The sequence below is a fragment of the Ornithodoros turicata genome, chromosome 6 (assembly GCF_037126465.1).
Source record: "Ornithodoros turicata isolate Travis chromosome 6, ASM3712646v1, whole genome shotgun sequence".
NCBI classification, from domain to species: Eukaryota; Metazoa; Arthropoda; class Arachnida; order Ixodida; family Argasidae; genus Ornithodoros; species Ornithodoros turicata.
Genome location: NC_088206.1, coordinates 17,433,943 through 17,505,383, shown reverse-complemented (window position 1 = coordinate 17,505,383; position 71,441 = coordinate 17,433,943). Strand labels below are relative to the sequence as shown.

The 71,441-nt window shown below is 46.5% G+C and overlaps 3 protein-coding genes and 1 non-coding gene across 5 annotated transcripts; all 4 read right to left on the bottom strand.

Annotated features, from left to right (window-relative positions):
* Nucleotides 1-5,153: 5,153 nt before the first annotated feature.
* LOC135397671 (class E basic helix-loop-helix protein 22-like) lies at nucleotides 5,154-11,669 on the bottom strand. Its single transcript, XM_064629282.1, has 6 exons — nucleotides 11,602-11,669; nucleotides 11,407-11,485; nucleotides 9,377-9,795; nucleotides 8,309-8,703; nucleotides 6,422-6,697; nucleotides 5,154-5,504 (listed from the first exon to the last, which is right to left on the bottom strand). The coding sequence occupies exons 4-5, from the start codon at nucleotides 8,552-8,554 to the stop codon at nucleotides 6,470-6,472; spliced, it is 474 nt and encodes a 157-aa protein (XP_064485352.1). The 5' UTR covers nucleotides 8,555-8,703; nucleotides 9,377-9,795; nucleotides 11,407-11,485; nucleotides 11,602-11,669; the 3' UTR covers nucleotides 5,154-5,504; nucleotides 6,422-6,469.
* Nucleotides 11,670-20,003: 8,334 nt separating this feature from the next.
* On the bottom strand, nucleotides 20,004-41,743 carry LOC135397670 (uncharacterized). Of its 2 annotated transcripts, none has more exons than XM_064629280.1 (6): nucleotides 41,425-41,743; nucleotides 37,261-37,609; nucleotides 32,764-33,008; nucleotides 29,310-29,567; nucleotides 26,614-26,809; nucleotides 20,004-20,799 (listed from the first exon to the last, which is right to left on the bottom strand). In XM_064629280.1, exons 1-6 carry the CDS (start codon nucleotides 41,664-41,666, stop codon nucleotides 20,215-20,217), a joined length of 1,875 nt encoding a protein of 624 aa, XP_064485350.1. In that variant the 5' UTR covers nucleotides 41,667-41,743; the 3' UTR covers nucleotides 20,004-20,214. The 2 variants fall into 2 exon arrangements, with proteins under 2 accessions (XP_064485350.1, XP_064485351.1); XM_064629281.1 differs by lacking the exon at nucleotides 41,425-41,743 and adding an exon at nucleotides 39,386-39,499.
* Trnat-ggu (transfer RNA threonine (anticodon GGU)) lies at nucleotides 23,522-23,594 on the bottom strand. The gene has a single exon. It is a non-coding gene; the product is annotated as a tRNA-Thr (tRNA).
* A 7,378-nt stretch (nucleotides 41,744-49,121) lies between the features above and the next one.
* On the bottom strand, nucleotides 49,122-53,591 carry LOC135399296 (piwi-like protein 1). Its single transcript, XM_064631142.1, has 3 exons — nucleotides 53,187-53,591; nucleotides 51,194-53,136; nucleotides 49,122-49,726 (listed from the first exon to the last, which is right to left on the bottom strand). The coding sequence occupies exons 1-3, from the start codon at nucleotides 53,479-53,481 to the stop codon at nucleotides 49,271-49,273; spliced, it is 2,694 nt and encodes an 897-aa protein (XP_064487212.1). The 5' UTR covers nucleotides 53,482-53,591; the 3' UTR covers nucleotides 49,122-49,270.
* Between the last annotated feature and the right edge of the window lie 17,850 nt (nucleotides 53,592-71,441).

Sequence of the window (71,441 nt, the reverse complement as noted above, 5' to 3'; positions counted from 1 at the left end):
TTCTGCTCTGCGGAGAGCGGAATGGGGTCAACCATTCCATTCCAATTTCATTCCGAGGAATGGACATTTGTGATAATTCCATTTCTTTCAGTTCCTCGTAATAAAAAAGTATGGTCAGTTCCCACTCCTGGAATGGCTTGGCAACCCTATTCCATTCCTTTAATTCCATCAATAAAAGAAAGAGGACCGGTAACCGTGCTGGGTAGCCTAGCAGTGCTAGAGGAGACTGACATTATTACCCATCACGGAAAAAGCACAAAGACAAGGTTATTTCAGGGCAGAAGGGGACAGAAACAACCGGGTTGAAACCAAAACTACCACCTGGGCACCCAGACCATTCCATCCCAATTCCATTCCTGCCAAAAAATGCCTAATTCCATTCCCATTCCATCCCTACGACAGTTTCCGCCATTCCATTCCAATTTCATTCCAGGCTTTGATAAATCTGGAATGATTCCGGAATCATTCAAACTCTGGAGTGGCAACTCCGCAACCCTGCTTCCAACACTTTGCCTCCATGTAAAGTGTTGCAGAAAGGGCGTACCCTTCACATTTTCAACAACCAGAAGAACGATACCGTTCCGAGTGCAGTGATACGCAAAGAAAGAACACTCCGAGAACCGATGCCAACTTGCCGCTCCGAGGCCCGCTTGCACGAACGTTGAGGCCATTCCTCAGTGCTGTACTCCGTAGCTTCGGCAGTGATTTTTGCACACGGTACTGCCCTCGACGCTTCACTTTCTTTTAGTACTGGCAAAGCGACGGAGTACAGCACTCAGGAATATCTTCAACGTTCGTGCAAGCGGGTCCTGGAACTACGGGAGTCGCCTTTGGGAGAGCCGGGCCGAGGATTAGTTACGCGAGTGCCCGCTCGAGGCGCTACTGAGCATTATTTGGGAGAGGAAATCGCATGTATGTATATTATTGTCATGACTGCGACTGTCGTTCGTTTGCTACATGACCTGCTACATAACGTTCTATGCACGTGCTGCCCTCTTCTTGCTCGATGGTGGTGGTGATGGCCGTTGTTGGGGGGAGGGGGGTGGACATGAAGGTCTATTAAAATAGATTGGGCCGTTGTTGGCCTCACCGACACGCCTAAGGCGTGCCCTTATTCGCCGTGTCTTCTCCATCCGCTTTTAAAGATGCACTAAAATGCAAAAATTTAAACAACTACGAGAATAGAATTTAATATTCATTCATTCAAAATTGAAATTCACCCGTTGCGTAGTTCGTGATTTATGCTCGAAGAAAATCGCGGTTTGCACCTTTCCTCTCCCTGTCCTTCTCAAGGAGAGCGACAATGCGGAGCGATGTCCTATTAGTTTCCTCCAACGATCTCCCGCGATGGTTGGGCAATTCGTGTAGGGAGACCAATAAGAGCCCACTCCGCATTCTCGGGCTTCTTGAGAAGGAGAGGGAAAGCCAAATTGCGGTTTCGTTCGCGCATAAATCGTTAACGACCCAACGGACAAAATCCGTTCCTTTGTATTGCGGTCTTGTATTGTATTTCGTATTGCTGTACATATCCCGGTACAGCGTTATCTGCGCAGCCAAGAAGTAACGCCCCACGCTCCTAGTCACCCATCACCCCGAATCTCCCCTGATTTGTTGGAAACGGGAGGCATACGCTTTTCTGTGGCACTTATGCAGTTATGTTAAGTGTCACGATAGGGCGTACGCCCTACGCTTTCCACAAATCAGGACTGATAACGGTATCATTCTGCGCAATGGTTGGCTTTCAGCGTGTTACGTTTTAGTTTCGGTTCTATTTTAAGGGTGCAATCGCGCTGTCCCTCTCTCCTTAAATTTCGTTCTGCTATTTCAAAAGCCACTCAATAAGGATTCTCTGCTCAGTCACGCCATCGGTTCTTACGTACCCCAGCGCAAACTACCGAAACTGTCAGATACTCCCAAACGCTCGCTCGAAACACCCCAAACTGTGAGCGGACTGGTGGATCAAGTTGGGATTGTCTGGGATCAAGTTGAGCTCTCAAACGCCGGGTTCCTGCAGGGGGAAAAAAAAGGAAAGATTTCATTTCCTTGAGTGGCGAAAACGGGCGTGAGGGACGAAGAAAAGACATCTAAGCCTCGTAGCGGAGCATCCCCCTTCCCTTTTCCTCACCGCCTGAGGGGTGTTATAGCTCTCTTCCCTCTCTGCTCCATTTGTCCATTATTGATCATAAATGTTATCCAAATCACTCGCTTTCCTGCGGTGAGATGAAATGGCCTTCTTTCTTCAGTGGAAGCCCCCTGTTTTTTTTATCCTGACGTTATTTGTCATCCCCTTTCCTTCTTTCACACTTTAGGTGAGTGTCGTGCGTTATTCCCTCCTTCATGAAACTGTCTGTGGTCTGTTGTTTGTCTTTAAAGGTCACTTGGTCAATTAGACTATTGGCTAAGGTTAGATACATTTTCTTCGCCTGTCGCGTGCTTATCATGAATGTTGTCGGTACTGCTGGGACATATTGGTCGCACTCCCCAATCATAATCACAAAATAGAGTTATTCCTTGATCGCACTAAAACAGAACTCCACGCACGTAACACGCTCCTAGCCGTCCACAATCGTGAATGACATCATTGTCTCCCCTGATTTGTTGAAAAAGAGAAGCGCAAGCCTTCCTGTCACACTTATGCAGTTAAGTTAATTTTGCATGATGAACTAGCATTGGGAACGGGACAGAGAGAAGAGACGATAGGACAGGTGCTAGTTGTCGTCTCTTCTCTCTGTCCCGTTCCCAGTGTTTGTCCATCATGCAAGATCAACACCAATATGCCCGGTTGTTTACTTTGATGTTAAGTTAATTGTCATAAAAAGGCGTACACATTGCACCTTCCTCAGATCAGCAGCGAGTACGGTTTGCCTTCACAGTTTTGTGTGATGAAGTTCTGCTTCAACAGCGCGTGTTTAATTGTACCTAGAGCCTCCTTTACCGTGTAGTACAAGTATATGCGCAAAATGTTGTTCAATCGCAACGCACGAACTGTTAAATTATGTCACGCGGGATCTTCATGAGGACGAAAATCATTTGGACAATAAATGACTCCGGTACTCTGTAAATGACGGTTACGTCTTTAGAATGATGCAGTTTCTACATGAACTGCTTCCTATTGTCGCGTTGGAAGCGTTGAGAGTAACCTGAAGTATCGCTTTGAATTATAATACAGGAGCTTTCATTCCACGTTGTGCGAGCTCCTCAATGGGATACCTCGCAGAGTACTACATCTTTTTTTTTTTCCTTTCTACGTCTCATTGCTAAGGATAACCGAACTAATGTTTCTGTATGAGAGAGATCCAGTTGCTGTAATTCACAGGATGTGCTTGAATATTAAAGGGCAACTAGAGTGCGAAAGTTCTCGTTCCCAAGAAGTGCGACAATGTGGAGAGGCCCCCGATTGGCCTCCTGGAACGATCTCCAGCGTTGATTGGACAAGTCGTTTAGCGTGCCCTGTAATAGGGACGCCGTGGAGTGGCCCTTTAAACTACGGACAGGCGAATCAGTTCTCAAACCTTTAGGTCTCGACACGGGGAGAATCCCACGAGAATCCCGCGAAAAGATGTGCCTGAGGTAGCACAAATTTCCGGCAGACTAGGTACCTCTACATAAGGAATAGAAAAAGTGACGATGTAGGTCCTGGTTCTCGCTCGATCTAAGAACACATGCCTAGTATTCTGAAATAGTGTTTCTTACCGAATGCCCTACGGGATTCAGGATAGTAAATGTAACAGAGCTCCCCAGTCTCCCAACACTTTCACAATGCCAAAGCGTCATCTGTCCAGTATGTTCAGGATTTTGTTTTGCTGCTGTCATTACAACGTACTCCGTACATGAAATCATAAAACGCAACTAGGAAATGTGTTCCGGGTGCATCTGTTATCCGTACATTTGCGTAGCATCTTCTGATATGACAATATCACACATTGTGATCTTGATCGGTATCCTGCTCCTCCTCTTCCAGCGCTAATATGTTGGGCACATTAACGACATCATGCAATAAGAAGTGTGAACGCTATCATCACGTTCACCATGACAAGCACGAACTGGTCCATTCCTTGGTACGGTGTTCAATTGAGGAACATCACAATACTGAAGCACTAACGTAGACGGGTAGAAATCCAGCGAACCGGTAGGGAAGTATGAAGGGAATTGCCTCAGGACGAGAGCCGTCGATATTTCGAACAAAGACTGAACAGTCTCTGTTAGAAATGTCGGCGGCTCTCGTCCTGAGGCGATTCCCTTCATACTGAAGTACTAGGAACTCAGTGAACATCCGCTGGTCCCATAAAGAGAGCAGCAGGCAGAGCATACTTTGCAAAGGCCTCATTTTTGCAGCAGATCAGACGCCCGAAGTGACTGGAGTGTGGACGACGTTGTGAGCAAGGCGACATATAAGTAAGGCCCGGCTGTGCTTCACTTACTTACTGCGCCGTAATTCTCTCTTTCACTGTGGAACTGCAAAGCACAAGTCATCGTCTCTGGAGGGCTTCTGGGCTCGTCCAAGGTCAGTAATTCCACGGTGCCTCGCACAGTGAGTTCTGCCACGTCTCCAATTAGCGAGTTTGGTCTTCGTGCAGAGGACGGCTTTCGTTCGAGAGGGACAGGTCACGTGGTCTAGCGTGGCACCTTAGTTCCATAGGTGGATCCCAGCGAAGACGTTCGCGAGGGCTACTGTCATTGGTTATCGAAGACTACGGCTCTACAAGCCCACTTCCTGTGGAGCGCAGTCGGTTTATTCAATCCGCGTTGCTTTTGGGGGAGCCGGGCGACAGCCGCAAAAGAATCAGAATATAGACCACATTACAGAAAGAATGCTGGCAGGTTAGTTGCGTCTTCGTCCTTCTAATCTGATTAATCATCCCCGGACGAAATTAGGAGATATATCAGGGTGGTGATATTAGATCTTCCAACTTAGACGACAGTGACGACAGCCCATGTACGCGTCAGATGGGTGTCGTCTATAATCACACTTTCTTATCTACTTCTCTCAATTGTATGCGCTCCCACGCTCAAGGAGTAGCTCCCGACATCCTTGTCTGGTACGATAGGACGTTCACAGGATCATGCTTAACAGAACATGAAATAATGAGCACGAAATGACGTAATATATCCTAGAGGTATTTAAATGTCCAGCCATGTTCACTTAATGACGTTTCGGAAATATCCCACTTTATTATTGCTCATTCGGCGCTAACGAGTGAACAAAACTTCACACACGACGAGCACACACACACACGGAGGTACACATCACAGGAACATGGTATGTATTAGTCCGTTTTTGAAAGCTGTTCTTTTGCAGCACTTTTACTGTGGTTGAATAGGGTTCTTCCGAAGAGTGCCACAGGCCCTGGCAGAAATTGTGGCCACCTTTTTGTACGAATTCGTTGCAGTGCATAAGATACATGAGGAGACCGATATCGCATTATTGGAAGCACCAGTTCCCTTGAGGAGAAAGTACGCTGCCATCGCGTTGAGGAGGTCCTCTGCACGTCCCGTTGCAGGACCTGGAAGTTGTGAAGCATCCGATCTTTGCAATTACAAACTATAAGTGTACTTGAAATGCAGGCACGGATTATATCCTGGCATCAGCATTTACTATAAAACGCGTAAAATAAGTTTTATAACCGGTGAGGTCATAAAGAATCCGATGACACCCTGTGAATTAATTAATATGCAACTGCTGGAGAACAGCATTAGTCCCAGCGCGCTACAAATGGTACGACAGGGGACGCCTTCATATCCAATCACTGCAATGTGATGCCAGCTACTTTGAATGAATAGTGTGATTGAATTCTCGTATTTCTGGAACCGTTCTCGTAAACCTTTGCCAAGCCTATGACTTTTTTGTCCTGGCTTCACCCCACACTCTTAAAAATGAACTTCACCGCACAGCACGCTCCTAGCCAACCATCATCTCGAATGATATCGTTATCTGCCCTGATTTGTTGAGAACGGGAGGCGTACGCCTTTTCTGTGACAATTATGAACAGCATAAGTGTCACAAAAAAAGGCACGCGCCTCCCGTTTTCAACAAATCAGAGCAGATAACGATATCATTCGAGACGATGGCTAGGAGCCTGCTATGCGGTGAAGTTCATTTTTAAGAATGCACACCCTGAGTGTGAATTAAATATTATCATTAAAGAAATGTTATTATTATAAGCAACTTCTGATCTACTAAAACTGACTACTAACAATGAAGAGAATGATAATTCAATGCTAATGAGGATGATGGTGTGGTGGTTTAACGGCGACAGGCATCCGATATCACTACGCACTCGCGCAATACATTGTTCACGTAAAGGTGGCAAAGAATAGCGATCGCACACAATTTTGACACGAAATGTACCATGTTATGTAACTTCACAGCTCCCTTATTCCTTTGGCAAGAATTGGTCCGTAAATCAATGTTGTGTAATACCTGTGAGATTCTGCACTGCGCGCGTCTGGCTGACGCGCTGGAGATGCCTCAGGGCTTGGTGTCGCCGTTTGTGCCGAAGACGGGGAACAGCGGGCTGGTCTGCTGCGGGGGCCCACTGTTGGACGGCGACGAAGATCCCGTTAACGCCAGTGTTGCCGTCCCAATCTTGTCTCCGCCAGGACAGCAAGCGGCTGCAGCAGCAGCCAGAGTAGGCATCGCCACTCCAGTCTGGTTCATGTACGCGATGATCCGGCGCAGTTCTTCCAGCGCGTTTGCCTGAGGAGGGATTCACGCTGAGTGTGAGTGTAGCTCTCATGGAACCGCACGTAGTCTCATGCCTCACTACAGCGGTTTGTACAAAGGCGAAGGACAATAAAAAAATGTCAAATGGTTCAGTTTCAACACACTTTGAAGCTTTGAAGCTTTTCTGCGTTTTCCGAGGTTCATAACTCACGACCTAGCATTCCAGCCAGAGCGTGAGGACCTGCTAGCAAGCACGTCGAGTACCAAACGTTACATTATTCACGTTTTGTTTGCAATGCGACCATTGAGTTACTATGACTTGAACTACTATTGAACTACTATGAACTACTATTGAGCAGCTATTGTGTGGTTTTTCGTTTCATTTTATTAGTACACTGCATTGTTTCTCTCACACACCTTGCATGCTTACGACACAACATGGTCATGGGCCTGACATGCGGTCAAGTTCTGGTTCAAGGCTGTATTTTGACGTGGACAGCAGATGAGTTCAAACGGGTGGTTCCACAAATGTGGAAACATACTGAAAAGCTACTTTTCCTGTTTCGCGTGCGGTTGCGCCATTTGGCCTGATACAGAGACCCGATGAAGTCCGTACTCTTCCGAAGACGATCCTTATAATGACACGAACCACCGTATGCGTATATGCGTATGTATCGGGCAAACATCTTTGTTCAACGTGAACAATAGACGTAGACTAATTATAAGCAACATGAGCTTTAAATTGCAATTGCATTGAAACAAAAAACTCAAATTGCATCAATCAACACGAACAATGAGCAACTTTTTGTTTTCATGCACGCACGTGTCCTGATCGACGTGCCAAGCATTAAGCACACTCTTAAAAATGAACTTCACCTCATAGCACGCTCCTAGCCAACCATCATTTGGAATGATATCGTTATCTGCTCTGATTTGTTGAGAACGGGAGGCGTACGCCTTTTTTGTGACACTTATGCTGTTCATAATTGTGACAAAAAAGGCGTACGCTTCCCGTTTTCAACAAATCAGGGCAGATAACGATATCATTCCAAATGATGGTTGGGTAGGAGCGTGCTATGCGGTCAAGTTCATTTCTAAGAGTGTACAACACCACCGCTGTTAAAACAAAGCTTCACCGCATAGCACTCTCAATGCCAACCATTGAACAGAGTGATACCTCTATCACTTTTGCTTTGTGAAGGCGCGGGGCGTACGCCTTTTTTGTGACACTTAACATTCCTGTACACTCTTAAAAATGAACTTCACCGCATACCACGCTTTTAACTAACCATCCTCTCGAACGACAACGTTCTCGCCCCTGATTTGTTGAAAACGGGGGCGCACGCCTTTTTGTGACACTTATGCTGTTCATAATTGTCACAAAAAATGCGTACGCCTCCCGTTCTCAACAAATCAGGGCAGATAACGATATGATTCGTGAGGATGGTTTGCTATAAGAGCGTGCTATGTTATGCTAGGGCGCGGTGAAGTTCATTTTTAAGTGTGTGTAAGTGGCACAAAAGGGCGTACGCCTCCCGTTTTCAACAAATCATGGGAGAGCACGGTGTCATTCGGGGTGATGGTTGGCTATAGGAGCGTGCTATGTGGGCGCAGTTCATTTTTCAGAGTGAAGGAGAGCTATACCTGCATGAGGATGTAGTTCTTGGCCAGCAGAAGCGTTGCTATCTTGGACAGCTTCCTGACAGAGGGGCTGTGCGCGTACGGAATGACGGAGCGCAGTTCATCCAACGCGTCGTTCAAGTCGTGCATACGACGGCGCTCCCGCGCGTTGATGCTGAGCCGCATCGTCTTTGCGTGACGTGCTTTCCTCGGCTGTGGCACGTTGTTGCCTCTTCCCACGTCGGGCGATATGCAGCGAAAGGACACCATCTCGTCGTTGTTGTTGTGACACCCATCCGACGCCACTACCGACGACGATCGACCCGGAGAGTGATGATTATGGTGGTGGTTGCGGTGATGATTGTTCAGGGGGAGGTACGTCGCTGCTGAAGGGTGATTTTGACTCGGAGGTAGCCCTCCTGCAAGCCAATAGAGGAGTGAAACTTTTTAGAGCCGTTTTCAGCTCGTGCAGCCGATTACGGAACTCCAGTGTGATATGTGGATCATAGTTGTTTGTCTGCTGCCTATTATTATTGCCTTCCCGTGACTTCCGGCTGAGAGTGCGTTCGAGTGCTTACTCGTTCAAGTTCACGGCCGCGTTCAACTGTTCATGCTGTCACTGTTCACTCAACTCAACTCAACTCATTTTTTATTTAAGTGCATTTTCTTATACAAAATATGATGTAGAGCCGCAATGTATGCCTGTGAAGTAGCTCGACAGATACATGTTTTGAATGCACATTTGCATGCTCTTGAAGCGAGAAAAAGAAAACTACAGTCTACCCTGAGGCACGTGCAGTATGTCGCCACACAAATATAGGCAGGCTCACCTTCCATGTAAGTCTACTCAAAGTTATTTTTGTCGTCTAAATACCTCTTAGAGGTGCTTAGATCTCCTCAAGACCTCCCACCCAGTTCTTATGGCAAATGCAAATCCAAGGTGTAACGAGTGCATACTGCTGAGCACCGGTGTAAAAGAAGACACAGCCTCGACGGTTCTCCGCCAAAAAGCTGCGTGGCTCAGTTGACTGTGAGCGTGCTATGTGGTGAAGTTATGTTCTCAGAGAGTGGAGTAGTACAACAATGACCAACCATTTAAGCATGGTGCTCCGTTTCTTGTGGCCGGTGTACCTTCGTCTTCAGCTCCGATTGGCTGATGTTCATCTCCAGTATCATGCCCATCCGTTAGGGGTCCACCCGAGTCGCAGGGGGAGACGACCCCCCAGATGGGGGTGGTGGAGAGCCTCCGTCGCCCGCCACCGCAAAAGGGAACATGGGGGCGTGCAGGGCGTACGGGAAACTTAGCCGGAATCCTGCTTCCATGGGGTCAGATTCACTTCACGGTTATATTCTTGTTAGCTGTATCCTTGACAACTCTGACATCTCCGTCGTCTGCTGTCTGGACGCAGACGAATCATTTTCAGAACGATTTACAATTTGAATGTTTTTTATAATTTTGAATTTTGGTGCAGGTGTACACCCTAATTCCTGCCGAAGTCTTCTGTCTCTCCCTGCAATGGAAGAATACGGTAAATGCATTCGACATTCCAAGAGTACCAACGCTTTCTTGTGTACTATAGAGAGCACCCTCGTCATAACGAAATCGCTTTTTTCGAATTATCGTCTTAACCGAAGTTTCACGCTGTCTTGACCGAAATGCATGCGTTTTGTGAGCGTAATGCATGCGAAATGCATGCGTTTCGCAATCGGCATGCTGATTGCGAACTGCGATACATCGTTTTTCTTTTTTTTTAAATACTCGTACTGGTTTTAAAAGGCTACCAGCGTGCTCATCACTGATGTTTGCTTGCTTGCTTCAATACTTGTTCTCAAGACTCCCGCGGTGTTTCCACACTCTTCCTGGGCTATTGTCACTGCTTTTATGGTCCTTCCGCTTTTACCGAATTGCCGCTTATATCGAATTTGTTCGCGGTCAAATCGACTTCGTTATAACGATGTTTCACTGTATTTAGTTAACAATCACGCGTCAGTCATAGTACACACTACATACAAAACTACACTACATAACATGCTCAAGACCAACTGCAGTACATGTTTATGGGGCACTCTTAAAAATGAACTTCACCGCATAGCACGCTCCTAGCCAACGATCATCTCGAATGATATCGTTATGTGCCCTGATTTGTTGAAAACGGGAGGCGTACGCCTTTTATGACACTTATGCTGGTCATGATTGTCACAAAAAAGACGTACACCTCCCGTTTTCAACAAATCAGGACAGATAACGATATCATTCGGGATGATGGTTGGCTAGGAGCGAGCTATGCGGTGAAGTTCATTTCTAAGGGTGCAGTATCGCTCTTGATTTGAGAGGAGTGTTTTGCGCATGCCTTCTTGTGACGTTATCATAAATGCGAAGTGTCTCAAAAAGGCGCATGGCTGACATTTTCAACAAATCAAGAGAGAAAATTATAACATCCCGAATTACCGCTGCCGAAGTGTCTGTTACGTGGTGAAGTTCTGTTCTTCTTTTGAGCTTCACCGCATACCGCGCTCAATGTCAACCGCTATTCAGAAAGATATCGCTCGGTTTCCTTATTTGCTGAGGTCCTGGGGCGTACGCTATTTTTGTAACACCGTACGTGCATGTAGTGTGTCACAAAAAAGGCGTACACCTCCCGTTTTCAACAAATCAGTGCTGATAACGATATCATTCAAGATGATGGTTGGCTAGGAGCGTGCTATGCGGTGAAGTTCATTTCTAAGAGTGTATTTTCACGCTCAGCCTCCGAACGCGAATTTTGCATTCGCAAACGAATAAATAAACGAAGGACATTGCTGTACAATGTTGTTGCTGTTACAATGTTGCTGGACAATGTTGTACGAACACTAGCTTATCAGCTGTCCAAAACCAAAATAAAGTTGTTGTGAACGAAGGTGCACGAACGTGCGAACGGCGATTTGGATTTCGACGGAAAAATAAAATGACGGAGAGGCCTGCTTGTGCATGTAAACTAGTGTAGGAACCTTTCACCCGACAGTGCGTCAATAATAAACCAAAACCTGCCTTTGTATTGAAATTTTAGAAGAAGAATATTGCTCTTACGTACTCCTAATTACAACACCTTGCGCACAACGTTACGACATAGACATGCTCTTACCTTCACATACAAAAGACATCCAAATGCATCATGACGGTGACGATTGCAGCGCACGCTTTCACCATCCGTGACAGTTGTCCTGAAAGTATTCCATCCACCCACAGCATTCAGTGTTCCCACTACACAAACAATGTCGTCACAGCTTCTGTTTTGCGTTCTCAAACTTCACTCACGGCTACCCCGCTCTTTACTCACGCAATTATGACGTCACGGACCAGCTGGGAGCGCGAACGCGACACCGCACAGGTCCGAGTGGTTCCGAATCGGGAAAAACCGCGATATGGAAGTTCCCGAAACTACCTCTCCCTTCCTCCGTCCCCCATGACCCTTCTCTCCCTCTCTCTAACCCCCACTCGCTCTTTTACTTCCGTCTCGCTTTCAGCCAATCCGAAAGAGAGACGAGCCAAAAGCGGCATCAAAGCCCTGAATGGTCGCTACTCTTGAAGATGCGGTCCTGAAACAAGCTCTGGTCGAAGTCTGGGTGGGGCTTGAAGTCTTCGATGGGGTTTCGATTCGTCTAGGGTCCTCGAGCTGCAAGAAAAGGGCGTGGCTCTCGGTGATGATCTTGTCTCGTCTTGAGTTTTATTAAGAGCAAATGGAGGGAGGGGGGAGGAGGAGGTATCGAGTGCAGGTCTTCGGTCATAGGGTGGGGGGGGGAAGAGGGAATGGAACTTTGTTGCTTTGAGTACCATTTGGGAGGTCGTCGAGGAGCCAGTGAAATGAAGTGATGGTACGATACAGTGAAGTGGTTTTGCTTTTTGGTTGTTTACCACGGCATTAGTGGGTTTTTTGAACTAGTCACCGTGTTAATTGGCATTACGGTCGGTGGAAAGCCAAGCACACTCTTAAAAATGAACCTCACCGCATAGCACGCTCCTAGCCAACCATAATCTCGAATGATATTGTTATCTCCCTTGATTTGTTGAAAACGGGAGGCGTACGCCTTTTTTGTGACACTTATGCTGTTCATAATTGTCACAGAAAAGGCGTACGCCTCCCGTTTTCAGCCAATCAGGGCAGATAACGATATCATTCGCAATTATGGTTGGCTAGGAGCGTGCTATGCGGTGAAGTTCATTTTTAAGAGTGCACGCTGTTTACTCATCTTTTACCTAACACTATCTAACTGCAATTTACGCCTAAAACTGAAAAAGGTAACCACAGTTACGGCCTAGTTAGTGTTACAGATAGCGAGGATTGCTCCGCGTTCGGCAGGGTACATTTACATCAGCTGCAAACAAGCAGCAACGTTATAGCCCAAAGAAGCGGCGTTCTCCACGAGCTCTCTGGAGCCTCTTTTAAGTCTCCCTGTCCCACACATTCGGAAGATGCATTTCTTTTTCCCGGAGACGAAGGACGTGTTATAAGCCGCGAAATACAAGTCGGGCGCACTGCATGTGGCAAGTGCGATTGATGACGCAAACCTTTTACCCTCGCTTATTATTATTCTTTTTTTGCTGGAAGTGATACCATCTCAGTTCGCGGTGGACAGTTGTCAGGGGCTTTGTTCTAAATCAGACGTCGATAAATGTGTAGTCAACGTGTGGGTGCTCTGACGCAACGAACCTTTATTAACTTTGCGAGTCCAACGGCTGTTACCTTAAGGCAGGGCTTACCGCATTTATCATACGGGTGGACCATGCGAACTGGGCTGTCGAGTTCATAGGAAACTCTGCTGACGTTTGCTTCAGACCGTTTTTGTGATACTTCGTCACTGATGGTAATACGCCCTGCTCTCTCCTAAAATTCAGGATTGATTAGCAGTCGCTGGACTAGGGCGTGTTATGTGGTGAATGTCTGTTTTTTTAGAAAGTTATCCCTTGTTGCCTTTCCTACACTCTGAAATCGAAACTTCAGAGCAGAACACGCTTACCCAACCATCCTTCCGAGTGGCATCGTTCTTCCCCTGTTATATTGAAAGTGGAAGACTTACGCCTTTTTGTGGCACTTATGCGGTTACGTTAATTGTCACAAAATGTATACATCCCACGCGTTCCACAAACCAGGAGTGATAACCGTCTCATTCTGTGCAATGATTGGCCTTCGGTGTTTTATGTGGCGTGGTGTTTTCGGTTTGTGTTGTGCGGTGTGTTCGAAGAGTATACTCAGTTCTCGTAACCCAGTCGCGACTCGCAAGATCGTCAGCATCGCTCAACATCCACTTGTCTCCGCAATGACGTCACAATCGGCCAGCTGGCGAAAAGGGAGCCCAGTACTGGAGCACTCGATTAACCAGCCTGGTCTTGGGTTTCCCTGCGTTTGGTCGCTTCATTTAAACGCTATTTGGACGCGGTGCAGAAATACAATCGCCCTCCGTGCACCCCGCCGTCGTTCCCCGCTGCTTGTGACGGCGGTGACCAAACACAAAAGTCAGCTGTCGTCTACATTTACATCGCATCTGTTCCCTCTCTCCTCTTTTGTTTGGGAGAGGAGAGTCAGTCCACAGAAGACACGGGCTACGTGTGTGCGGGCTTTCGAGCACGTATACTCTCTTTTTGTATTCGCGCAATCTGTCATACTTACAGTGTAGGATGAGTCGAGCCAGCGATAGTGTTGTCTTGCGTGTGAGTGACAGTAGGATGTAAAGAACGAGATATTCGTTGTTGACGTTCGTGTGTTTGTGTTGAAACGCTTCGTTGTTTGATGCTGTCGTCTTCAATGCGAATTTCCATACATCAAAAGTTTACTTTATTTATTTTTAATGACTATTTCTTATTTGCATGTCGCCACGTGTTGTTCGCACCCGAAATGCGGTATTACATGGAGAGTGGAAGTTGGAAATTGGTACTGCTTGATAACATAAGAGTGAAAGCTAGCTTATCAGCTTGAAACCCTGTAAACTTAATAAATGCGAAGATGGGCAATGTTTAAAAAAATACCCGTTGCTCGCTTCTGTACGCTCCCGACCCCCACAGCTGTTCGAGGTAAACCTGACTTCAAGTCTGGCGATTATCTTATAACCATAATAAAGAAAGTAAAAAGAAGATTGAGGTAATGAGATCGTAATGTTGCATTCTGGGTACATTTTAGGTAAGCTGCAAAGTATTGTGACGCTGAAGTGGATAACACGTGCTTGAGGGACGGGCCTACGATGATTGTGGACGGTGCGACATTAAATATCCTACATATAATAATTTGTAGGCAACACATTTAAAATTTACAAGCGCGGTGTCTCCTGTCACAATGTTCCAAATGTTTTAGACGCGAAGTACCGAATGCACACACATTATCGGCGCGGGACTGCGGTGGTATGGTGTCAAGTGCTAGTCGGACATCTACTGCATTGTCGGGGATGCAAACGTGGCGCGGTGACCACAACGGGTGGACGTCGTGCCTTTGTCGTGAGCTTCGGAGAATGATATTGTGTGCAACAGGGGAAAAGCTAATAGTTTCATTCGCCTTGCATAGTGCGGTAGAAGACACCATTAGTACGGTAGCAACGTACCGAAAGGCGCCGAGAACCGCGTGTAGTTCTGCTGTTGCAGTGGTCGATGTCAAGTTTGACGAACAATCGGCGTGTTGCATACCGCTCCTCGGTGTCAAATATGCTCTTTTTCACGCGTTCGTCGTGTTACCTAAAAGAATGCTAATTCGTCTGCATCGTCGAAGAGCCCGGCTTCCATGATTTCCAATGTTCCTGAAGCGATTACCACCGCGGCTAGTTCATCATGTCCTCGACCTGCCTGTCCACCGTGACAAGGCTATGCAGGGTATCGCCGTCATCAAGGCGTCACCGTGCACTGTAAAAACTGAAATTTACTGCGTAACACGTTCTGCGCCAAAAATTGCGCGCAACGGCACAGTTATCCTTCTTATTTCAGGAGAAAAGCGAGCGTAACGGCTTCTTGTCGCAGTTAGCATGCATCCAAATTACACGCCAAATCAAATCACGGTTGTTCTTAATTGCAATTGTTTCTAATTGTGTTATGCGGAGAAGTTCTGTTTTCTGGTTTGTGGGGCCGATCTAAGGCACTTGTCGATTAACTTAAAACTTTAAACTCGGTTTGTGTTTCGCATCTTCGCGCCTCTCGAGGTTATCTGCATGCAAACGCAAACCTCAGTCAGGTTCATTTCAAAGTAGCATTCGAGTCCGATCGAGTCAGAAAAACAATGGGAACGTTGGGCATCATAATGGGACCGATGTAAGTCACTGTCCCGCACACTTTTCCCAAACACCTCTCTTCTCTTTAAAGGCGTATTTCGTGAAATTTGCCAGACGGTAATCCCATTGGGCGCTTGTTTGCCAGATCGGGACCCCCCGCCGGTTTATTATGTTCCTGCTTATAAGTCATGGTGGGGGAGAAGCAGGTGTGGGTTCTCCCCTCATTGCATAGAGAGCTGTGATTACAATGGGGCGGTGGTCGGGGTTAGAACCCCGCAGTGCAAACCTCGTGCTGGCGCTTAAACACAGGGCCTCATTTAATTCATTGGCTGGCCCATATGGCTCGCTTGAGTCGCTCGGGACGTCCTTCTCGTTCGCTCCCGGGATACTGTCAGGAAGTGGTGTTCACGCCTTCAGCTATGATGCCATCGGTATCGTGTCTTATGACAATGTCGATCGCAATAAAATCGCGGATCGGAACGCTTGCGCTTCCAACGGATAAAGGGCATAGGCCCATAAAGCAACGCCTCCTAGATAGTACACTCTTAAAAATGAACTTCACCTCATAGCACGCTCCTAGCCAACCATCATCTCGAATGATATCGTTATCTGGCCTGATTTGTTGAAAACGGGAGGCGTACGCCTTTTTGTGACACTTATGCTGTTCATAATTGTCACAGAAAAGGCGTACGCCTCCCGTTTTCAACAAATCAGGGCAGATAACGATATCACTTGAGATGATGGTTGGCTAGGAGCGTGCTATGAGGTGGAGTTCATTTTTAAGAGTGTACTATCTAGGAGGCGTTGCTTTATGGGCCTATGCCCTTTATCCGTTGGAAGCGCAAGCGTTCCGATCCGCGATTTTATTGCGATCGAGTGTAGAAGAATAGAAGAATAGAAGAAAGAGCGTAGAAGTGTAGGGTGGAGTGTAGAAGGCCTGCGCGCTGCCCAACTCACGTAGGCCTGCGTGAGCTTTGCGAACTGGTTCGAGCTTTTCTGTTGTTCGCTCTTTCATTGACGTCATACACTCTTAGAAAAAAGGGTGGAGCAGTTACACCTTTTAGGAATTAATATTTGTCGCATATGTTGTGCCTAGAAAGTTGCAAAGTTCTACCGCTACCTTACTCTCTGCCACGAATCATAGGGTTAATACTTCCGATTCGGTGAGCGAGGAGGGCGTACGCCTTTTTGTAGCAATTTGGATATATGATAATTGCTTTTACCACCCTTTTACACCCTTTATCAGGCGCTATGTTGGCCTAGGTGGTAACTATCGAAGTTACCACCTTTTCACACCCTTTTTTCTTAGATTGTTGCAGCAGCCACCGCAGGCCTTCATGTGTGACGCTATGTCACGTGGGGCGCATGCCTAATGCTGTCTACAATCTCAAAAAAAAAAAGGGTAGAGCAGTTACACCTTTTAGGAGGTAATAGTTGTCGCATATGTTGCGCCTAAGAGGTTGCAAAGTTCCACCTGCTACCTTACTCTCAAAACAGAACCTCCCCGCATAGCACGTTGTCCATCAACCATTGCCACGAATGATAGGGTTATCGCTCCTGATTCGGCGAGCGAGGGAGGCGTATGCCTTTTTGTAGCAATTTGGGTATATGATAATTTATTTTACCACCCTTTTACACCCTTTGTCAGACGCTATGTTGTCCTAGGTGGTAACTAGAGAAGTTACCACCTTTTCACAAACTTTTTTCTTAGAGTGTAGATGGTGTTGCAGAAAGGCGCTTGCGTAATCAGTAGTAACATCAACGAGATACGCATAGAGCGCGCAACCGCCCTGCGTTCCCCCTTCAATTTTGAAGCGTCAAGAAGACCCCTCGCACTCCTTCGTTCAAGGCAAAAGCGAACGAAGAGCGAACCGGAGGACCAATCAAACGCGAGTGCTCGACGCACGTTGGGTTAAAGCGGCCGTGCAACATGGGCACTCGAGCCAGTGAAGCTTTTTCTACACGAAAAGAACCAGCTGAATTCGCTATAAAGCCGGCTCCTTAAATTGTTGGCGGCATTACGGAACCAATAAATGACACGGAATTTCGAAGCGTAGGCGCGCAAAGACGTTCCCCGCATGACTCCCTAATGTCCGCCATCTGCAAACAAGGCAAGGTGAGGTCAACATGGCGCCATCCAGGGTGACTTCAAATATGGCTGCTGTCTTATCTATTTCCCTCTGTCTGGTTGCGTAACATCAGTAAACTGCGCTCGCGATATTTGGCTCGGTATAATCGAAATATAATATCCATATATATAGATATATATATACCGGGTATTTCAGTTAAATCCCCGGACTAAATTCGTGAACGGGTGAAGTATCTGTCAGATACCACCTACAAGCTGAGCACCGTGTGAATGAGTGGGAGGCGCTCATTATTTAAATAAACATTCAAATGAGTTTCGTAAAGAAACAACTTCTAAAGCAGGGCGCTGTCGGCATTAAAACGGGTACTACCCCTTTTGGGACCTTCCGGGGACACCTTTTGGAGAAAAATCTGCCACCGAAGCGGGTCATTTGTGGCTGTAATTAATTTGTTTCGGTCAGAGTTGTACGTAACGCGTTACTAGTAATTGCGTTACTAGTAATCAATTACTTTTTTCAGAAATTTTTAACGTAATCAATTAATTTTGTGAGCAAGTAATTTTCCAAGTAATCTGATTACAATTTTCGGTAATCAATTGCTGAGTAATCTATTACTTTTTTAACCTTTTGTCAACAATGGCAACCCTTTTCGGCAAACCAATCTGTTCTTCTGTTCCACCATGAGTTTTAGCAATTTGAGCTTTAGCAATGACGCAGAGGTCACTGTGACGCCCGTCTCTAGTCCACACGTGTTCCATGCACGCCACAGTAATATGATAATCCCTTATACCGCGACCTGCTGGAGCAACAGTAAAATAGGTGACTGTATTGATAAATTGTGCCGGCTGAACATAACAATAGTAACAAAACGAAGTGGATGTTTCGACGCGGATGTTTCGATGTTTTAAATGTGTACATAAATCTGTAATAAACCCGTGTATGCGTTTTGTATGTTGCTTTCAAATGTATTTGTGAATTTCACTTATCAAGTACGTTGGTGTCTCATATTAGAATTTCCAACAAGATCTGCATGGTTACATTCACTGCAGGCTTGTTTGCTTTCCTATGGTCCACAATTTAAAAGTAACGGGAAAAGTAATGATTTTTAATCGGTAACGTATTACATTTTTGATGAAGTAATTTGTAACGGTAAAGAATTACTTTTCGCGCAGTAGTAACAGTAATTGTAATCAATTACTTTTTTCGAGTAACGAGTACAACTCTGGTTTCGGTTTACATATTTTGTCGCGGCTGGTTGCGGTGAAGCACAAAAGGATGCACTTCCACTCCCTTATCCACGAATGAATTATGTCCTTACACCAATTAATTACACCAATGAGTTACGTCCTTTTGCGTTTCGGCGCGACCAGCCGCGACAAAAATATGTAAACCGAAACCACCAAATTACTGCAACAAATGACCCTCTTCGGTGGCAGATTTTTCTCTAAAAGGTGTCCACTGAAGGTCCCAAAAGGGGTAGTACCCATTTTAATGCCGACAGCGCCCTGCTTTAGAAGTTACGTTTCTTGACGGAACTCATTTGAATTTTTATTTAAATAATGAGCGCCCCCCACTCACTCACACGGTGCGGAGCTTGTAGGTGGTATCGGACAGATACTTGTAAAAAAGAAAGTTCTTCGATTGGTGCACCCGTTCACGAATTATTTAGCCCGGGGGTGAAATAATAAGACTTGGACTACAGATTACAGGAACGTTAACAAAAACTAATTTATTTAATGGGCAATTTAACACAGTGCCTGACGAAGACAGTGCCACTGTCGAACAACATGACCGCATAACTCTGACATGACTCTTGAGGTCGAGGGACGTTTGGCGTTGTTTCGACACTTTGCGTACATGTATAAAGTGTTACATGTAAAGTGTTAAAGGGTAGCCTCCCCCTTTCAACGACAAGAAGACAGTACGATAGTATTCTGCTAGTTAGCCGCGACAGCGTCACAAATGATAATGGCTTGGTGATTGATGTTGATTTTCGAAGCGGCCTCAAATTCGCCAGAGCTGAGATTGCTTGATTTTATACCTAGCATGACGTCCATGTCACTATATTCAGGGTTCTTTTCCGGGCATTTCTTAAAAAAGACGTTCTGTGTCCAGCCATTACAGCGAAGTGTCTCGCAAATGATTGTGGCTTGATGTTAAGTTTTCGAAGCATCCTCAAGTTCGGCGGAGATGAAATCCTCGAAACGAAGCCTTGCTTGATTTCGTACCAAATATGATGTTCATGACACTATATTCGGGGATATTCAGGATTTCTTTCACTAACGCACGTAAAAACCTGAAATATCAAAGGAAATATTTTCCTTTTATGCTTTATCGTGTATACGACGTATTTGACTATGCACAGCATGTCTAATTATCCGTAAGAAAGCGTGAAGAAAAGACGTCTCCCTACTGAAAACCATCGTTTTAATGCGTTTGGCGTGAATACAGTTTCAAGCACAATGCATATGGCAGCGTTCTCTGAACGCATTATTGCATTAAGATAAGTATATGGGATACAAGCTATTCTTTCACAGATTTTCCACTGAACTGCAAAACACAATGGAACTTCATACACATCTAATAAACGTTCCGCACATTATCGCAGTCATTTTCTCGTCAGATATCGAGCGAACTCGATATATCCGTGCTTCCGAACTTAATTCTCGTCTCTTCCCCATGCACGCCGAACAGCCCATCCGACAGCTTGGGAAACATGGAACGCATGAAGGTCCTCACGAATCCTTCTTCGGGCAGAGGCTCTACGGGTTGCTCCTCTTCTTCCAAAAATGCCTTCGCCTTTTTCGCGGCCACGATAGCCCCTTCGTCGTCCACCGGCTTATCGTCCTCGATCGAAGACACGTAATCTTCTTTGGACTTCATGCAGGTCATGGTAACGCATGCGAAGATGATAACGCCAACAAGAATGGCCGCAGACAGAGACGCTAACTTAACGGAACCCATGAGTTCTGCTGCGGTCACGCCAATGTGGCCGAAGCAGAAAGCACTGGTCGGGGGTTTTCCGTTGGGGCAGAGGCACATACCGTTCACGCACCGCGCGTTCGTGACGTTGCACGTTCCGTTTGTGCAGTCGACGTCCAGGCAGTCTCTGCCACCGAGAACAGTGACGGCGCGGTAGCCTTTTTTGCAGCGGCATTGGTTGTCCTCGGCGTCGCAGATGGAGTTCGGCGTCGCGCATGCACTCTGGAAGGGAAGACGTAGGATGCGCTCAATCGCGGACTTTAATGTAGTGTGGCTACAATTAGAGAAAACGATATGATTCGCGAAAATTCTGTGTTGATGCCATACTGGGTGTCCGACGTAGCTTGGTCAGAGTTTGTTTTTATATAGGGAATTTTTTTTATTTCTTTTTCTTTTTTCGATGACAATAATTGGCTATATGTTCTCGGTTAGGTACGCCACTTTTTGGCTATATGACTATGGTTATGACTGGTCGTTTCAATCGTGAACTCTAATGGCGAAAGGTAGGAGTTCGGCCCAGTTACAACATTAGTTCTCTTTGGTGTGCTGATGCCGTTGTCGTTTTCAAAAAGAAAAGAAAAGGATTGGGAAAATACAGCGCGAAGACGTGGCCCCGAAAAAACGGCAGATTTGGAGGCCCATTTTTGTCGCGCTCCCGAAAATGCGCTATTCGTTGTCCCACGCATAAATGTTGGGAAGATCAAAAGTTGGTGCTCGTTCTCCTTCGCACTTAAGGGCAAGGGAAGAAGACAAAGGCATTTTCCTATTACGAAGAATTAAGAAAACTTCACTGTTGGTGCGGACAACCTGTATATCCTGAATAGCGACAGCTTATCTATCGATGGTACAATATGTCTGCTACTGCAGAACATGTTCGAGTACAGTTGTAGCGTTGGTTCCTTGATGTGCCAATAATAATGACTATGTGTTAATTTAACCACAGGATTGGGAACAGAGACAAATAATAATAACAGGGCATACCGACGCGTCTCTTCACAGGGAACTGTGCGGACCATTTTTCTTAAAGCGTCTGAAGAAAAGCCAGGAGAAACACACAGACAGCACAACCGGCGCCCAAATTGCGTACATTCCGGTAACTTCCTGGAATGCCATCATCGTAGCCACAAGTCAATCAGCCGGATGAAGACTTAATTGACAGTCGTATAGTCAACCGAAAGTGCGCATTGGTAAGCTCCTCCGCGCAAAACGTATGTAAACCGAAGTCGATTAATTACACGAAAAAAATCAAGAAGTGTCGACGCGGGTTTTCTTCCCGGAATATTTTTCGCTGAAGGTCCTGCTCGGTAAAATAGAGGTACCGAAAGCGTCCGTTGAATAGGGGCTTTTTATTTAATTAATGAGAGCATGCTAATTGCTATGCTTAAGGGTTCAGTTCTTGACGGATGCCTCAGGGATGCCCATTAAAACGAAATATTTTGAATATCGCCACCTGTTTGCGAATAATTCAGCCGGGGGCCTTCATAAAACATTCTGTATAAGAGTGATGATAAACATCGGGGAAAAAATGCTACCGAGTCATTCAAAGATAGGTGAAGGCACCGAGATAGCTGCGTCCACGTTGAAGAAGAACTCCCAGCAACTGACTCATTTTCTTGTTAGCTTACTGTCGCGAATGGTTATCCTTGCCCGTGCTGCTGACCATCGAAAGTTTCTCACCGCCGGATAGCGACATCTGTCCTGTGCGTTTAAATATTTCTCTGTCTATCTCTCTCTTTACCAAGTATATGTCTAATGTTTCTTGCTTTTTCATACAATGACGAAAAAGCTCACAGAAAGGCCGAAGGAATACACATGGCGAACCAGCGCAATCGCGTTTACAGAAGAACGATGCTTTTTCGGTTGTGCCAAGTGATGATATAGGAAAACGAATATATTATATATAATATTCTGTGTAGGCAGAGGCACAGACCGTTCACGCACCGCGCGTTCGTGACGTTGTTAACGCTTTCTACCAAATATCAACGGTAAGAAATCTATTTTATTTTATCCGGTAAATGGCAGCTACATTGGTATTCATTGACGAACAGCATGTTTGCAATAGCACTCTTTTTTAATTGCAATATAAATTATTGTCGAGTACATTGTTCGTGTATCTGTTAATTTCCACTAAGCGTTACTGTAAAGCCATCGCTGCTTTTACATCATGAAATTGTTCACAAATAGACCAGTCTATCTACGAACCGACGCTGTGGCGACGCTCATGATCGCAGTGGGCGCCACCAATTATTAATATTAACACCGTGCCATTGTCGCACGGACCCATCATTTCGCTCCACGAGCTTCTATAGCGCGAATTTTGATTTCGCAACGACATTCAATCAACACAAAAGGGTTGATGCATGTTTCCATTTCTGAACCACGCATTGCCTTTTTTTATTACTTGAGCACGAGCCCTCGTGCGTGCCCCGCGTGCGTCGGTGTTGTTACCGCGCCAGATGACGTTAAAAGTTCTCTATCTCTCCTCCTTGTCCTTCCCCGAATTTTTCCTCCTCACATATCCTCGTGCAAATCTGTCAAGTTGGCTTTCTTGCATGGTTATCTGCTATCTTGCGAAGCCGGCTTTCTGTGTCGTGTCCCTGAATTGTGGTGATGATTAGACACGGGGCATTGTCCGCTTGCTTTTTGGTATGTCTTATTAATCGTGGTACTTGCTGCAGAGTTAAACCCAGAGTTACATTGACACTACTCACGTTGTTCACATTAAAGCCTAACACTGGAAGAGATATTTTCAATTGGTTGTACCTCATTTTTGTGTACTGGACTTCAGTGTATGTTTAAATAAATGTCGCGCGTGGAGGAAGAACATGATAGCGAGAGAGAAACTGATGTTCTGAGGCTGGAACACATAGAAGGGACAGATACAAACAAAGCCTCAAATTGCCTAAGAAATCAACGATGAAAGATGAAAGTCACTGAAAAGGTTAGCTAGCTGTAGGGATCGAACCCACATCTTCTGGATTACCGGTCCAGGGCTCTACCAATTGAGCTAAGCTAACACGCCTCTCCAGCGACTTTCGGGGTGCGTCATCTGAAGGGACGACAAACCAGCCACTCACTCTCCCTCCTTTCACTCTTACATTTTTGCTCACTCATACGCACATTCATACGACGGAAATCGACGCAAGCGGCACCTGTTGAACAAGAGAGAAACTGATGTTCTGAGGTTGGAACACATAGAAGGGACAGATACAAACAAATCCTCAAATTGCCTAAGAAATCAACGATGAAAAATCAAAGTCACTGAAAAGGTTAGCCAGCTGTAGGGATCGAACCCACATCTTCTGGATTTACCGGTCTAGGGCTCTACCAATTGAGCTAAGCTAACACGCCTCTCCAGCGACTTTCGGGGTGCGTCATCTGAAGGGACGACAAACCAGCCACTCTCTCACTCACCCTCCTTTCACTCTTACATTTTTGCTCACTCATACGCACATTCATACGACGGAAATCGACGCAAGCGGCACCTGTTGAACAAGAGAGAAACTGATGTTCTGAGGCTGGAACACATAACCACACGGTAATCCAGAAGATATGGGTTCGATCCCTACAGCTGGCTAACCTTTTCAGTGACTTTCATCTTTCATCGATGATAGCGAGATTTAGCCAGTGTTGTACCCGTTACCGAAATATAGTATCGCGACACCGATACTCACTACTTGAGTTAAAAGTATCGAAATACCGATATCGATACTTCTTTTTTAAAGTAACGGAGTACCGCTACCGTTACTAAAAAAAAAGTAACGCAATACTTTGGGCGATACCTTGGTTCGAAATACGGAGATGACGCAACATAGAAATAACGCTTACGTGAACAGTTTTGTAGTGAAAAGACAGCATATTTCATATGTAGCTCGGAAACGTACTATGCTTGACTTTTATCAATAGCTGGTTCTTGAAATCGTCTTCTGCCATCCTTGCAAGCCATGGTCTCTCCGGCAGCTGACAGTGTGACACTTACGTTAGTGTCAGGCCCACACATATCATGGAGTCCAATGACCAAGGAATCCTATCCGAAGTTAACAATGCCACAGTATATGTGAGCGTGACTCAGTGCGACACGGCAGCTTAGCAGTGGAATCCAGAGCGCACTGTCAAAGTCTTGACCTCTGTTCGTTGACCTCAACCATTTGTTGAACACAGCGTGATTATTTCCTTCAGTTTCAAAGAAAAACGGTGAACACGGGTTTGGTAAATCCCATAATTCCGGTTACGGAGCACGTAGGCGTGTCCACAAGCTTCTTGTCGAGGGCTAGGCGGACCATTGCCAATGAATAAGAGTGAGAAATATGGCCGGTGAAAAAAGGGTGGGGCACTAAAAAGTATCGGTATCGGTAACGATACAGAGATCGCGTTACCATAAACTTGTAACGGAAATACTTTTCCGATACCGACTTAAGAAAGGATCGCGATACCCACTCCGATACCGAAAAAGTATCGATTACTGTGACGGCGTTACTTGTAACGGCGATACGTACAACACCGTGGATTTAGCACATCGGAAGAATTCGAAAAGGGTATGATAAAGGAATTTATCAAATCCAAGCTTAGCAATGTGATGTCACTCGCTCCAAAGAAAGAGGGTGATATCATGTTTTCGGAAAGGACGTTTTTCACAATGGCCTATGCGCATGCGTATGACCTTGAGGCGCCGGAGAGGATCATCTCCGTCTTCACTAAATGGCGCAGTATGAGGACGACAGAAGTAGGGACCAATGGGGAGACCGTACGAACGGCGCGAGCTTGTCGGCCCCTCTCTGGATTCTTTGCGCTACCCACGTGGATTTATTTTGACGCGCGCCGAGCATGGTTCGTTGGAGAGCCCCTAGGATACGACGCGTACGTGAAAAAGGTCCATTGTTATCGTGAATAGGTTCAGATTAACTAAGACTCGCTAATATCTGTGCGGCTAATCTCTGATGGAAACTTGTTTTTAGCACTGCTATGTATACCGTGTTGGATTTTACTCTTTGCACCCATTGATCTCCTCAAACGATTTATCCAATCATCGCAGTTCTTGCGAAGGAGGAGGAGGGAGAGGGAAATCGTACACTGGCGTTTCTTTCTCACATAAATTACGAACGACTCAACGGATGAATCCTGTTCCTTATATGTTAATGTCAAGGTAACGACATCTCTCATTTCGCGAGGAGAAATTTTTACACTTTAGTGCCACTTTAAACTGCTTTTAGCGCTTCGTCCACCGCTGGAAAGTCAACGCCTAACGAATAAGCAGTAAGACCACCTATTCTGAAGTTTACAATCCTTCTCCCCATAGCGCCTTTTAACCAACGCGAATATTCAATCCCCTACACTCTAAAAACTGAACTTCACCGCATGGCACGCTCCGCGCCAACCATTGCCACGAGTGATAGGTTTATCGTTTCTAATTCGAAGAGAGCGAGAGAGGGGAGGGGGGCGTACGCCTTGTTGTGTCAGTTTGGATACTTGATAATTGACACAAAAAGGCGTACGCCTCCCTCTCTACTCGAATCAGAAGCGATAAGCCTACCATTCCTGACAATGGAGTTTTTTTTTTTAATTGACAAAGATTAAGATTAAGATTTGATTAATATTTTTATTTGACAAAGTTTTTAAATTCCGTGTTAGCGCCGCGAAGCAACTGTGGCTATGAGCGGCGTACAGATGGAGAGAGGACAGCAGGAAGGAGTGGGGGACAGAGGGGTTAGTATGCGTCCTAGGCCGACTTCAGGGGGAACTGTGCCTACATTCGTCTGGAAAGTCTTCGGAAAACCCAGGGAAAACCTCGGACAGCACAGCCGGTGACAGGATTCGAACCTGTGTCACCTTCCCAGTCTCGGCGTGGAAAAGTTCAGTTTTTAGAGTGCATTGAGATGTTCGACAACTCAAAACTATCTCCCGTGGAAGTTATGTTCCTGACATGTTACATCGGACGAAGTATATGGTTTGGAAGGCTATACATTACAAGGCCACCGCGCTGTTTATGGACAAGCCAATAAAACTGTATACAACCGTATGGTATTGAGGGCGTAATACCTGGCTGGCAGGATCGCAAGCTCCAACGTCGCTCTTCCTGCACGTATTCTCGACGAGATCAAACTGACTATTGCAGACACACAGCCCTCTGACGCAGTGCATGTCAGGCTGGGGACACTCATCGGCCACAAGACAGTGCTGAGGTTCGCAGCGCCCATTGCTCAACGTGTACCCCGCCAGGCAGTAGCAGTACCCCCTGGAAGCAAAACACGCTTTGATGGATAATTTACCCAAAGCTACTGCTAACTAGTGCTTTGGTGATTTGGCACTTTATTGAATTCCAAGCTTTCTGTTTTAGTACATTTTACAATTCCGAAGTGCAGGGAGGCACAGGAAAAAGCCGAGTGGGGCAGTTTGATCACACCCGCGACCCCTGATACAGAGGCAGCAGCAAGATAGACTTACTTAATCAGACGTACGAAAGATAATAAATTAAGCATATTAATTTAAACACTATTCAAACATACTTTTCCAATCTAAACAATATTCAAATATATATAGTCAAACATGTTTAAATAATATTCAAACGTATCTAAGCATTACAACAAAATACATTGAAACACTGTCTCAACCATCTATTATAACATTGCGGCAAAATCCTGTGAGAATTTTTTCTGATACTGTAGATCAGTATCAAAACGCTTTTTCAACTTTTCAACTACAACAACAACAAGCATTTTCCATGTGCATAGAACAGCACCAAGACGCTTCGGGAGCGAGCCAGAAAGAGATGTAGCTCTCTGGTTAGCGATTTTGCTGACACTGGCCACCGCAGTTGGATAAGCATTTAAATCAGACTTGGGATCTCGGGACTTTCTGTAACATATCATTCAGGCTCCCTAGAAATGAGCATTTCAAACAGAAAAGGGTCCCAGTGTTCTGCGGAAGTTTGTCTTACAGTGCAGCTATGAAGATGGGTAGAAATCCAGCGAACCGGTAGAGATGTAGGAAGGGAGTTGCCTCAGGACAGAAGCCGCCGATATTTCGAACAGAGACTGTTCTTCTTCTGGGCCCAGAAGAAGAACAGTCTCTGTTCGAAATATCGGCGGCTTCTGTCCTGAGGCAACTCCCTTCCTAGTGCAGCTATGAGCTTGTTATGCGATGAAGTCCTGTTTTAAGACTGTATAGAGAAGCACGGGCTTTGTCATCATTTACTTTAATTTCAGTGGTTCTTTGGCGTTTGCAGACCTCGCGTGCCTGCTTTGTCCCTGCACTGTTAAAATGAAACTTCACCACATCACGCACTCCGAACAAGTCATCTTTCAAATGTTCTCTCCAGATTTTTCTTGGCAATGGGATGGATCTGCCTATTTTGAAACCATTATGCAAACTTCAAAGTGTCCAAAAATAGGCGGATTCGTCTCATTTTCAACAAGAGTCAGAGAGATATCGAAACCAAGACGGCATCCATAACTGTCCGTAACAATAACCGGCGTCGGAACGCCGCCCTGGCCCTTATGCGGCTTCTATATTAACTAAGGCATGATCTTCCAGAATCGTAAGGTTTTCGTAAGATTTTTTTTTTTTCAATTGTGGTAGGCCTTTTAAGTCAGAACTTCACCGCGTACCACGCTCCCGGCGAATCATAATCCGGGATGACGTTGTTCTCTCCACTGAGTTGTGGAGAACGGGGGTGTACGCTTTTTTGGGACACTTATGAAGAGAGAACTTCACCACATAGCACGCTGAAGGCCAGTCATTGTAGAGAGTGAGACCTTTATCACTCTTGATTTGTGGGAAGCGCGAGGCGTACGCACACTCTTAAAAATGAACTTCACCGCACAGCACGCTCCTAGCCAACCACGATCTCGAATGATATCGTTATATGCCCTTATTTGTTGAAAACGGGAGGCGTACCCCATTTCTGTGACAATTATGAACAGCATAAGTGTCACAAAAAGGCGTACGCCTCTCGTTTTCAACAAATCAGGGCAGATAACGATATCATTCGAGATGATGGTTGGCTAGGATCGTGCTATGCGGTGAAGTTCATTTTTAAGAGTGCAGTTTTGTGGCAATTAACATAGCTGCATAAGTGTCTCAAAAAGGCGTACGCCTCCGGGTTTCCACAAATCACCTAGCCAACCATCATGCCGAATGACATCGTTCTCTCTCCTAATCTGTAAAACGGGAGGCGTGCACCTTTTTGCGACACTTGTGCAGTTATGTGAATCGTCACAAAAAAGCGTACGCCCCCCTTCCACTAAATTAAGAGTGATAAAGTTATCACTCTGTACACTCTTAAAAATGAACTTCACCACATAGCACGCTCCTAGCCAACCATCGTCCCAAATGACAACGTTCTCGCTCTAGATTTGTTGAAAAAGGGAGCCGGAGCCTATTTTGTGCTCATTATGAACGGCACAGAATAGGCTCCGCCTCCCGTTTTCAACAAATCAGGGGCGAGAACGTTGTCATTCGGGATGATGGTTGGCTAGGAGCGTGCTATGCGGTGAAGTTCATTTTTAAGAGTGTACAATGGTCGGCATTCAGCGTGCTATTTGGTGAAGTTCTGTTGAAGAGTGAATGGCAGTTGGCTCCAAGCGGTGTTTTGTGGGGAAGCTCCGTTTTAACAGCGAAACATGAACCTCCCCATTTGCTCTTTGCCTTTTCCTGAATCGTTTACATTCGTATCGAAAGCAAATCCTTCATATCGCCCAATAAAGCATTCGTAGCGAATGCAGCCGCTTCCATACCTGTGGCAGAAGCTGCTGCTATGCCGCTTCGAGCACTCACTGTGAGACACGCACTCCAGCCTCGTGCATTTGCCGCCTTGCAGGTAAAATCCGGGCAAGCACTCGCAATCCCTGCTGTTGCACGTGGCTCTTCCCAGGTCCATGCATTCAGTGGGATCGCTGCAGGGCCTCTTGCACGTGTGCTGCATGTGATTTTCGACCCAGTCTTGAGGGCATGCGCACACCTTACCCACGCATTCGCCGTTGATGACTGAGCACCTGCGTTTCACCCAGTGACAGCTCAGAACAAATAAATGTTCCGTAAAATGGAACCCACACAAATGGAATTCTATAGCAGTGGTTCCCAAACTGTGGGCGGCCCTCAAATCAAAGAAAAAATGCCACGCTGTGCCCGCTATTGTAGGTTACCAGGAAGCCCGTGGCAGCAGACCCGGAGGTTTCTCATAAATGCGCTTGCATCCGCTTTCGATGCATCACAGAGCCTCGCTTTCACTTGTGACGAGGGCCAAAATCTATGCCGTGAGGCTCACTCGCTCCTTCTAAAGGCCGCAGCGTCTGCGTCTATCGCGGCATACAGGGGCGCGCCCCGCCTTCACAGTGCACCGCGCAGTGGCGTCTTCTCGAATTAGAGCGCACGCCAAAGAACCTAGGAAAACCGTTTCGTGTGCGTTGTCGGTGTGCAAAGCATGCAGTTGTGCAGCGTGCCGTTGTGCAAGACTTTTTGGAACAGAGAACTCGCTCTGAATGTATAGCTCCAAAAATGTCTGTATCGTTTACGCTAACGTTCGTAATCGGTCACAACGGTCATAATAACTCAACCGTGTAAACGGGTCAATTCGCCAGGATAGCGCATCGTATTCAATCCGCCCGAAAGACGTTGTTTTCTTCGACAGGTGTTTTCTTGTTTGTTTGTTTACATTGCTCTGGACTGTTCTGAGGTTCAGGCATTGACTGTTATATTACAAGTTTAAAAGTAACCTGGTTTTGCTCGTGATCGTTGCTTAGTTTTATGATAAAAATAATTCAGACTCGAGAATGTATGCATTTCTTGCAGTCGATGAACAACATGTTAAATAAATTACGTTTAAGAAGAACTATATGGGTATATTTTCTCCTGAAACTGAAGCATTATTTAATTTGTTTTTCGTTAAACGAAGGTATCATAATCTGCTTCAAAACACTTCTCTCGAAGTGTTTTTTTTTTTCTTGGCTTCTTAAACTCTTTAAAGAAAGGATTCGAAAGATTCGAGATTCGTAAGATTCGTGGACTTCGTAGAACCTTCGCTGGATGCGGATTCGGATTCAAAAAATTTTGGATTCGTCCCATCTCTAGACACAACAGTTCCGAAAGTGCAGAGCTCTATCGTGTAAAAGCCTGAGTCTGGACACAGAGAGGGTCGTGTCGTCCCTCTTGTGTGCCCAGCCTCAGGCTTTTACAATATGGAGTTCTTCCACCAACTGGCCTGCATATACGCCATCTTGTCAGTTGCAGAGCTCTATATTTGCAATGTGACACCGTGGGACGCATTAGCCAAACTCGACGTGCCTCCATGGAAATGGCAGAGCATAGTCTTCATTCCGGTTTCCACTCAATTCGATGCGCATCTGTCGCATTCATGTAAACTCAGCACACTGCATCGACTCGGTGAGCGCCGGTGCAGCTACCGCATCGTGCAACAGCAATCGTCTTGGCTAAATACGGTTTCCTCCTTTCCATCTTCGTGGTAATATGATAACATCTGGTTTTCTGCGCCAGTTAGGCGGTTGTTCGAGGTGGGGCGCACACCCGCAATATCGTGGGACAAACTTACCGAAACAAACTTTGTGAAACAGCTCATGGTGGAGTGCAACATGCACCGCATATTTCTACTTGGCATTGAATACAGGGTGTCCCAGCTAACTGCGAACATATTTTTTAAAATATATATAACACTTTCTCCTAGACGAAATCAATTGCAATATAGCATATGCTGAAGGGCACTCCCTAGGAGGGCATTGGCAAAGTCCAAAGGCCAATTTATTAATTAACTTTCATTAATTAAGTTTTTAGTTATAAAAGCTACAAATTTGTCCCAATGAGAACATCTGTTCCTTTCGGTCACCTGATATCGTAGCCGTTTTCAGAACAAAAATCCGTTCGGTAGATCGCCCGCAAAAAGTTCGTGAAGGAACGCCATTTTTTTTTCTTTATTTTACCGCTTAATTGCCGCGGTTACCGCTGTAATGCCCTCGATCGGGTGTGGCTGTTTCCACTTTCTCTCGATAAAGGCACAGCCAGCATTTACGCAAACGCAAATTTCATGGAGCACGCCTTGCCAAGTGACGGCTTTGCGGCTGTCAAATTTTTGTACAAATCTTCAGAAAAAACCTGTGATTTCGGTTGGAATAGTGTGCTATGGTCATTGGCTTCCGAATCCATCAAGAAAAACGTTACCTTTGCTTGGCTAATTTTTGAGTTCAATTAGCAAAATTAGCTTAATGTGTGACGCGAATGCAAACGGCCTGAATCTGTGGCAAAAGTATGTGTGTGTATTCCAAGTAGTTTCGTAATTTTCTGAAGTTAAACCTATTTTTAGAAATTTAATGACACTTTCTCACCGGACACCCTGTATTGCAATTGATTTCATCTTGGTAAAAGTGTCATATATATATATATTTTTTTTGAAATATGTTCGCAGTTAGCTGGGACACCCTGTATATGGAATAGAAGTTGGTCTTGAGTGCTCGACAATTCGTTAAGCAAATGTGAAGTAACCAAGTGTAAGTTGTTATTCTTATTGAACTTGTTAACTTGTACTTATTAACTTTTTCAACTGTAACTTATTATCTAGTTTCTATTTGCTCTAGCTACTGTATCTGTATAGTAGTTTTTACAGTAATTTCTCCTAAGACTACCACTAGCAGTGAAAACAGGCTATTACAATCTAATTACATTATTAATTGCAGGCTATTTATTAATTGCAGGCTATTACAATCTAATTACACTCTGAAAACTGAACTTCACCTCATAGTACGCTCTGCGCCAACTATTGCCACAATTGATAGGGTTATGACTTTTGATTCGAAGAGAGAGAGAGGGGGCGTACGCCATTTTGTGTCAATTTTGGCCACTTTGTGCCATCAGGCATAGGCCATCCTGTTGCAGATGTTGCATCCTGTTGTGTGTATTTGTTTATGAAATAAATTATTTTTATTACTATCATATATCCAATTTGACTCAGAAAAGCGTACGCCCTTCACTCGCTTCAAATCGGAAGCGATAACCCTATCATTCGTGGCAATGACTGGCGTGCAGCAGGCTATGCGGTAGAATTTGTTTCTACAGTGTACTGGTAACTGAATTTTCTGAAACATTTAGTACGGTGACAATTACCGTCACAAGAAAATGCGCAACAGCGCCTTTCTTTTCTCTTTCTTTGGCTCGTGGCAGGATTTTAATAGTCGCTACGTTTACCTAAGTTTTGACTCGTTGGGCTCACAGGGTGAACCTGGCTGAATGTAGGATAAGACAATGGTTGCAGTACGGCTTGCGATGAGTTCAGTGCCTCGCACCCGTGCCTCAATTGTGCCTTCGTAGCGTTCGTCGCGTTCCACTTTATCGCCAATGATCAGTCGCTTTTGAAGAGTCACGATCGTCTCCTCGGTGTTAAGAAGGACGGTGTAAGACTGGCGGATGTAGCCGTTTACAATCCAACGGACCTGCACCATAAAACGGTTGCCTCCGTTATTAAACGCGACAGCATTTCTTTAACGCGGCTGGTAGCAAATTGGCAACAAGGTACAAATTGCTTGTGTTCCACTTGGTAACCCCCTTTTCTGTTTGTTTGTTTTTTTTTGCGTTTTTTCGGCGCAGAGTGTTCTCCAACGAGTTCCTGCGAAGGAACGATGAGCGCACACTCTTAAAAATGAACTTCACCACATAGCACGCTCCTAGCCAACCACCATCCCGAATGACAACGTTCTCGCCCCTGATTTGTTGAAAACGGGAGGAGGAGCCTATTTTGTGCTGTGCATAATGGCACAAAATAGGCTCCTCCTCCCGTTTTCAACAAATCTAGGGCGTGAACGTTGTCATTCGGGGTGATGGTTGGCCAGGAGCGTGCTATGTGGTGAAGTTCATTTTTAAGAGTGCAGGTGACCTGCAGAGCCAGCGCGAGGGCTCCGCCCACCTCCGCCTACCTTTGAAAAAATCCTTCTCGCCGTGAAAATAGCGCATCGCAGAACGAGAGGACGTCGTGACGTACGCTACTCCCCCCACGTGACCAGTGACGTACAGCGGCACAGCTCAAGCATGTAGAAGCGGCGCGTGAGCTGTGAAGAAAAAACAAAGGAGCAATTGGTGTGGAGCCTTCACCACGTCACGAGAGCATCGTGTCGGCCATCCGTGGCTGCTTTCTCCGACTATTTTTTTGTAAATCCGATTTCACAGCTATACCGCACCGCAGATCGAAAATATCTTGCATGGTGACGCATACGGACACACATCTATCAAACCTAGAGTCACTAAATAAGCTAAATCTAACTAAATCGCTTCAGAGTATGGATACTGAGGTCCAAGGGGGAGCAGGATCACCATCTTGTTTCCGCAGCACACTGGTACCATCCCCAGTTGGGGATCAAAGACAGGGAAGCGTGTATGATTGTTGTGCGATAATCCATGTATTGTCAACCAGAGCGTCCCAAGGATGTCAAGATGAGTGCAAGGCCGTCAACCTTGATGAGCTGCTTGCAAGAGAAAGACATTTCACCCGCGCACGATAGATGGCATCGTCCACTAAGGCTCTGAGGCGCGTCTGAAGCGCGTGGCTACCGTGGCGCGGAAACAAGATGGCGCACGCTCTCTTGGAACTCAGTGTCGATACTCTGAAGCATACCTGGGTAAATTACTTCTAAAATGTAATTAAATTACATTACTCATTACTGCAACTGAAATGTAATGAAATTACATTACAATTACTACGAAAAAGTAATGACATTACAAAGTCATTACTTTGCTATTATTGGCGTACATGTTTCGAAGTTTTGTGGAAGGCACAAGGGACAAAAACACGAAAGTTGACGAAACTTGCCTTCCCCGAAATTCGGGGGAATGTATGCTGACAATGTAACAACAGTTAGCTTGTACACACCAGCTCCGGTGGCGCAGCGGTAACGCGTGCGCTTGGAGACTGGGAGGTCCGCGGTTCGAATCCGCGGGCCGGCTGTGCCGTCTGGGGTTTTTCCTGGGTTTCCCTCAGATGTGTAATAGGCGTATGCCGGCACAGTTCCCCTGAAGTTGGCCCATTGACGCAGCTATCTTCCCCCCGAGCGGATTCCGCTCGGTCTTCCACTTCACCCTTTCCTCTCCTCCTCTCCACCACCTTTCCCTTCCCGAGAAACATGCCGCCTAATCAGGCAGGCAGACCTCTCGGGTTCCTCCCAACGACACTCCTTTTCCTCCTCCTCGTTAGCTTGTACTCTTCCATTTGTATCTTCTACATGTCAGGCTAGTGTGCCACGTATGACGTATCGTTCCACAATGTAGAGACGAAGGTGACAAAGTATCACGAGAACGGGAAGATTGTCTGGAGGATGGGCCCCGAAAACAATGATTCTCCAAGGCTACAGACCGTTGACCTAAAGAACATTTGTTTGTGGGTGCCCTAACTAAAGCAACTGGCTCGTCGAAGGGAACTGACGTTCCCCGTGCCAATTGAGTGCGTCACCGTTCATAGTGGGCGTTGGAATTCTTTTAACTCGCCGCTCCCCAATTCTCTGGCAAGTGCAAACACAGAACACACACTCGATTATTTTGTAAAAAGTAATGAGTAATGTCATTAAAATTACTGCCCAAATGTAATTAAATTACATTACAAATTACATAACGCAAAAAGTAATGCATTACATTACAAATTACCAGGAAAAGTAATTCATTACAGTAATCTCATTACAGTAATGACATTACTACCCAGGTATGCTCTGAAGAGAAGCTTATTTATTGACTCTAATCAAACCGATACCGCTATGTTCGGCGTCGGCCGATAATCTGTCCGGCCAAGTTTTTCGTCCGAAAAGTTCCGAGATATTAAATAAACGAATTTTAAAGATCAGCCCTGTTTCCGCGCCCGCAAAACCTCTGGCGGCGTGACGTCACTCCCTTAGCGGAGGAGTGAGAGAGGAAAGGCGCCGTCCAGACGCAGCGTAACTCTATGAGAGACACGGACGATAGGGACGGAGCGATATCAGTGAGGCTCGTGCAGTGACGTCACTTCTGGTCACGTTTCATGGGAAAACATATTGCCTCACCGGCGTCACAGTAGGAAGGCATACCGTCAGCTGTTGCGGTATGCGTGCAGTTACGAGATGAAACTGTAATAACACAAGCTGTTACCTCATTCGCTCCTCAGTATCACGCCTATAACGCATGCCCACGTTTTTCCACGTCACTCGAAGGCGGACAAAGGCTGCGCGTGAGGTCATGTACAGGAGCTTCATTATATTGATATTTCTACGACACGGTGTTATCGCAATTTTTTAATTTACCGATTTTTTTGTATCGATATGCACGTCGATAGAAATATCGCGCCCGGAAATGTAAACCTTCAGTGGGGAGCGGTACTTGTGCTAACGGGAAACACAAAAGCGAAGTTTAAACGTTTTCTTGTGAATGGTGCTGTTTTCTCGTATTGATGACATTGCTGGTGAGTTTTATTACAGCAACACAACACAAAAGATATCGCCTAAGAGCAAAGAAAAGGGCCGGTCAATTTTGAATGCGCTTTCGCTGGTGTCCAAATATTGTTTGCACGTACACGCGCCACACAGTCGGCAACAATGTATTTGGCCACAGTTTCGTTTTTACGGCAATCGCGGCACGTCTATTTGGTTGGTGTAATCTTAATTTGTATAACTTCCTCAAGCGTGTCAAAGAGTCGGCTCCGTTGTGGACGCTTTCCAACGCGTGAGTGAGTGTTAATAAAATGTCTATTTGTCATGCTATTGGTAGTTTGTAGGAGGCTATTCGGCTGCATAATTAAATCGCGCCGTGGCGAATTGGCTGTATGGCAGGAATAATTTACGAGAATAAGCGGTCTTTCTCTCCCTTTACTATGTTATACGCATATCCAGGTGAGCGCCTGATATGGGGCCGCTGCAAAGCTCTGCGCGTATGGCGTTCGCCTTGCTCCAATAGCAGGGCATAACATTTTTCCTGGCAGTCGGACACTGCTCCTGGCTGTTTGAACAGCTGACTTGATCCCGCGAATGATTGCAGCAGCTGTAGACCTTGGAGAGGTAATACTGACGCCATTGGGTTACAGTTAAATTCTACGTGAGCGCTTCATCAATACGCAAGGCTGAATAGGCACCACAAGAGAAACTCGTCATGTGAGACCTACTCCTCACATACACTCTTAAAAATGAACTTCACCGCACAGCACGCTCCTAGCCAACCACGATCTCGAATGATATCGTTATATGCCCTTATTTGTTGAAAACGGGAGGCGTACCCCATTTCTGTGACAATTATGAACAGCATAAGTGTCACAAAAAGGCGTACGCCTCTCGTTTTCAACAAATCAGGGCAGATAACGATATCATTCGAGATGATGGTTGGCTAGGATCGTGCTATGCGGTGAAGTTCATTTTTAAGAGTGTACGCATAGCACACACAGGAGGACATAAAGTGGAAAACAATTTTCTTGAATATTCGAAGGGCAGAACTTCATATTGAAAGTCAGCATATCCATATTTCCTTTGGGAGCTAATGCATAGATATATAACATCGATAAACTGTCGATATATAAAAATCGATATCTTAATCGATTTTATCGATATTTTGTTCAGGATATCGACAATTATCGATAATCGAAGTTTATGTGTCTCTCTATTTAAACATCGGTTGGATAAACTTAATCCAAGGGTAGTCCGCTGTGGTGTCGCTACTTTTCTGAACGGAAGGACAACACTGTACCTGCGTGTCTCCGAATGTGGTTAGTTCATAATCCACCACCAGGGGCTCGAACTGTCGAAAGTTGTGGGACGTAGTTAGGAGTTTGACGTCTACGATGTTCTGCTCGTTGTAGCATCGGAAGATTCTATTTCGTCCGTAGAACTGTTTCTTTGGTGGACACGTGCAAGGATGGCATATGACATCGTCCCTCTCATGGCACCCGTACGCCAATGGGCAGAGAGATGGCGCTCGCAAGTGAACCTTCCAGCCCACTGTGCGGGTCACGTTCGACACGTGAGTTCGCGCGTGGCACAGGTAGCGGCCCGCGTGTTCCATGGACGCATTGCGAACCAGCAACATGCGATGTACTCTGTAAAAGAAAAAGAAAACACAAAATGTGATCACCCTGCAAACAACAGCGAGTGCTACATATCAGGTTACTTGGGAAATTTACGAAGCTTAATGGGATGGTCGCATCAGTCCCAGTCGATTTTGAAACTATAGTGTCATTTTATTCCTCGTGGACCACTGACCACAGTATCGAAAATATCACCCGAAAGAGTGGCGCAGCTTGACTGTTATTCGATGGAATACATGGCAAGTGCAGACGGCGGATGTTGAGAATATATATACCGGAATTCCCTCTCTAAAGGAAAGAGGAAACGTCACCCCCTGAGAACCAATGAGGGCGCGACCTTGAGAGATGGAATGCCGCGGCCATGCGGGAGTCTCAGAGTTACGGGGAGTCTGGACGGCGCCTTTATCCTCTGACTGCCGCCCTGTCACTCCTCCGCGTAGGGAGTGACGTCACACCACCGGAACGAAGCAGTACTGATCTTTAAAATTATTTTCTATAATATCGTAGTGCTTTTCGGACGAGCAGATTTGTCAGGTACACTCTTAAAAATGAACTTCACCGCATGCCACGTTGATAGCCAACCATCATCTCGAATGATATCGTTATCTACAATGATTTGTTGAAAATGGGAGGCGTACGCCTCTTTTGTGTGACGCTTATGCTGTTCATAATTGTCACAAAAAGGCGTACGCCTCCCGTTTTCGACAAATCAGGGCAGATAACGATAGCATCCGAGATAATGGTTGGCTATGCGGCGAAGTTCATCTGTAAGAGTGTAGACTGTCAGTCGGTGCCGGACATGGTAGTTTCGGTTTCTAGATGGTTTCCGGATGCCAGTTTCGAGGTGTTCTTATCGCCTCAGTCTCAATCTGTCCGCATGGAGCAGACCGGCATCCACATCTTGTGGAGAATTCCACTGGTCGCTACAGAGTAGTATACTCCAGTTCCATATTCCATAATTGTCACAAAGGGGCATGTGCCTCCAGTTTTGAATAAATCGAACGAGAGAACGATGTCATTGAGGAGGAGTGTTGCCTAAGAGCGTGTAACGCGAGGAGGTTTAATGCCCTAGTCAGACGGCAAACCGAAGTCCGTTAGAGGAACGGCCGTTACTTCACCTGCAGTCCAATCATCACTTGGAATGACATCGTTCGCTGCCCTGATTTGTTGAAAACAGGAGGCGTACGCCTTTTTTGTGGCAATTATGCAGAGCGTAATTGTAATAAAAAAGGTGTACGCCCCCCATTTTCAACAAATCAGGGCAGAGAACGATGTCATTCCAAATGATGATTGGACTACAGGTGAAGTAACGGCCGTTCCGCTAACGGACTTAGGTTTGCCGTCTGACTAGGGTATAAGAGTGTGGAACTTGTATTGAAATATTTGCGGCAAACTAGCAATTTTATCAAATTCATCCAGTCGCTCTTGCAAGACGTGGAGGTGCGACAGTGTCTTCTTGAGAGTTGCGGTCGAATGCGAGGCCGCGAGTGGATAGACTCGACTCTCGGTGGGGGCGAAAAATGCCGCGTCGCGCTTCTCGTGACGTCATGACTCCCACTCTAAAATCCTTAAAGGAGCGCTGAAGTGACCCCCAAAATGTTTCGTTTTTTCTTTCTTTTTTTTTTTTTGGTGCAGAGTACTCCAACGAATAACATCAGTTCCTGCGAAAGAACGATGAGCGCAGGTGACCTACAGAGCGAGCGCGAGGGCTTTGTTCCGCATACCTTTGAAAATTCAGTCTCCTCGTGAAAAGAGCGCATCGCAGAACGAGAGGACGTCGTGACGTACCTACTCTCCTCACGTGACCAGTGACGTATAGCAGCACAGCTCAAGCATGTATAGGCCTGTTCCACTAAAGTTTCGCTCGGCGGCCGTAGCGCCGATCAGGCCCCTGTTGTACAGCTGCCGTTCTAGTGGATCGTGTGTGCCGTATTTCGCGCCGTTCCGTTGTACTGCGATGGCATCTCTACCAAAGAAAATAACGTCGGGTACACAACACTGTTGTGTTGTAAACTGCTCTAACAGATTGAAGAATACGAGGGGCCGGATTCTTGCAGTAATGTCGTACCGTGTTCCCTGGCGCGGGTGACAGCAGTATATCCCGCTTAGGTTTTCCGGTTGTTCTTTCCCATGGCTGCGGCTTGCTGATGCACGAACTGTTGTCACTTTTGTTCGCGTGCTTGCATTTTTCAGCTGTGCCAGCTTTTCAGGTGCAACTGGCGGGACGCACTGGACGAAGGGTTTTAAGTCATTACGTGGTAAGGAACAGACACGTAGTCCAACACGTTATTTGTGTTGCTGTAAGGTAACGATTAAGGAATTATGGAGCATGGGCGTACGGAGAGGGGGGCAAGGGGGTGTCCCTCCTAGAGCTTCAACGTCACTTGTGAAAATTGTGGCTCTTTAGACATAGGTCGGCATGTTTATCCTCTGATGTCATATGAACAACACCCGCAGAGTTCGCAGAGCCCATTTCCAGGAAAAGAAGGAGCGCACGCTTTGTCCCCCCCCCCCCCCCCTTGGAAAAGATCCCGTGAACGCCCATGTCGTGGACTGAGTCGAAAGTCACAAGCGCCCGAGGCGTTTGCATGTGCGCGTAAATGCACGCAGTACACAGAAGTGCGCTACACTCTAACGGAATACGAATTTACGGCTTACGAAAGGCTCTTTTACCGATCACGCCCATTTTTATGCAAACGATTTCAGGAAATGGTGCTTACGTTCAAAGAAACGTTGTAGTTGACACTGTCTTTCACTTGCGAGATGCACTTCCCCTTGATTAGCGTCACGTTGCCGTCAATTTCTTCTTCTAATCCGTAGACGTGCTTAATTAGCGCCTCTCATTTCCGTAAGTTCGAGTCCCTAAAGATTTACTCTTAGATTTTATTTCCAGAAACCCACAGTATAGACGCAACATGACTCCGAAACTCATCAGTATGCGCGGGTACGCGACCGAGCTGCGCGCTTTCGGCCATATGTGGCGCCGAAGGACATGGTTCGGAGCGCCCCCATACGTCGTACAACAGGCCTATAAGCGGCGCGTGAGTAAGGCTCGGGGCATTCTCCCCGTCACGCGAGGATCGTGCCGGCCGGCCGCGGCTGTTTTCTATGGCTTTTTTTTTAAATTCGACTGCACAGCTATAACGCACCGCAGAGCGAAAATATTTTGCATGGTGACTCCTGGTGGACAGCTTGACGGACGAAGCAGGATTTCGAACGACGTTAAATGTCACCTTATTGCTCCTTTAATCGCGTGCACGCCTGTGGAGGAGGGAGCACTCGTCTACACTGTTAACACAGAACTTCACGACATAGCACGATCCTAACCAACCACGACTCCGAATTATATCATTCTGTGTCCTGATTTGTTGAAACTCGGAGGAGGCGCCTATCTGTGGGTCCCAGATAGGCGCCTCCTCCCATTAGTTAGTTTCTTAGACGTGCAGGCAATAGGCCATTTGCAAAAGTTCCAGAGAGCAGCACGCACCCTGGAAGGGCAGGCCGGGAAATACTGTGCACGACAGCGACTTGCTATAATCTCCGATCGTCGTCGTCGTTGTACTGGTGTATGCATCGTCGCTGTAGTTTTGCACAACATTTCCCGGCACGCCCTGTCAGGGTGCGCGCTGCTCCCTTGAACTTTTTCAAACGGCCTATTAGCATGTAATTTGTAACACGTAACTCCCTAGCATGTAATTTGCAGCCTACGTTATTAGAACCCGCACCTCATAATTCGTAGGATCCACACGTTAGAAGGGTAACAGGTCGTTGTTGCGGCAAAGTAACAACGAAAGGCCAAGAATAGACAACATTCATGCCTTGGGTACCTTTTGGCGACGGTCCGAGTGGGCACTTGGATGGAATAGGAAGTAAGAAGACGTCCGTCTTTGGTACAGAACACATGGGTGTCCCAATATGTCTCCAAGGTGTAGGTGAGCCGCACGGTGTCACCGAGGGACCACTGGCGAGCGCCTGGTTGTTCTGCAACCATGGACAAAGAACGGATTTCGCCAGAGCCAAAGGAGAACTTTTGCAGGCAGCAGAAGAACAGGAACAACCATCGAGCCATGGCACAAATGGGCAAAAGGGACGCCGTCGTCGTCTTCTTGATGCCTTCTAGAACTAGAACGTGCAGCACTGTGTGTGTTCTTCTTCTTCGCCCCCCCCCTGGCGCCCCCTCTTTTTTTTTCGCAGTTACTGCTACTATGCTACTTCGCCTTCGACCTTTACTGAATTCTTCATTCTTTCCTGTCATTGCATTAAAGGGACTCTGACCAGAAGTTCGACAAATATTTCGTTTGCATCTATTACGAAGGTATAATATGCCTCCAAGCCACACGCGAAATATTTTGGCTGTGCGCGGAGGCAAAGTTTGCCAAACAGGGAGCTGAAAACCGGCTTCGCTTTTCCCCCTCAACTCGCGCAATCGGGGCCGAAATCTAGCCTCTTTGCAGTGGACATCCGCCAATTTCCGTGTGTGTGACGAAGTCACGAGGGCCACGTTTCATTGGGCGCCCGGACCGGAAGTTCTGTTGTTAGTGAGTTTGTGAGAGCGCCGGCATCCGTCCGGAAAGCGATCTTCAATATGGACGTCGAAGGCAGAAATGCGGAGACTTCGAGCCCGGAACTTCTTTCTGACCTTTCTGCGATCGAGACATCGAGAAGAAAATTCTGCGTGCTGAACAGCTCGGTAGGCTTTCGAAACGTCGCCGATGCCGCGAATGCGAGACGAAGTTAGAGCTCTACGAACATCAGTTACAGATGAAGCAAACAGCATGAGTCGACTGTCTTCAGGTAAGCGATGAGCTTTTTAACGCACACTGTGATCGAACATGTAAACGTTCTCAGAAATTTCGTGTTCTGATATCTAATGCGCACTTGCTGTTCATGGTGCCGGTGTGGCTGGTGTGTCATAATGCCGAAGGAGATCGAATGCTTGTGCTGCAAGGAGCTCGAAAACACTGCCGAATGACTGCAGTATGAGTGCATTACAACCCACAAAGATTTCCAACTTCTATTCTTCAATATGACTGTCCTGAAGGTCGCATATTGAACTCCGTGGGCAGCGCGAACCTATGAGCGACTGTATTCACAAGTAAGTCACATGTGTCCTTGTCGAACGATGTTAAAATTTGGGCGACCAAAACTGGTTTGGTCCTGCAATAGAGTCGTTAAAAACTCCAGTACAGGGCGCAGCACATAAAAAGGCTATACAGTACACGACTCTGAACTGGAGAAAATCAATATAGGCAGTTTTGTAATTGTCAGTGTGCTGTGTCCTGAGTCACGTTTTTATGTATTGCCCTGTGCATAAGGTTTTAGCGTAGGTTTTTAGCGATATTGAGTGTTCTTGATTGTCGATTCAGTGAAAAGCAAGACAATTTTGGGTTCTAAAAGAACACAGCATGTGTAGTAATGTACAAGGTGTGGGCAGGTAAACTGCAGTTACTCTCAGGTACATGTAGAAATGACAATGCACACACACTGTACTGTAACCGGTTACCTATTTGCCTAAACTATATTTTATGTACATCTGTGTAGACGATGCAGATACACTGCGTATCGCCAGTTTGCAAGGTGAGTATGGCACAAGCTTGGAAAAAAACAAGATCATGGTCATCCCAGCCTGTGCAGTGAAGAGGGTCTGGCAAGCCTTTCCCACAGAAAATGCCACAGGCTTCAAGTACCCAAGATCCTAACTGGGGGTACCTCTTCGCACAGCTCGTCTATCACATTTAAAATAATTCAGCATCTGTATTTAGGATGATCTATAGCTCTCAGGATGATGCATGGTTCATGAGTTCAACATGTTGTGTTGAAACACAACACTAGTCCTTTTTAATGAGTCTTGCGGAACGATAGATGAGCACTCCTTTCGTGACATTGTGTACCATTGCTACAGTGAACAATTTCTTGAGCAAGACTGATGAACGAACAAAAAATAGTCTTGTCTTCCAAATATGTATGTTCCTTGCAACTTCGGTATTTGTTAAGTGACCCATGTTGATGTCCCCCCTCATGTAATGCCTGCAATGGCCTTTGAGACATATTCATAAATAAATAAATATCAAAACCGGAAAAAGATGTAACACGTATCCTCTCTTTGTGTGAATGATACATAGACATTTCAGAAGATTTGTACATAGTCACACTTTGCCTCATTTTGCATAAAGCCTAGTTCCACCTCTTACATCATCTCCACAATCTCCAAAGCAGTACAAGGCTAAAGTAATCAGCTACTACATAAAAAGAAGGAGGGGAGGAAAACAAATGCTGGGACATCTAAAATTCGAAGAAACCCTGGTACTTTCACGGGGCTACTCACGGCTCAGTGCTGGATCAGATCCCGATGGAAAACAGCTTTTCTGAGCCTCAGTGATTGATTCCCTTGATTGCACTGACTGTGAGGCACATCTCATTGGCTTGGTGGCAAGTGGGCTTGCGTCTGATAGTAAGATTTGGAAGAAAGGGAGCAAGGAACATCTCTCTACGGTCTTAAGAAGGATATCAACGTTACCTGTCAAGGTACAGCATTTCATGTTGCTTTCAGTAAGTACAACACTCCTCATAGCAGTTACCATTCGTGTTGGGAAAGCATGCTGAAGTTAGCTCAGGCAGTGCATCCAGAACTGTGAATCGGTTTCATAGAGAGCACCTGGTGAGAGGGACAGCAACAGTGTCCAGTAAAGACTCTCGAGGAATTTTGTGTAGGTTTGGGGGTCACACCTTTTAATAGTGTTGATGGAAAGCAGGGTGTGTGAAACACTGACTTCTGGTAGATGAATTCTTGTTATTTATAACCAGGTACCCATGTTCTAGTAATCTAGAAAAAGCCTTGGCTCTCTTAGAGGAAATTGCTAATGAATCTGAGTGTCTTTTGTGGAAACAGGTTGTAACTGCCTTTCTATCCACCCTTCTTAGTTGCCCTAGCAAAAGCAAATATGTAATGCTGTACACCATATCTGATGCTAGCACACTAATTGCTTTGAGTGTTCTCAGGCTTCTGAAATGGAACTACCTCGTACATACGCTGTGCCATGTCGGCAAGAACATAAATCAGACTGCCTTTACTTTTTAAATTGGCCCTTCAGTGCTTCATGTGACTGCTAGAATGGCACCCCCAAAACAATAGGCAACAAGAATGATTTCTGCAATGTATTGAGCTTTGTAAAACAACAACTTTATTTGAAAATATATTCCAAAAGCCGGGTGACAACCTGATAATGTAGCGTCCTTTACTGCAAACACCGCTCAACACAACGAATAAAAACAGAGCGTAAACGTTTTGTCGCCTATCCAGGTGGCATCATCAGTACAACAGAGGCCAAAGATGAGCACATCAGCCTATCTAAGAGGGAATCTTACACATCCGATAGGGGGCCACGGTATGTATTACAGGCTGAAGCATCACGCCTGATAAAGCAGGATTCTAAGAACTTTCTAGGGTCCCATCGCTAGTCATGAGCAAAGGTTACTGCACCATCAAAATATATGTCCCTTAGGACAGCAGTGGTAGACTGATTTGGTCCTGTTTAGTTAAGCTAAGCATTAGTAGCCCTGGCAACTGGCTCTTTTAGTCTTGTCCCACGTCTTTTGTCTATCTCGCCAATGTAGGTTGCATCAGATTCTATGCACTCAACTTGATATGCACAGTCAAAATGCCTGATGGGCACAGTGCCCTCCAAATAGCGTATGAAATACATTGGATGAAAGGAATGCGGACCACCGATTTGACTCCTTTGATGTTGTTTTTGATTGTTCTCTGTTGGAGGGATGATGCCACCTGGATAGGCAATGAAACGTTTACTCTCTTTATTCTTAATTGTTGTGTTAAGCCAGTGTTCTGAGTAAAGCATTTTACATTATGAACTTTGTTTGAATGATGATTAGTGGCGAGCTTCATACCCTGGGCCACTACTCTAACAATTGCTTGTGGTAGTGTGGCGAAATGGAATAACGAGCCTTGTAGACAATTTACTTGGCAATATATTTATTTCTCTCTCATAGGTTGAAGAACCCAGTGTGGTGTTACATAACGGAGGGGCACGTAATTATACAAGACCGATCACCAAAAGGCCTTGCTTTTGACTAGATTAAAATGTGAAGTGATTGTAATATAACAAATGCTGCATGGTGGCGATATGATAAGTTCTCCTCACGAGTTGTCGCCACAGTTACGGTTAGTTGAGAAACTGCATATCCAGGTAGTAGGATCAAATTTTAATTAGGCTACTTTGGCCAACACGCGAGTGTAGAGCACAGTGTCAAAAGCCCTTACAAAATAAAAAGAATACTACATCTACATGGACCCAGAAATCAAGACAGTTTGAAATGCTGTGAACGAATTCCACTACGTTAGTTTTGCCTGATTACCCTTTTCTAAAGCCATGCTGGAATTTAAAAAAAGAAATTGACAGAGTCAACTTAGTTGACAACGTGGTAGTACATGATGTGCTCCATTAGTTTACAGGGAACCCTAAAAAGTGGAGCTGGTTAATAGATAGAAGGAGCATAGTTGTCACCTCTTCTGAAGACAGGAATAAGCTTGAGACCTATGTCCTCGACTCGCACACATACTAAGAACCTTTGACACAGATTAACGTATCTTCATTCCAGCTCTTTCACTTTCAGATGTTCATCTCTGTTGAGTGGTCTGTCATTCTTGTAATACAGATTGGAATTGAAATGCAGGTGCATAAGGGATGCTCTGAAAGAAAGGTGTTTGGTTTTAGTCCTCTTAATGTTTCTGAAAACGAAAACAAACTTCACGGTGACTATTCTTCTGAAATGAGCAATTCCAGGATGACAGCAAAAAAATATATCTTGCCATATCATTATATCCACCTGGCACTTCAATTGAATAATGGCAGTTGAAGATGACGATGATTCAATTTAATGACGCATAAGCAACTCGGGCTATAGTGTGCCAAAACCATGGTAAAACTGTGACTTGTTAAATATCAGACGATTATACTAAAATAATATACTTTGTTGGTTGGTAAATTGAGATATAGACAAAAACATGATATGATAAAAATAAGCAATTGAAGAAAAGGCAATTGTTGGCTTTGTGTGACTGATGTCGAGTTTGCCACACTACGTGTTGAATAATAATGTACGCTGATACGCTGTAGCATATAAAGTACAATCATACACACGCTCAATATGTGGTGGATATGTGAAACCAATATACACATACTTACATTTCAAACTTTCTTGAAAAAGGCAGTCCAAGTCTGTCGGATTTGCCAGACTCTACACAAAGCCAGTAGCACAGTGTGGAATGACTGATTCATCTTTCGAAGGCAGAGGTGCAGCTACCACGACGCTTCGTTATCTCAATGCTTCGGAGCGGCATAGCCTAGTAAGAAGCCATCAGAAGGATCTCATAACGATAACTTGGTCGAAAAAGTGGAGGGTTCTGTGGGATATGTAAGAAAGCATACGCGTTACACAACAGCTACGAGAATGATCGACTGCACCTGCATGGTTTTCAGTACGTAGACTTGGAACTGAAAAATAAATGTGCTAACCTTGTTGATACTACTTTTCCGTCAGGACCACACGAGAGCACATTTGGTTTCTTTAGTTGAAGGTATCATCAGGTCCCCATGCTCCTTTGAGATGCAGCAGACAGAAGTTCGCTGAGGCGAGCGACTGCCGTTGCGGTTCGTCGCTTCGCAGCACATCAAGAACAGTACACCGCAACGATAGGTGAAACGTTCAGAATATGGTGACCAACTCTAACACCAACCCAATGACCCGAACAAAGAGGATGAACCGGGAGTCACACAAGTTCGCAGTTCGCAAGCTCGGCATACGGCATCCATTACAGCTGACCGGATACGGAAGCATATATCGAACGCCGTGTACAGATTTAAAGAAAATCGTAGAAACTGTTGCAGGTGATAAATGCAGGGTATATTTTTCTTTTTGAGGCTCTGTAACAAAAACATATTAACGTAGAAATGCCATTTCATGAAGGAAATTGACAGATATTGCGTGACCACGTGACGCGTTTGAGCCAATTGTGGGTGTTGCGAGTGGCCCCCGTGTTGACGTCATCTTGATGGTGGACCGGGGTGGATATTCTATATAAACGTATGTTTTCTCGGTTTGACGCTAGGCGTGCTGCACTCGGATGAAGTCGAATGTTTAAAATTCGAGTTTAGAGAAACTGTGGGGTTTTAATGCGTGAATTTTCGCATGGAGAGTCCTTGTTGGGTGCTTTATCGACTACAGGTACGAAAGAGCTCCCACAGTTTCTGGTCAGAGTCCCTTTAATATACTGTTGTAATGTTGAACGTCGGCTGTCGCGTATACCCCAGCCGCTGTTCCTGCCGACAGATGGTGCCACGTGCGTCTCGACAGCTCGCGATCGAATCACCCCTCTCGGATTTCTACTGAACTACTTGTCGCGTGACAGCTCCTGTGCTGTTAGTCCCAGAGCGTGCGTTTTATGCTTCCTGCATGCGTTCCGTTGCACCTTGAGCACCGCACAGAGCTGTCTGACATGACCTGCTGCGTGGGTCTGACATGGCCAGCACATGGATATCGAGACCCGCCCGCTCTCAATGTGCTCTCAATGCATTGAATAGGGCGGTAAACACACCATAGTACTGTGAAAGATGGCAATGGGGGGGAGGTAAACATTGCTTCCAGCACCGTGTGTCGGAGATTTCCGGCGCACGTCAAACGAACCCCAGGTGGTCCAAATTATCCGCAGTCCTACCCTGCGGAACGTGCAACATGTCGCCACACTGCGCAGACAAACCTTACGTGTGACATCACGGTACCATTACCATTATTTCTGTGTCCGTCACTGTAGGTAAAGCATTGATACTTGGAACCTCGTAACACGTCCTTCGGATAGTTCAATCGGACGCCAGTGGTATAGCTATTGTAAACCCTCAAACACTTCTTGCGTCGCGAGCGGCTTTCCGATAGAGGATGCCAAGGAATTGGGCGAGATAACGAAATATTTGTCCCCAATGACCCAGCGCCTCAGGAAAGCACGGGGCCAAGCTGCCTGGCGTGCACGAATGTGACTACTTTCGAGTTTTTTCTTTTTTTTTTTTTTTTTTTTCACGGATGCGAAATACGAGTGAGTCTGGCATAATATGGATGTACTGACAGTGAACGTAAAGCGACGTCACGAAAGGACCTGCTTTATATCCCTCCCAAGAGAAAGCTTGTCTTTAGATAATGTGTCACTAATCGGCTAAAACATCCATGTACCCCGATGGCCTAAACCGATGGCCGATTTGCAGTGCGATCAGAACCACCGATCAAATCACTGAAGCACCCATTTCGAAGTTCACTATTCAACACGCTCTATTATTTCAGTCACCCCAGCAGAAATTCTTGCCTACATTTTCTTGACAATAGGCTTCCCTGCAAACGAGGGAAAAGAAAGTTCCGATTTTCACTATTTAGCTTAGAATCGAACCGTCTGAAGTGGCAAATTCATACAGTGAAAGTAGTAGTTCCGTATTAATGCGCAGTTCACCTTCCTCTAAGCAGATCAGTCGTCGTACAATCTTTATTGCAATAAACGTGATACACACCTACACATAAGTCTATACATATATAACCATTTCAGAACTTTTCAGCCTGCAACTCCCAATAAAAACGAAAAACAAAAACAAAACCCCCATGTAGAGAGAATAACCCTTAAAGATAAAACAAAGTCTTGGACAACTTCTCGTTGTGCTCTGCGTGCAGCGACTGACCTGCTAAGAACGCGAGCTTGTGTGCGTACTGACAGGGTGCAGGTACGCGAATCGTGCCGGGCCAGTTGAAGTACAAATGTGTCAGCTTGTACGACAGTCTTTGCATGTGGTCCGGTTTCAGCCCCGTGGTGTCGTAGATAACGTTGTAGTGGGTCGGCGCCACTGTTCCCTGTCGGACGCTCTGCGAGACCAGGAAGAAGTCATAGCGCTCCGGTCGCGTCACTTCAGAGTCCACTACTGTTCCTGGCGGAGGGTTTGAGAAGCTCCCCTGGCCGGAAGAAGCGAAGAAGCGGGTCGAGATACGTTTCGTCACGACGACGAATGCCAGCTTTTGTTCGACGTTGGGGAACATGCTGGACAGCGAGACGATGATCTGATCGATTTCCCATTCACGCACCTGCGAAGTACACATGTAAAGATTATGCAGGGTGTTTCGCGTATCACAAATTTTTATTTAAAAATCTACTGGATGAAAATTACGGGGCAACGGTTTTTACCTTCTGCGAACTTTTGCTACGAACCTTACTACATGGCACGCTGACGACCAATCATAGCACAGAACGGTACCATTATCAATTGATAAGATAGCATAAGTGCAGACGAGATTGTGGGTGAAATCCATTAATGAAAAACCTGAGCTTGGGCAAGAGAACGAACAGAAAGGACGACACTGTGTCGTCCTTTCTGTTCGTTCCCTTGCCCAAGCTCATTCAATGTCTCGCAACTGTAAATTGATCGAAGTAGTCGTATCGGGGCAAAAGTTTACGGGAGAGAAGCACCGCTAGCCCAATCAATCTCATACAGGTAGTTTTTTTTAACAGAATTTTGAGACAACATTTGGGTGAAACACAAAATCTAGTGAATCAATGAGAAATGTTCGAGTGAGGACGACGGCAGACGATATCTGGAACAGACTGTCCTTCTGCGCACAGAAGGAAAGTCTTCCGTTCGAAATATCGGCGGCTGTCGTCCTGAGTCCGTTCCCTTCACCTGTAAAGGTCATCTCGCTACCATGTTCTTCTAGAAGTAATGGAGCCATACATGTTCTCTGGTGACTCCTGATATTACAGGTAGAACTGCCTTCCCAATCCTACACAGGGGACAAGAGCAGCGTCTGCAACTGAACTGCACTGGACAAACACACCATTGGCAAAATGAATGCTAATACTGTATTTTACTGCGTACATGTGCATTCACTCCATTACCATCACCATTACACCACCGTATAGGAATCGTTCCTACGCAGCAGCTCATGAAAGGCCACCGACAGAGATACTTTCTGACGAAGTAGTAGTGCAGAGAGGAAAACGTGCTCCGGTAGCCATGCTGACAGTCAACGGTTACATTACATTTCTGGTGGGATTCTGTGTCAACGATTACATAGTCTTATCCCCCGGTCAAATTACAAATTAAAACATTTTATGGCGTAGTTTGCAAAATTGCAAGTTTTGCAATTTGCTCGCAAAACCCCGTTCGCGAATCGGCAACATCCTCTGTGTATGATGTCACGGCCAGTTCACATCGGAGGCAGGTCGTAGCAGCAGCCGTTCACGGCCGTGGTTATTGTCGAATATTTTCGCTATTTCAACGATTTTCAACTTCATATTTCACAGAGTGAATACTTCAATACAGAGGAACTAATTGAAAATGATCATAGGCTTGTCAAATATCCTTTCATGGTCCCTTTAACGCTTAACTCTGCTTCACTAAAGGGAGTCATTGTCACTGGAATATTCATTACGTCACCAACTAACGTCTGTAAAACAGAATGGCGTGTTAACTTGAAGTTTTAGCAACCCTTAATCTGTTCAAAGATAACCAGCGTTGGTAAAACCGGCGGTATGTACCAGATGAAATGACTCACCTGGGGTATCTGGCCGTCGGACACACCATCCCGGTAGAAGATTATTCTGTCTGGCATCTCTGCATTCTGTGTTACGTACTCCTTGAGAGCCACGCAAAGATTCAAAGCCAGAGAGCTGCCCAACTCCTTGTGTGTGTTATGGAAGGACACCTTAGAGAACCAGCGCGTGAGCGTGCGGTTAAGACTGGCTACGAAAGCCCCTGCAGACCTTCCTCTTTGCGTCGAGTCGTGGTAAGTGTCGTACCCGATTACCATAGTCCTGGCCAAGGGTATCTCCAGGCACCAGGCCTCTCCTCCAAGCTTACAGTTCAGCTGAATCGCCACCTTGGTCGCAACAGACCTGACGTTCTTCTTGTTGCTGATGGTCTTGCTCAAAATGACTTGTGTATGGAGACCCATGTCAACGCACGCCTGCTTTTTGATGATGTCGTACCGGTCCTTACGGTTGTTGGGAAGAACAACCAGAGCAAGTCTACAGTCCGGTGTCGCGTACTGCTGAAGAACACGAACGTACGTCCCTGCCCTGTCGTCGTCCATGTCTACCATCCGCGGTTCGTTCGTACGGATACCCATCGGCGGACATACGCTCATAAGGTTGCGAACAAATTCCATGCCGCTGCGCTGGTCACGGCGGGGACAGAGGACTAGCCAGTTGTCTAGAGTCGCTGACACATGCATTTGTTTGTCCCGCATTTCGCGCGAGAAGTCGGCCGTGCTGGGGTTGTACTGATAACTGTGCGTGCCTTGAATGACGCGTTCAGGGTTGACCACACGTGCTGAAATTTCAACGAGAGAATTGTCGAACTTGAGCCCCCACTGGTCCATCTCATGGCAGACGTGGCTATCATTGTTTACCCGCTTGATGAACTCCAACAAGTTCCTCACACGCCTAGGGGGTTCGACCCTAGTGTGTTGCGCGAGATCACGCATAACATTAACATTGGATCGCATCTCGTCCGTGAGCCCGGTCATCACGCAAAGTTCGGGTACCAAATAAATGTTCTGCGTTCGCCCGGCCCTGAGGTCCTTCTCCTTTGGCCGACAAACCAGTAGAGGTTGGTTAAGATCTCTGATGTCTTTCTCGTACTGCGCCTTGTAGTAATCCACGAAGGACTTTGTGCCTTCCTTTGTGTCGAAGGTGCTCCTCGGGTTCTTACCCCAATCAATGTCGTCAACACGGTAAGTCTTGTTATTGTACGGAGTCATGACAATTGCACCGGTTACTTTCTTGATGGCATCATCTCTGTAGTTGCTCCTTCCCGTGTCCATGATTTGAACCAGAAGGTCAAGTACGCTGTCTCTTCGCAGTACCTTATGAACTGTATCGGTCACCATCATGACTCCTGTCTCATGCTGTCCGATAGCCGTAACAAGGCCTTGCCAAAGTTCCAAACCGTGCTGTGGTATTGAGGAAACGGCGCATTTGTCAAAGTAGTGGCGATTGATCTGGACGAAGTCCAGATGCTCTAAGTTGCGCCTCATCTGCGTGTTGAACAGCCTCAACAAGTCAGGATTATTCGGCGCGAGCTCTTGAACACGTTTGATCTTGATGCAAACCATCGCCCCGTCGCTCCGGCGTCTGGAGAACAGTTCAGTCAACTCGAGCTCTAACCTCGTTGGGGTCTTGAGATCAGACATGCCATCAAACACGTAACACTTGCCGAACTTCTCCTTGTGGTCTCCAATCATTGCTCTCCTCATGCGACTCGACTCAACGTTGGGGGCGAAATCCACGTGGTACTGATAAACACAGTATTGCGGCATGGATAGTAGTCTAAAATAATTCGCCAGAAGGCGTATAGGCCTTCCGGACGTCCCTGTCTTGTCGGTCACGTGGGCCGGTCTGGTCGCCAAGAATGTTACTTCGTCGTAGCGCCCACGTCGTGACCCACGAAGAGGCAGTCTCTCGATCGGAGCGTGAGTTTCAACTGAGCGAAACACACCTGTAAATAACGTGAATTAGCGTGAGTCGTAAACAAAGTGCGGGGCCCACCTGGCTCGACTTGCAGCTTGGGCTTCACGGACAATGGAGCAGCGGGCAGACTCTTCTGTGACGCGTTGCAGGAATCGGACAACGACAGCGTGTCAAATGAGCGTCGCTTTTCGTCCGGGAGCACTTGCCGTGGAAGTATGGGCTGTGATATATGGGTCTGCGGCAATTGCGGCGTCGACGTTGCTGGTGGTACTCCTGGCCGCCGCGCTTCGCGGTCTGGGTCGAGTCGTTGACGTCCCCTCGACCGCCCTCTCGCACGACCAGCGCTTCCTTCCACAGAGGCGGTTCCTTCCATTGGAGATAGAATAACTGCGTTCTTCGTTCCGCGTTCTACTTCTAATTTTCCTCTTCTACATACCTCCCGCCTGCCACGTTGTCGCCACGTTCTTCTTCTTCTTTCGCGAATGCTGTTCCCGGGCAATGACAAGCCTTTTCAGAAAGAACCTGGCGCCACCGCTCGGCTAACTAACGAACATTGTTGAGTGATTCGAAGAGTCACAGAATGAAAGGGTGTGCGTATTGACATCAAACAAGAGAACTACCTATGGAACCTCTTTTACACACTCTATCTTACATACCAGATAACAACGCTCCAAAGGGAGATTGCTTTTTGTACGTGCCATACTACGCGATCAATCCTGAAACTCCGGAAGAGTCGCTACGGGGGCAGTACAGTCCTAGTGGGCTTACTAGAACTTGATATGAAACTCACCTTGATCATGATCAAAGAGCCGAGTCGCTGTAAGCCAGCGACGAGAGCACTCCACAGACCCGAGCAATGACTGTTCACGGATGAGATGTGTGTATTGTCATCAAGCAGGAGAACTACCTATGGAGATAGCCCCTTTTACGCAGAATACCAGATAACAACGCTCCAAAGGGAGATTGCTTTTTGTACGTGCCATATACCATGCGAACAATCCTGAAACTCCGGAAGAGTCGCTACGGGGGCAGTACAGTCCTAGTTGCTACAGGTTTTCCCGCCCATTTTAGTCCAAGTGCCGCCTGATTTAATCCAGGAGCCATTTGAAATAATCCGGGCGCCATTCCGTTTAATCCGGGTGCTATTCAATTTAATCCAGGTGTCATCTGAATTAATCCATTGTGTTTTTAAGCACTATAACCGCGTATTCACACAAGCGACATCCCCCGCACAATATTCTAGAGGAAGGAAAAGTAAAAAAAAAAAAAGATGCTGTTGGGACAGAAATTCTGCCGCGTCTTATGTTGAGCATTCCCACGACGCCGACATATTGGGAGTTGAAGCGGGAGAATGGCAAACAACACCATTGGTGTTGTCGTCTGCTACAGAACATCATCTGACTGAGCTGCAGGATATTCCGCGCGCTTAGAAGAGCACGAAAAAGCATGGCTCACATAGCAGACGGCAATTGGTCCTGTCGTCTGCTACGGAATATCTTGTGACTGAGCTGCAGGATATTACCCGCGTGCATGCAGAAGAGCGCGAAAGGACATGACACACATAACAGACGACAGCGTTGGCCCTGTCGTCTGCGAAGGAATATCTTGTGATTCATCTTCAGGATGTTCCCCAGGGTTAAAACAGCATGAAAAGACGACGCATATAGTTGCAGGATGTGCGTCATGTCTCTCAGGGAGTCACAAGATATTCCGTAGTGTACGACAGGACCAATGGTGTCGTCTGCTATGTGCGTCATACCTTTTCGTTATCTTCTAATCGCGAGTAATATCCTGCGGATCAGTCACACTATACTCCTTCGCAGACGACAGGACCAATGGTGTCGTCTGTTATGTGCACCATGCCTTTTCGCGGTCTGCTAACCGCTGGGAATATCCTGCAGATCAGTCACAAGATATTCCGTTGCAGACGACATGACCAATGGTGTCGTCTGCTATGCTTCTGCTCGTCAACTCCTGATATCTCGGTGCCGTGCAAATGCTCAACATAAGTGCAGCAGAACTTCAGTCCCGTCAGCAGCTTTTTACTTTTCCTGCCACTGCATGTCTGTAGAATATTCCATGGGGATGTCCCATGTGTGAATACACGGCTATAGTGTTTAAAAACATCATAGATTAATTCAGATGGCACCCATATTAATTTGAATAGCACATGGATTATTTCAGATGGCACCCGGGTTAAACTGGATCATTTCAGGTGGCACACTCTAAGAAAAAAAGGAGTACTTTTACTCTTTTTGGGGAGTAATTGCATTGCCACAAAAAATAGTCCCTTTCGGGAGTAAATGCACGGGAGTAAATGAATGTCACAGAGTGAAGACTGCATTTCACGCGCTGTTGTAGGAGTCCCAGGTACATAATTGGTGCGCATGCATGAAAATACTTTCAAGCAAACCGTCAACCGTGATATATCGAGTGATATAAAATCTTGCGCCATACTATGGCACAATTAGCTAAAAAAGATGCGCTAACTGTTTTTTACTCTGTGTTTCTGGAAAATTGCTACGTTGTCTGAGTTATTCAGCCTGATGTCGTTCAAATTGACCAAGGGCACATATTTACGTACACTCTAAATAATTTTACACCTTAAAGGGTGTAAAAGAACATGTGCATGGCGCACACCTTTTAAGGTGTAACAGAACACCCTCAAGAAATCAAGGGTGTAATTGTATGGAAGGGTGTAATGTAACCCGCAAACCATAGAAGAGGCAGCTGGAAATTATTACAGCTTCACTGCGAAAATATAGTGTTTCTAGTTTTTACAGAAGGCACATGCTTGGTACTTTGGAGTGTCATTGTGGCTATCTTGGCATCACTCTTCGATCACAGCCATGCCCAAAATATTCTTTAAAAAGCCAAGAATATACTTTTCTCACACTGAACTTGTAATACTTTCCAGGTATACTGCTCAGCTGTACCCTGTGTGAAGCAAAAATAGGACATTGCAGACACATGTTGCACAGCACACATGTTATAGGTGATTGATGTGGGTATATGCGGGCATCATACATATCAGACACAATCACAGGAACTGAATAGTTATGCTTTTATTCGGTTGACATTATGCCATGCAGCATACATATCCTACATTACGTAGGCATGAAGGTCTTCAAACGTATCACTTAATACAGCTTTATCACATAGTGGTACTTTTTTCCAGTCATCTAACCTTGAGGGGTTAGATGACAGTGTACCAAATGCTGAGTAACAGTGCATTTGGTCTTTATATCACAACTTGTATCACAAGCTTAAGTTCTGAGTACCACAAGCACTCCAACACTGTACAGGAACAGGAATACATTTAGCCTGTGTAATGGAGCCTGTCCCACCTCCAAATACACCTTCTGTTGCACCCTCATCACACCCTCCTGACAATATCTCATAAAAGGGTGTAATTCACCTATAGTTACACCCTCGAAAATTTTCAAGCCAAGGTTCTAGGGTGTAAAATAGGTGTAATACATGAGAATACACCAATTTTACACCTTTAAAGGTGTGAAAATATTTAGAGTGTAGACTGTCGCATTCAGGAGACCATTCGCGAAGTTTAGTGACAATTTGCAGTCCTGGGGAGTAACTGTCGGGACTAAATGTTGGGTTAGGGGACTAAAATGGGGAGTAATTGCAGACTAGGGGAGAAGAAGCTGCAATTACTCCCCGTTTTACTCCTTTTTTTTCTTAGAGTGCACCTGGACTAATTCAGACGGCACTTGGACTAAAATGGGCGGGCAAACCTGTAGAACTTGATATGCCACTCACCATGATCATGATCAAAGAGCCGAGTCGCTGTAAGCCAGCGGCGAGAGCACTCCACAGTCCCAAATATTGACTGCTCACGGATGATACGTGCACGCAACCCGGCTCTCACTGCCTGGAAAATAGCCATACTCCCAACATCTGGGCCACCGAAGGCCAGCCGACACCGGCGAATCCGATCATATGTGCACCTGAAGTTCATGGAGCATCAGGGATGAACATTGTACCTACCTGGGGGTACTCATCCTCCCCCCACTCTGAGTGAGTGAGCGCCAAGAGGAAGTGGCACGTAGCCCAAAGGCGATTGGACACGGGCATTTGTAGGACGGATCAGATGGAGAAGCCTTGGCGACTAGAAGTGATGCGCGGCCGAGATGAACGAAATCACAGCGTGAAGAATGACAGGGGGCGCAGGGTTGACGGAACAGCGGCCAAACAAGGTTATTCTGTGCCCGAGCAGCGACTAAACATTGGACTTCTTCTTCTATGTGTTCAGTCGTTTGCACGGAAACCGAAAAAAGCCAAACTTATCCACTTCGCTGTACTTTGATTTGCAACTGCTGAACGAACATGCTACTACCATCTTTATCAAAAGTATTCTGCTCCATACGTTCACGAAATGTTGCCTATCACCGCAAAAATATGCAACCTGATGCCATATGATGCCTGTTTACTGTTTGCTTTACTGTTTACAAACAAGAGGCGCCATCTGCGCGTGGGTGGGGTTGGTGTGGGCAAAACACACTGAACGCAACGTGCGAAATGCTTTCCTTATGTGCCACATCGGCCGCGTTGCACTGCCACACCTTTCTCGAGTGTCTCCCTCAACAATACCCGAACAGCTTAGAGCTGTGAAGGAATCAGACAAGTGTCGCTACAAGACGAAGTTGTTTATGAACGGTATACAAAATGACTATCCCTTTGCTCTGCATGTCGACAACTGGACAGCCCAGTCACAAAACATGGCGCTGGTCACAATCACATTCTAGTTTATCTAATATGTTCGCCGAGCCAATTCACTGCCGATACTCTACAAGCGTACAAGGTACAAGCATACAATTACTTCACCTTAGGCAAGCTATTTGATCGGGGTGTTTCTGAAAACAGCACTAATTTGCTACCGTGCACCGACTCATAGTCTATTTGTGCCAGTTATCGTGAGGGGATCTCACAAAGGCGATGTCAGGGAATCTTTCTGTTTAACTGCAACGATCAAACAATTTCTTCGTTCTGCGTTGCGCGGAAACCGATAGAAAGTGATTTCGCCAACCCCCCCCCCCCCCCCCCCCCCCGGGTTGTCTACCCGAAGGATACACGGCTTTGCGACATGCCCACTTTGAATGAAAACCATCACTCTAACCACCCCAATTAATTGCTGTTTTGCCCACACCAAGCAGACGATCTGCTGACTGCAGCGCCACCGCTAGAGTGGGACGTCAGGCGCGCAAACTGGTCTATACGAATGGCAGGCGACGGATCACACCCAAACTGTTTCGCCGAAGCCCCCGTAGAATACGCCACTGTCTTGCGCATGATCCGTTAACATTTGATGAAATTGCTCACCGCGATGCAACTGCGGCTGTGACAAAGACAAAGCGAGCAGCAGAGGTGAGGCAGCGCGCTTATAACTTACTGCGTTCGCACGTACGACTCAGTAGCTCCACCCACAGCTCTACCCACAAGCAACTTTACGGCAGTCGGAGAATGTGGGTTCGAATCCCACCGATGGTGTCTTTTACTTTAGCCAAATCTTAGTGGGTTCATTACGTCAAAAGATCACCATTATCTTCAATAAATGACTATTGACATGTTTTGTGTGGCGTTAGTAAAAAAACATATATATAAACCAGAATAAAGCTGACCCTGCAGAATTTGAACCCGTTAACCCACGAACGAGATCGCATCACGCCATCTGGAGTCACGTGGTAATGCTCCCGTCACTGATTGGCAGGTGCACGAACAACTCAAGGTATCACTCGGACTGTGATGCCGAGTGGAGTGGAGTGCCGTTGATAATGAGCGGTCTGCCAACCGTAATGGCGTCAAGCTGCCCATTAATAAAATAAAATAAAATAAAAATACGCAAATGGGGCGGACACAGACACTCGGTGATCTTGTCTCTGTATGGCAGGATTGCTGGTAGTTCCTGGTTTCGAGCGGGTGACAGCATAATTGCTGAAAAAAACGCGTTGATTGGACAAAGAAATGCGGTAAGGGGCAGGTCCCGCAATATGTTTGCTCTGAGAATTGGACGCGCTGGGGTTGACGTAGCCTTGACGTTCCACGCCGTTTCGGAGCAAGAAAAGAGGAACCTCCAAACTGACACCTTTATCCATGTTTTAATTACAAACGGCGCGCAACGGGTGAATCTATTTCCTTTTGAATTATTCAAATGATAACGGCATTCTTTCATATCGCATAGAGCCACTCCTGCACGTTCGTAATTCAACTTTCCATTGTCCAATTCCGATGGAGACTTCGCGGGCCGATGTGTTGCGCCCCTAGCGGATCGTGCGGACGGGCGCCGGCGAGTAGTTGCCGATTGTGACATCGTGGTTATCATCTAGCAGGGCGTGGTTATAATATCCTATTTATATCGCACGATCTAGTTATCACCCTCCGCTTGAAGATACGTAGTTCCAGACCATGTACCCAAGATGTAGCGACAAATGCTATGTCTCTGCCTCCATAGCAGGGGTGAAACGTAGTTTTCACTTTCTGTATACGGTGCACACACAAGCTCCTGTATCCATACGCGTGCCTATGTTTTACTCCTACTCTTTCACAAACGGGAATATATCCTGACTCGGGACACACCGTCTCTCTCCACCCCCCCCCCCCCTTTTGTCATGTTAAACACGACGCTAGCCTCATTCAAGTATAGCTTGTTTTCGCAGGCCACAGCTTTTCCCTTCCCTTTCCCTCTTTCCTACTCAACCATTCTCCTGTTTCACTTTCCCTCGTGGTGCTGATCGACTGCCCCAGAAGAGGAAGAGATGCTCGGTAGGGTCCCTGTGAACGAGTTGGCCATCTGTTCACTAGTTTTATTTCGCTTTATAGGGATGTGCGGCTTTTACACTAGGTTTTAATGAACGACGGGGCGAGTGAGTTTTTGAAAAGGTCGCGTGCACCGCAGGGTGCAGCTGAGATTGTGCCGAAGCGCTTTTTATTGGAGTTTTCGTTCGTAAAAAGAGAGATCATTTTCCGCTTCTATAGTTAGAATGTTTCGTGTATAGTAGGTATGTTTTGTAAGCAATACTGGCACATAGCTGCTTCTGATGGCGGCGGTCTTTATTCTTAGCCATGTGGTTGAATTTGTTACACGTGAGCGGTTACTGTAAGGTCTTCTGGAGACTCCCAGGTAGTAGGGTTCGAATTCTACCACCGGCCGTGCATGTATGAGGTTTTCCCAGCGTTTTCTTGCATACTTTCCAGATGGATGTCGGCACACATCTCCCCTGAAGTCGGCCTAGGACGCACGCTAACCCCCCTATACCCCCTCCTTCCTGCTGTCCTTTCTCCGTCAGTCCACGTGTCTGTACGCCGCTCATAGCTACAGTTGATTCGCGACACTAACACAGAAGTTTTAAAAGTGCAGAGTGCTACAACCCTGACCTCCTAAACAGATGGTGGTGGTGATGGTGATGGTGAAAGGGCTCGACGTTGTCGGCCTCACGGGTGTGGGCAACGTCACGACTGATGCCATGGGGCTCGTAAACAGAGAGGGGAGAGGGGAGGTGAGGACTTCAAAGTGATGCATAGGCAGGATAACCGATACTGATGGGACGGAGGCACACTGTATAGGTGAGAGGTGCACTAGAGTGGTCTTTCCGCTAGGCCCGTTTCTTGAAGAAAGCGCACCAGGCCGCGAGTTTTTGAAAGTCGTTCCGCACAAGAACCTTCGGGGAAGAGGACGTCCGTCAGTATACCAGGCCTGGCGTGAGCAAGATGAGTTTCCCGCACAGTATGGTATGCACGGCATTCTGTCAGGATATGCGCGATAGTCACCGGATGATTACAATGTCCGCAACTGGAGTCCTCCCTGGAGCCGATCTTGAACAGTTGCGAGTTCGTGAACGCAGATCCCGTGCGTAATCGATGGAGACATTGTCTGCATACCACGGGGAAGATCTTTCGTGGGAAGTGAGGGTCGGTGATTCTAAACAGAACTTCACCACATAACACGGTGAACCATTGCACATAATGATTGCGATCACTTGTTGAAAGCGCGGGGTGTACGACTTTTTGTGACACTTAAGCAAGCGGTTGCCATCACGCCACCACCTTGTGGCGACTAATATAACTGCATAAGTCGGTCACAAAAAAAGGGGGACACGTCTCCCGTTTAAAAAATAAATAAAAATCAGGGGGCAGAATGATGTCATTCGGGATGGTGGTTGTCTAGGAGCGTGCTATGCGGTGAAGTTCTGTTTTAATAGTGTGTATGGAAGGCACTCACCCATTTGCCTCCCGAAATGTCTGCCTGTTGTGCAGTCGGTGCCCAGTCAATGTCAACGCAGTCACATAACAAAAAGTGGTGCTATTAACCTGTTCCCGCACTACGCGATGCATGCAAACTGGATATTTGGAAATGAAACGTGACAAAAGACGAAGAGGATGTGGAGTTGTTGGAGAGAATGTTGTTCCCAACATGCCAAGTAGCACTGCACCACATCATTGCGCTTCATATCAGTTTCTCACTTCCACACCCCTCTTCTTCTATTTTTTTTTTTTTTCAGTTTCTGATGTAGAAGCTTGTATCACAGATTCATACCGACGGTGGTGTAGTTCAGGTTCACTAGGATCGGTAGTACAGACGAACGCTTTGGTACTGTCATTCACCGTGAGGTTCCGTGTGCGTTCCGTGTATATATATTGATGCTAAAGAAAATGTTCTGGTAACAGCGCTTTTGAGAATTCATACTGCAAATCGGCGAAAAGAGGAAGAAAATACAATAAATTGATCATCGCAAATTGGAACTTACAATAGACTCGTTCCTCATTCTTGTCTTGAATGTTTGCTATCAAAATCACGTTTCCAGGTACTTCGAGTAAAAAAAAAATAATAAGGTACAGCCACCTTCTGCTCTCCATTTCGATACCGTGTCTTGTACGCGTTATCATGTTGACGTCTGATAAAAGATTCCCCTGTAGTGACTTCTCATATCCCTCTCGCGCTATGACGCTGTAAGCGAGTTTACTATCTTGTGGTGCTGAGTGATAAGTACGCGCCATGGGTGCAATGCTAAGCGGCTTCCGACGAATAACCGGAAGGCAACAGGCAGGAACAGAGGAGACAAGGTATATCTAAACAGGTAGTGCAACTCCCATAGGCCCCTGTGTCTTCAGAATGACGCCATGATAGAGACGGTCAGCGCCTTCCATCCGTTTACGCGGGCTACTACGACTGTAAATAAATGACGTCAGAGGTGACGTCAGGGTCTCCCATAGGGTGACCTTTTGTCCAGGGTGTCCCATATGCAATTCGTAGAACATTGACCCCGCTGGGCATTAGGACGGTTTTCAAGCCGATGCATACTCTGGCGAATGTGCGTAATAAGCCGAAAGACCGCACCCCGGCTCACGAACAAAACGGAGTGAAGTATACAAGATTAATTGCTAAGACTGTGACGCAAGTTATATTGGTGAAACCGGCAGACCACGAGTGACACGTGTGAACGAACATAAATGGGATCCCAAGCAGCACAATGTACTGAAAGTTCGGGTGCATAGGAGTAGCCTGGCACACCAAGGTTGTTTGTCATCATGAGCAGCTCTGTGAAATGAAACACCGCACTGATAAGAAATCTGCCAGACACCCCTATGTACTGCTTGCGACAACGTTATCTGAAATTGCCTGTCAGTAGTTCTGCAGCCCATATTTCCTTGGTTGCCCTCGTAAATGTTGTTCCAATATTGTATTTAAAGAAAGGCGATATGGTGCACGTGTTTATTATTTAAAATAAATGATCTTGCGGCACCTGGAGATTTGAGATGGGATAAACCGCAGGGTGCTGATTTCAAACAAGCATGCCGCAAGCAGTTGTTGAACATTCAGTACATTGCGCTGCTTGGGATGTTGCTAAGGCGACTCATGCCACAAGAACAAAAAAAGAAAAGAAACTGGTCGACCACTGTTGGTCGGAAGCACCTGAGTTTGATTACGACAATGTGATAACGTTCGCTTGTGAGCAACGATGGGGCCCCAGGAAGTTTCTAGAATCATGGTTCAGCAAGCGTGATTCGTCGGCCTGCAACAAGAACAGTACGTGGCCCTTTGCCGGATATCTACAACGCCTTGGTAGATAAGTGAGTTGATTTTCACCTTCGGCTCATTGTGTACTGAGTCTGCGTTTTATTGTTCTCAGTTATTGCGTCAAGCCAGAGTGAACGCGGTGTTTAGAGAATTAAGGTTCGGATCCCAAGATCACGAAATCCCAGGATTTCGGGATAATATATTTCGGCTTTCTTGACAACGAATATTCGGTGGTACGAGTGAAAAGGAAAGGACGGTGTCTTACCGACTTTTGGTTTCAAGCGTCCCTTCCCCGAGAACTAGTCAGTGTGTAGTGCCTGTTCTCACATACAGCGCTTTCTTCAGAGCTCTGGAAAACAGCGCTAGAAACAAAACGCTGTTTTCTACCTTCGTGTTCTAACTACGCTGTTAGAAAAATTTATACATTTAGAGGGATAAACGGCTTGTCCCAGGGCGCATACTTTTTGAGGTATACTATCTTCCTCAAGGTATGCTATCTTTATACCTCCTAGAAGGTATATTTTGAAGACCTTGTGGAACAATTGCGGACCAGAACTTGCGACCAAAACTTGCATTTTTACAGCGGTAGCTGTGAGCGAGAAGTTCTCGGGAAATCGCTGCGGTTTTGTCACAATACCCTCCGCTTCTTCACTGTTCTTCTTCTCTGTCTCCTTCTGTCTTCTTATGTCTGCTTACTATCGGTTCATCTATCTATTCGGCTTACTATCTGCTTACTTCGGTTACATCGGTGATGCAAAATAAGTTAAAATAATCTGAAGCTAATAAAAGCAGTTTTAACATACTCAGAGATGGGTACGTTGTCCTGGAAAGTGTCCCGATTTTTCAGCGTTTTCCTGTCCAGCTTTTGTCCCGGTTTTATTGTCTCGAGTAATATTTTTGTCCCGCTCATGCCAGCTCTACACATCATCACTCACTTCACAGATCACAAGGCAGTGCTCGTCACACTAAAGTAGTTGCGCATATATCAGTGTCATATATATAAAAGTGTCGACGTCGACGTGGTTGGAAAGGAATCACGCTTTCCCTGATGAGATGGCGGGCTTCTGTCGGCACCGTAGCTCAGTTGACTCCCTTATGGACCTTGTGACTGCTGTTGAAGTCGCCATGAGCTGCAAGAGGATTGTCGAGGCTGTTTTCCTTGATGTCAAACGTGCCTATGATACGGTCAGTCACACTTATGTGTTGCACACCTTCCTCCGGGCTAGAGTGTCTCACAGGCTTTTTGTCTGGGGGGCTGACTTCTTGTCCAACAGAACCATTTTCGTCCGCACTCGGGATGGGGACACGCAAAAAACAGTTTTGACCCAAGGCGTTCCTCAAGGAAGTGTATTAAGCCCCATCCTCTTCAATTTGGTTATGGCGGATATCAAGCGTTGCGTTCATCGCAAAGTTCAGCTCTCTGTATACGCAGACGATGTGTGCGTTTGGACCACAGGTAAATCAAGGCCAGCGATTCAACGCCGCCTTCAACACTCGTTGGATGCTGTTCAGCATTACTTCACCAAGGCTGGCATGGACATCTTGGCTGAGGAGACAGTTGCGCTCCCGTTCACGCGGAAACGCATGAGCGCCTTCCCTCTTTCGCTATGCAGTAATACACTCAGCCAAGTGAAGTGCCACAAATTCCTGTTTGTTATCTTGGATGCCAATCTCTCGTGGAGCGCCCATATCAGGTACCTGGAAGCGAAAGTTCAACGCTGGACCAATGTCATTTCTCACTTCGCTGGCGCTGCATGGGGGATTGATCAGGAAGCGCTCCTATCGATTCATGGGGCATTGGTTCGGGGAACCCTTCTCTACAGCCTCCCGGTCTTACATGGCATCTCAAGAACATCTGAACAGAGGCTTCGGTGTATGTTGGCCAGAAGCTTGAGGATCTGCCTCGGTGTACCCCGCGCCGCTGAAACGCGCATGGTGGTGGCAGAGGCCCGCGAGCTGCCAGTAGAGGTCTTACGTCTCAGAGAAACTGTGCGCCATTATCTAAGCCTCGTCGCGGAACACCGTCGTCACCCCTTGGTTTCGAAGCTCAAAAGGCGGAGGCAGAGCAACATTTCTCACTGCATCGCTGCTGTAAAGCCCTTGCTACCGGCTTTTGTTGGAAGCTCAGTCGTCCCCAGGTCCCCTCCGTGGGTCTTTTCGATACCTTCGATCTCAACTACCATTCCTGGACTCAAGAGCACGAGGGATCACGTTGCAGCACCCGTGTTGAAACAACTTGCGTTAGACATGATGCAGTGCCGTTACCCTTCGCACACTGCAGTATCCACAGATGGGTCGACCAACTTACACGGCTCCACTGCTGCCTTTACAATCCCGACTATGTCGTCTAGCCACGGATACCGTCTCTCGCACCGCACCTCATCTACGTCTGTAGAGTTGCATGCCATTTTGTTCTTCCTCAAGCACATTGCATCAGCCGTTTTAAGCAGCTGGGTGATATACTGCGACTCCAAGGCAGCCCTCCAGTGTATAGCGAACATGGGTATTCGTGGATCACTTGCGCCTGTGGTGGGGGACATACAGGAGGAACTAAGCCGTCTTGAGATCAGCGGGCACTCTCTCTACTTCCAGTGGGTTCCTGCCCACTGCAGCATCCGCGGCAATGAAGAGGCTGACGAGGCTGCAGCAGCTGCGTATCATTCCCGATCAAGCGTACGGATTACCCTCCCCAAAGGCGACAGGCGAACCTTCCTAAATGATGTGGTGAGGCCTCTCGTACATGCGCAATAGTCTCGAGACGTTCCATCAAGAGTTCTTATGCGTGAAGTGAACCCTGACTTTGGCTTCACCATGCCTTCTCGTGTGCCTCGCCATTTTGCGTCGCTGATACACAGGCTTCGTCTTGGGGTTGCATTCACCCCCATTTCAAGCATCTGATCGGCCGCTCTGACTCGATGCTCTGCTCTCGCTGTGCTGTTTTGGCGGATACCAAGCATGTGCTCCTCGACTGCCATCTATACACCTCTCAAAGAGCAGCTCTACAGTGTCGCCTGCAGTCGATCACGGCCGCACCATTCACATTGGCAACCATTCTCGGCCCTTGGTCTAACCAGACTGACCATCGTCAAGTTCTTGAGTATTTCAAGATTTTTCTCCGGGACACTGGTCTCCTCTCTACCAGGGGCGGATCCAGGGGGGGGGGGGGCCCTGCCCCCCCGAGACATACCTCTACCCCCCATTCCGGCGAGTTTTCCTGCTACATAGCGAACCCCCCCCCCCGTCTTCTCTCTTTTTTTCAGTGGGCCCCCCCCCCCCCCCCCGAGGATCTTCCCTGGATCCGCCCCTGCTCTCTACCCTATGATCTGCCTGCGTACCTGTGTGCTGTGTGTGTGTTTTTGTGTGCTGTGGTTTTGCCGTTCTGATGTCTTACTGACTCCACTGACAATCCCTATTTAGCATCGTTCATCACCTCATCATCAGGACACATCACATCCTGCCCCATTGTGCCTTGGGGTAGTGGGCCGCACCTTACGTGGCGAATTTCCCCATTCATTATCATTAACTTATTTGTTGTTGTTGTTGGTCCACCAAGGCAGCAAGTGCAAGGTGCAAGCATTTTCTGTTGCACTGGGCAAATCTTGTTTTAGAACCATCTCACGTTCCCTTTATTTAGGCCCGTCGTACGCCCCGGTTAATTGTGTCAGATAAAAGTGCGCCCTCTTTTCTAGACCACCACGGTTTAGCTGCACAACGAAGACTGAGCTTTGCGTGCACGAGGAAATAGTAGTGAGTTTTAGTGCCTCGTACGCTATCGCCTTTGCGCACAGTACACTAAAACTCTCTAGTGAGTGGACACTGCGCACGGTTGAACGCTGAACCACCGTTACGCGTTGCACGCACCTGGAGGCGACTTTCTTTCCTTGAGCGCGGGAATTCCATTCGCGTTGTCTTTACCAGATGGCGCAGTACCCATTTGTGTTTCGTGGGAGGTTGTAGTCAACATTATACTAGTCCTCTCACTGGTGGGGTCAGATTGCGGGCCATTAGTCCTTTGCGTCGTACGCAAGACGCTCACGCGCAATATCGACTATCTACTCAGTCAACTCGCACCCTCGCACCACAGCGCCGCCATCCTCTAACAAGCACATCAACTAAAAACCCGCTCGATCCTTTGCGAGTTCAGGTCGCGCCACCTATCGTCGTGGAAGTTTACTAACTCGCGCATCGACAAAATAATGCATCTAATGCCTTCTGGCAGATGGCGCAGCTATAGCATATTCCTCTCTTTCTTTCTCTCTCACTCTCTCCTTTTTTCGTCACCATGATCGATCTCTCAGAAGCCCCCTGATTTTTATTCGGTTTGCGCAACATACTACGGCACTGCGCCCGTCTGGAGAATTGAGGAGGCCATGACCTTTAACATCCCATAACGCGTTCACAACGCCTCTGATGATTGACAATAAAAGCAGCGTAAATTCAGAAGAACTGGACGAGACACTCAATGCTTATTGAAGCCTGAGTGTGGGGTTTCAGAAACACGCTCCAGATCTGCAAGTAATATGCTTGTGGGCACCCAAAAAAGACAGAAGCACAACAGCGGAATGAGTCGGGTACTTTGGGGTCCGTTGGCCTCGTGTATTTATGCGCCTCCGTTCGGGATCGTTCATATCAAGGTACAATCTGAAATGTTTACTGCTGGAATCATGGACAATACTAGTCTCCGGCATGCTTCAGTGCGTCGTTGTCTTGCACAGCTGGAAGGAAGACGAAAATTCAACAAACAGTGACGAATGTCGGTTAGGTTTAGGTGTAGGGAAAAACTATGGAGATGTTGGTTGATGCACAGAACAGAACTTCACAGAACCAGAACCTCACAGAACAAAACAAAACTTCGCCGCTTAACATGATCCAACCGTCATCCTGAATGACATCGTTTTCTCCCTCGACTTGTTGAAAACTGGAAGCGTACGCCTTTTTGTAGCACTTATGCACTGATGCGAAGTGTCACAAAAACACTTACATCTTCCTCTATCCTCAAATCAGAAGCGATAAATGTATCGTCCGTTTGGTCCAGGGCGTGTTATGAGGTGGAGCAATGCATTTAGAGTGCAGGAGGTCCCATGCGGTGAAGCCCTGTTATGAGAGTATACTATCGTTTAGCCTGCGAGTCACATAGCTTTAGTACGGACATGAATTCTACAAACGTACCTAGCGCACCAATCAGAAGATAAAAACGACCGTGAAATTCAGACTTCCACGAATGAATTTCGTTCCATGAATGAAAAACCACGATGTAAGTATGAAACCTGTGGTTACGTAGTTTTATCAGAGGACTTTTGTGTACCACAAAAGTAAGCGTAATTATAGTCATGTGATCGCAGGGCAGTCTGCTACTCCGGTTCGCTCCGGTCGCCGGACCAACTGTAGAGACTGTAACTGAATACAGAGATGGTTGAGGTTTTGGGAGATTCTCGTCAACAGATCCGCTCCGCGATTTGCGATCATACTCGCTCCGTGATTTGCGATTATATTTCCTCGACTCACACAGACTACGGCCTCCGTTTCCTTTGCGTGGTGTTCCGAAAAAGACGAGATTCTTACATGATTAAACTGCAGCAGTTCGTGGTAATCATACGATGTGTAAACCAGTTCCCAAGTTTTCCTACTGGAATTCATCACATATTTGTCTACCATTCACCTGTCTCATGATGCTGCCGCCGATAGGACAGCACGCCTTCCTTTACATACACTAACGGAAGACCGCAAGTGCACCAGGACACACACCAAAGACACATACAAGAGGTCATAAACGCATTAAAGTTTGCTGGTCCTTGTTAGGGTCTGCGCTAAAATTTTCTAAAGGGTCACTTTTCTATTGCCCCTTCGTCATCCTGTGAGCTTCTTTTTCTCTCCCTCTCCCTCCAAGTTTGTTAGATCCAATTTAACGTCCTCGCGACATCCAATTTTCGTTCCGACTAGTATAAGAAAAAAGAAGGGGGGGGGGGGGACGATCCCTCTCATCTCCTCTTTCCTCCTAGTGTTCCACTGCTTCTTTATTCGTGCTCGCCTCCGAAATTTGACTTTTGATTGCTAACTCAATTACAGGTGGTGTGCACTGAAGCGCACTATGAGAATTATGCCGAGATGAATTCATGAACCGTTCACAGCTTTTATCTGTCCTTCGTGCTTTCATTCATCGGTCATAGGGCATAAAAAAGTATTCATGATCAAGGTAAAGATAAGTGCAGTAATAAGAGAAACAGTTGGGAACAAAGTTATATAGTTTCTTTGTTTATTTTAAAGGGAAAACTAGCAAAGCTTCAATGAATAAACTAAACCCACTAATAAATACGTGTAATCTTGAGTAGAGTGAAACAAAAATTAAAAGAAGCATCGCACAGCCCTCCTTCCTGCTTTGCGACGTCGCCTCCTCATTGGCTATTTCTTTCCTGACGTCACGGCCGGTTGCCATGACGACCCATCCCTGACGTCCGCATCTTTTCGATTACTTCTCATCCTCTCCCTCGCCTGCCTCTCTTTCTCCGCCGTTATTAATCGCCATTATGATGCAGAGAGAGAGATAGAGAGATGGGGTGCAGAGGAAGAAGAGTTGCAGAAAAATTCGGAAGGGAAAGAAAGAGAGGCAAGCAAATAACACCAGGAAAGAAGTCCAAGGTGTAGCAAGCCGTCCGTCCCAGCTTTTCTCGACTGCGGTATACAACATTTCGTTGCGCAGTAATTCATTGTCGCTTATTTCATGCCTTTCTCCCCCCCCTTTCTGAAACAAGCTTTTTCCTATCTTTTCTGTCTTTTCCTTCTTCTTCGTCGCTGCCATTGTGAGTTCATCCTCTGCAAGTAATATAAAATCCTGCGTGTTATTCAGATTTTTGCTGCGGTCGCTGTTTCGAAGCAGATCTTTGCGCGTCGTGTAAAAAGGGAATTGCTAATGGCGTGCAGAACAAAAGCGAGTGCGCCGCGTCGCTGTCCCTGGTATTCGTACGCGATAGAAGCCCTGGCTAAGTAGAAAGGAATGGAACAATGTGAGTCGAAAGCATTTGAGGCCTGGCATTTGTCGATACTGGGTTCTGGATCAGGCGGCTTAGCTTTTGTTCTCCGTCTAGAACAAAAGTACCACATCAGGACGGGTTTTATGATTACCTTCTATGCCGCCTGCGAGAGGAAGAAATTTGAAACAGAAAAGAGCCTATAGAGAAGAAGACTCTGATCTTCTTTGTAACTGGCTCTGGTCGAGCGCGGTCTGGAATGTGTTGTGTGGGAATGGTTATAGAAAGTGGTAGCCAATGTCGTGCTGAAGACTGGGAGGTGGTGGGTTCGAATCCTACCACCGGCTGTGCTGCTTGAGGTTTTCCCTGGGTTTTCCGAAGACTTTCCAGACGAATGTCGGCACAGTTCCCCCTGAAGTCGGCCCAGGACGCATAGTGACCCCCCTGTCCCCCACTCTTTTCTGCTGTTCTCTCTCCATCTCTCCACATCTGTACGCCGCTCATAGCCACAGTTGCTCCGCGGTGCTACGGGATAGAAAAAAAGAATCTACTGTAGGTACACTTCGCATATTAAAATTCGCTGACCGATATACAAGCAACAACAACTTTATTTTAATGATAATGATTGGGGAGTTTCACCGCCAGGGGCGATACTCTACCCCATTGCTGGCGGTAATGTGTTGAAGTTGAATAGTGCGTCACCCCGCAGTGAAGACCGAAGGCCGGCGTCCAAAAGGTTCAGAAGTGCTTTTAGGGTAGCGTGTTTTTATTATGTGATGTCCTTGAGTCGATGTGTTTGAGGATTCGTCACCCAACACCAGCTATCTGTGAGTGTCTTTCTGCTAGTAATACTGAAACTCTGTTGGGTAAATTTACATATGACAAGTAAACTGCTCGAATTTACCCACTTGACCAGTGGACCTAAATTGTACAGGTGGGTGACCCATTCATGTGGAACTGCTACAGAATGGCCAGACACTCCCACCAGCTGCGAGATTTCGATGGGACGTACTAGTAGCGGGCATCACGAATTCCATGTGCTCCAAGCTCGCGCAGTGACGGAGGGATGGCTTAATGTCAGAATAATAGTCGGGTGGACGAGCAACCGGCTGATCGCCGCAGTTTTCCCAGACATCACAAAGGCGCCGGGCAGGACAAGTCACAGCCACTTGTGGCACAGTCCGTTTCCTCCGGACCTTACGGGCAGGGCTCCTCGGTGGATAGCCGATTACTTACGAGGCAGGTCGGTGTGCATGAAGACCGCGGATGGCGAAGCTCCCACCGCAATGTAGCTGCACGTTTTCCACCGGTATTGCCCACGGCCAGAATCAACTACCT

Coding starts and splice junctions, on each gene's coding strand:
- LOC135397671 (XM_064629282.1), bottom strand. CDS start 8,554: ATGGTGTCCTTTCGCTGCATATCGCCCGACGTGGGAAGAGGCAACAAC. Junction 6,698..8,308: donor AGAACTACATCCTCATGCAG/GTATAGCTCTCC, acceptor ATCCCTCCTCAG/GCAAACGCGCTGGAAGAACT.
- LOC135397670 (XM_064629280.1), bottom strand. CDS start 41,666: ATGGCTCGATGGTTGTTCCTGTTCTTCTGCTGCCTGCAAAAGTTCTCC. Junction 33,009..37,260: donor CCACATTCGGAGACACGCAG/GTACAGTGTTGT, acceptor TTTATGGTGCAG/GTCCGTTGGATTGTAAACGG. Junction 20,800..26,613: donor CTTGCGATCCTGCCAGCCAG/GTATTACGCCCT, acceptor CTTCCCTTCCAG/AGTGCATGCGCGACGCCGAA.
- LOC135399296 (XM_064631142.1), bottom strand. CDS start 53,481: ATGGAAGGAACCGCCTCTGTGGAAGGAAGCGCTGGTCGTGCGAGAGGG. Junction 53,137..53,186: donor CAAGCTGCAAGTCGAGCCAG/GTGGGCCCCGCA, acceptor CGTTATTTACAG/GTGTGTTTCGCTCAGTTGAA. Junction 49,727..51,193: donor CCGACGGCCAGATACCCCAG/GTGAGTCATTTC, acceptor TGTACTTCGCAG/GTGCGTGAATGGGAAATCGA.